Source organism: Nicotiana sylvestris, chromosome 5 (assembly GCF_000393655.2).
Source record: "Nicotiana sylvestris chromosome 5, ASM39365v2, whole genome shotgun sequence".
Classification (NCBI taxonomy): Eukaryota; Viridiplantae; Streptophyta; class Magnoliopsida; order Solanales; family Solanaceae; genus Nicotiana; species Nicotiana sylvestris.
The window spans coordinates 157,157,962-157,230,050 of NC_091061.1; the positions used below are offsets into that span (position 1 = coordinate 157,157,962).

A 72,089-nucleotide genomic window follows, 5' to 3' on the forward strand; every position below is an offset into this window, starting at 1 on the left:
TGATTTCTCGGTCTTCCTTATTTAATCGCATCAGAGAGCGCCAATATGATGATCCTTATTTGCTTGTCCTTAAGGACAAGGTTCAGCACGACGATGCTAGAGATGTGACTATTGGTGATGATAGGCTTTTGAGGATGCATGGCCGGATATGTATGCCCAATGTAGATGGGCTTCGAGAGTTGATTCTAGAGGAGGCCCATAGCTTGCGGTATTCCATCCAGCTGGGTGCCACAAAGATGTACTAGGATTTGAGACAACATTACTGGTGGATAAGAATGAAGAAGGATATTGTGGTATTCGTAGCTCGGTGTCTCAATTGTCAATAGGTAAACTATGAGCATCAGAGACCGATTGGCTTGCTTCAGCAGATAGATATCCTAGAGTGGAAGTGGGAGTGGATCAACATGGACTTTGTAGTTGGACTCGCACAAACTTTGAAGAAGTTCGATGCTATTTGGGTGATTGTGGATCGGCTGACCAAGTTCGTGCACTTCATCCTGGTGTGTACTACCTATTCTTTAGAGCGGTTGGTAGAGATTTATATCCGAAAGATTGTTCGTTTGCATGGCGTCCCAGTTTCTATCATTTCAGATAGAGGTACTCAGTTTACTTCACAGTTTTGGAGAGTCGTGCAGTGAGAGTTGGATACTCAAGTTGAGTTGAGCACAACTTTTCACCCTCAGACGGACGGGCAGTCCGAGCACACTATTCAAATATTGGAGGACATGTTGCATGCTTGTGTCATTGATTTTGGAGGGTCGTGGGAACAGTTTCTACCACTCACAGAGTTTGCTTATAGCAACAGTTATCAGTCGAGTATTCATATGGCTCCATATGAGGCTTTATATGGGAGATGGTGTAGATCTCCAGTTGGTTGGTTTGAACCGGGTGAGGCTAGGCTTTTGGGTACAGACTTTATGCAGGATGCTTTGGACAAGGTGAAGGTGATTCAAGAGCGGCTTCGTACAGCGCAGTCCAGATAAAAGAGTTATGGTGGCAGGAAGGTCCGTGATGTATCTTACATGGTTGGGGAAAAGATTCTCTTGAAGGTTTCACCCATGAAGGGTGTTATGAGATTTGGGAAGAAGGGTAAATTGAGTCCTCGGTTCATTGGGCCTTTTGAGGTGCTTCGGAGGATTGGGGAGGTGGCTTATGAGCTTGCCTTGCCACCTAGCTTGTCAAGAGTGCATTCGATATTTCATGTTTCTATGCATTCGATAGGTCTGTTGTGGTATTTGTGATGTGTGTGCAAAATTTCAGGTCATTCGGAGGTGATTTGATAGACTTTTTGATCATTTGCGGAATTCGAAAGTTTTCGGAATCCTTAGGCTTGAATCCGAGGGTGTTTTAATGATTCGATATTTTTTTGAGTGTTCCGAAGATTGGTACAAGTTTGAATAGTGTTATACGACTTGTTTGTACTTTCGGTTGAGGTCTTGGGGGCCTCAGAATGATTTCGGATGGTTATCGGAAAGTTGGAAGTTAAAGTTTGCAGCTGAAGTTGTTGAGTTCCTGTCATAACCGCACCTGCGGATTGGGGACCGCAAGTGCAGTATCGCAAAAGCGTGGAAAGGATCGTAGATGCGGCCAAGGTTGTGCAAGTAAGGAGCTGCAAATGCAGGGAGCTGAGCGCACTTGCGATGGTGCAGGTGCGGGTATTTGAGCGCAAATGCGATTTTGGGCGGATAAGTGACTTCTATAGGTGCGCACCTGGGACCGCAGGTGCAAGTAATAAGGCCGCAAGTGCGGTATCGCTGGGCAGAACATATATATAGATGCCTTCGCAAATTTTTGCTAAGTTTCTCCATTTTTTAAGATGAGAAGAGAGCTAGGGTAGTGATTTTTCAAGGAAATCGAAGATTTTCAGTTGGGTAAGCTACTTAAGCTTTATTACTTGTATTTATGACAATTTGTCCATTGTTTAATCATGGTATTAGTGGAAAATTAGGGAGAAAAGTTGGGAGATTAGGGCTTGGAATTGGAGACTTTGATTTAGGAATTTGAGGGGTCGTTTGTGGTCGGATTTTGGTGTATTTGGTATGTATGAACTCGTGAGAGTGTAAGGATTCTAGTTTTGTGAATTTTATCGGAATCCGATATGTGGGCTCGGGGGTCGGGTTTGGCCAATTTCGGGATTTTTGAGTTAAATTGATAATTTTTCGAATGGGTTTCACTCCTTTAGCGTTTATTGATGGTTATATACTGATTTTGGTTAGATTCAGGGCATTTGGGGGCTGAATCAAGAGGCAAGGGCATCGCGGGCTAGAGTTTGGCTTGGCTTGAGGTAAGTAACGCTTCCAAACTTGGTTTTGAGGGTTCGAAACCCCGAACTATGTGTTCTATGATTATTATTAAGGTGACGCAAATGCCAAGTGATGGGCGTGTGGACGTGTACCATGAGAATTGCGGCCTGGGTCATTCCATGGCACCGCTTAGTGACTCTTTTATGCTGATATCTATGTTGTAATTATGTGATTAAGTTAATGAGCTGCAAATCATACTAATTATCATGTTATGGCTTCACGCCAACACTGTTGAGACCCGAGAGGTCATTTCTTGTTGTCATGTCATTAGTTTCATTTATATTTTATACTCAGTCCTGTTCATGCATATTATATCATGCCTCAGTCTCGAGTATTGCTATTTGACATATCAAATCATTGTTCGGGCTAGTATCATGATATTTTGAGCTCGTGTGTGTGAGACTGGAGAGTAATGACTGAGTGAGGCCGAGAGCCTGATATTGAGTGACATTATGGGATCGGGATGCATACTGCAGCGAGGTATTGATCATGCCTTCGTTGGCTTGATATAGCGTTTGAGCTAAGAGAAGACCCTCCAGAGGCTTTACACCCCCAGTGAGCGCAGTTGATGACATTGAGGGATGGATCTTCCCTGGACATGGATCTTGTCCGAAGTATTGATACCTGGAGATGGATCTTCTCCATAGGGATGGAATGGCCTTCCTCGATACTGGATGACTGCGGTTAGTGATATATATATTCCGGGATGGATCTTTCCTGGGCCATTCGGCCATATACAGTACCGAGTGGTTGAGCACTTGTGAGTGAAGGTGTATGGATCATTGGTCATGCTATTTGTGCATTGGTACTTAGGGGTTTCCTGAGCTTTATACTCTGTACTATTCATACTGTGTTTAATTACTACTGAGAATTTACTTGAACTGCAAGCATGTCTACTTTCTGTACAATCAAATGTTGCTACTTGTTGAGGTTTGGTTCGTCACTATGGACTTGTTACTTACTGAGTTGGTGTACTCATGTTACCCCCTACACCTTGTGTGCAGATCCAGGTGTTTCGGGCCATGGTAGCGGTTGCTAATCATATCGGCTGGAAACTTTCCTTGGAGATTGCGTGGTAGCTGCCTGGAGACCGCAGTTCCGCCTTCTCCTTCCTTATCTTCCTTGTAGTACTTTTGTTGGATATTCTCAGACAATATTAGTCTTGTTTTGTTTCGAATTGTTGTAGTATACTGCTCATGACTAGTGACACCCGAGGTCTGGCTTGTATTTCCGCTTGTTTGGATTTTCACTTTATATAATTTATCGGATTTCTGCTAAAATTATTGTTTTATTTAAGACTTAAATGAAATATGGAGTAAATGGGTAACAGTTGGCTGGCCTAGTATCACGATAGGCGCCATCACGACCGGGTCAGTTTTTGGGCCGTGGCATGTATAGATTAAATGAAATTAATAATTAAAATTTGTCGTCACTCAAATTATCTCGAATTTAAAATTACAAATTCAAATATAATTATTAAATATTTTAAATTGTATTTACTTAGGAACTAATAAATAATTAAACTATTATGATAAACAGTGTATATCAAATAAAGCGTACATAAAAAGTTTCTGAGTGGTACCAGGATGGCGTAAGAATCGACAGAGAAGCAATACGATATAATAAAATGTAAGTAACAATCAATGTACAACAGGTAACAACCATCCAAACAAGCTGTAAAAATCAACGGAGAAATAATTAAATCAAAATATATATGTAGACACAAGGCATAGCCGCACTAGTGTCTCTTTATAGAAGCCAATTACTACTCGAGGTTCTTCTTCTAGAAAAGGAATTCTGTTGTCAGTTCTTCTTTTCTTGTTTCCTACATTAATTAATTCTTTATTATGGTGGTCAACCAGATTTTTTTTTTTGTATATAAAAGGTTATTCCCTCTTCCGTTCTCCCATCAAAAGCATAATTATGTGCTATTATACATTTTGGCTACAACTTTGTTTTGCTTAAAAAGAAATTTTGTCTACTCTTTCTTGATTTTCTTTCTTAAAAGTTGTGATTTTTTTGTGTGTGGAATATTCGATATGAGTTTAAGGGGAGAGAAGAAAAATGTGGTAGTTATTGGAGGTGGAGTTGCAGGCTCTCTTGTTGCCAAGTACCTTCAAAATGAGGCCAATGTCTTCCTCATTGCTAAATAAATATTTCTCTATTTCACTTCTTTCTTCTTATTGTTTAAACATATTGTGATAACTTGTTAGGTGGAGAAATAAGTCAACGTGAACGGTCAAAGTTGTTAGCTTTGGTTGTGATTTTAACTTCTACACAATGATAATGTAAAAACTTATTTACACTATTTGTGTATTATAACTTGTTGTAACAAACAATCTGCTTTATTATACATACAAGTTACTAATTCCAGTTGTTATGGATGGTTACCTTTAATTATCTTAGATGATTCGATAGTGTATAGAAATTAAACTTTCTAGTGATTGGTTCCTTCAATTCCAATTGTTGCAATTGATTTATTGTGCAAACTTTGAAATGTGTACATGAAAGAATATTTTGAGATCACATGGGCAAGCTTAAGGTCTATGGTTGAACCTTCCTTTGCTAAAAGATCAGTCATTTCTCACTCTAAATACCTTCCTTTGATATCACAGACACTGATGTATTGACCAACCTATAAAGAATAGCAGAAGAAGGGTATTATTCGGAGATCTTTTGCTAGCCCAAGATCGTTAACTAAGATTGGAGGATTCAACTAAAGAAGAGGAAGCTTGAAAAGAGAAGAGAGATTTTAGATAGGAGAACTTGTTTAGGAAAGAAGACTTTCTTGATTTTAGCTTCATTATAAATGAACAAGACATCCTTTAGACATGTATAAACATGTCTATAGATGATTCTAGATATGATAATGTACAAGGAAGATTCTAGCTAACCTTATCTTTCCACAACATTCTAGAACATCTAGATGTGTCTACTAGATAAATATCAAGGGTACTACACTAGGAAATTCTAGAGAAATTTATGTTTTTCTAAAAAATCAACATTACTTTATTTTTCTCATATTCCCCCTTAAAGTGATTTTTTGAAAGCTATCCCACGCTTGTCGCAGAAGAACTCAACCGATTCTTTAGCACGTGTTTTGGTGAAGATCTCAGCACTATTTTTCTGGCATCTCTTTCTTCCCTAATGAATGAAGGTTATTCTATTGGTCCTGCAAAGAAACATGAGTATGTGCTGACAAATATTTTATCTTTGAAATGAGCTGGCTTAACAATAGTTCCTTTTGGACTTCCTGAAACACTTGAATCATCTCCTTGTTGAGTTTCATGTCGTTGAGTTCTCGGGCTCCCCCTTTCTCTTAGCTCCTCAACAACTGTATTATCTAAAGAAGTACTCGTGATGGGAAGATTTGATGCTTCAGGGTTCAAAGATTTATAACTGTTACACCCCATGTTTTCGTACGTGAAAGTACGCCATAAGTAAATTGATGGAAGCTCGGAAAATGAGATGTTACATCCCGCATTTTAGTTCGTTGAAGTTTCGTCGTAAGTTAATCGACATAAGTTCAGGAATGAGATTATTCAGAGATTATAAGCATTATGCTATTTCAAACAAGTGATGAGTAAATTCGTGAAGGTGAGAGAGTAAGCAAATCGAAGAAAATGAATTTCGTCAAAGTTTGACATTTTGGGACAAAATACGGTCTAAGCTATAATACCCAGTATTTATGGATTTGTGTCATACAAGGTACCACATAACCATGATAATAGGGTACAGAAAATATGTTAAAAGTAAGTAGTATTTTAAGTAATTTAAGATAATTCTCGATTATGTGGGTAATTAATGATATTTGAGGGAAGATTAGCTAAATAATTATGACATTTTGATAAGATTAACCCCCCCCCCCCAACGTGGTAGCAAACCTTGCCAAATTAATGACTCTTAAACTTACTTGATAAGGTGTCACATTTGAAGGAGTCATCACCATAGTGGGCCCCACACCCACTAAGGTACAAGACCTCTAAATTCGCAAGAGAGGTGGATTAGAATTAAGAGAAGTAACGATCTTAAGCAAAAATTTCATACGAAATTATACTGCGTAATAACAACGGAATTTTGTGGTTCTAAGGGAGTACGTTGCAATCTTTCTCAAGAATATCATACGGATTTTTCCCTAATTCGATTCGTTGTTATGTATTTTGTCACAATTGACATGTGTTAGAGGGATTTTCAAGAGAATCGATTCAGATATGTTAAGGCTATCCCTTCTTTTTTTGGCATGGCCCATACGATACAAACGAAACGAGCAAATGCACCACTTCCATAAATGACTCTATTCATAGAAGTCTTAGAGGTTCCTATGTTCTTGAATTCCCGTGTGTCTTATTATTACATCTTATGTTCATCAGTCTCAGAAAATACGTGAGTTGATAAAGTTTATTTCATGATATTAATCAAAGGCATAATGGTTTTATGACGATCCAAGAGATTTTATTGACGTACTTCTCATGCATTGCATTCATTTATACATGTACATTGACACATGACCAGTTGACGTTATATACGTGTATATATGTATATTATATGTATATGGAATATGGGAAAAGGTTATTGCGTTATATACGCACCACCATCTGATCAGTTGGTATACGTTGATGATTTCGCCCGCATTGGCCGAGATGATATGATGGGATGCCCTCAGAGGCTTGATGATGTATGAACACAAGTGCCTATGCACGACATGACATTCATACACATGTGCATGGCACTATAAGTATTTCATGATTTATAGAGTTATTCAAATTTACAAGTTGAGTCATTTACTCCATGTTTCTTCCATGTCTTTTATATACTTATTTATGTGCCTTACATACTCGGTATATTATTCGTACTGACGTCCTTTTGTTGGGGACGCTGCATTCATGCCTGTAGGTATAAAAAATCAGTTTGACGAGCCCTCATAGTAGACGAGGTTAGCATTCAGTGAAGGATCGGTAAGACTCCACCTCATTTAGAGTGAAACCGAGTCTATAAGTCATCGTGTCAGAATTTTGCTACAGATTTATGGGTAGGCCGGTACCCTATTCCATTTTATGTCAAATACTCTTAGAGGCATTGGAGACAGAGGTTCATTTTGTACAGTATGTTAGAGGCCTTGACGACCCATATGTATTTATATTTTAAGAAAGATGGTTCATTAATACAGTGCTTTCCTATTTATAGTTATACAATACGAGTTGTGGCCATGTTGGCCCAGTTCCCAATGATAGTATGGTAAGAAAGATCTATTACGTTGGTACTTGGTTGAGTAAGGCATCGAGTGCCCGTCGCAGCCCATCGGTTTGGATCATGACAAAAGTGATACCAGAGCAGTTCTATCCTAGGGAGTCTATAATCTGTGTCTAGTAGAGTCTTGTTTATGAGTGTGTTGTGCACCACACTTATAAGCAGGAGGCTACAGGACATTTAGGACTGTCACTCTTTCTTCTTACTCTAGGTCATGTGGTAGAGCTCAGTAAGAACTCAATATCCTAAACTCTATCTTATTCATAATACGATGATGCCCACATCTAGAAAGACGGTAGGTCAGGGATTGAATACGACTATGGAAGAGTTAAGTCAGAGGAACTCGATTTTGCATCATGCTTATGATGAGCAAATGTGAGGTCTTCACCAAATCATGTGTGTACTAAGACATGTAAGCCTCTTGATAAGGAGTCTTAAGGCAAGAATATCTATCTACCCCTATAGTGAAAGGCAATGAGAGATTCAGAAGCTAGATACACGTTTCAACAAGTAAAAGAAGCAAGATTAAGAAGGGTACGAGGCACCCAGTTAATGAAGATTATCAGTATTTACAATTCAGGCAGAGGAATATAAGCCTTTTGAGTTACCTTCAACAATAATATAGGTATGTACAATCGTCCACACCTATCTCAGTTATGCCCTATGGGAGCTAACAGATATATTTAAGAGAAGGACGAGATGTCAGGATCCGGCTTGGGTTAGAGTAACCCAAGATGGTGAAAGGATTGTTTGAGTTAGTTGACATTTCCGAAGAATATTAAAAATGTGCTAATAGATCTCCTTGTGAGACACTCAGATGGTGCACTCTAAAATAGTACATCTAGATATGAGTACTACAAAGGCAGGCACTAAAATCTTGGAAGGGATAAGTATTACCTTAGTATGGCTCCCGTCCCTAGTAGAGAGATAATGTTACGTAACCCGAAGAGCCAATGGATGGAGCAAGGGGAGCTAAAAGCAAAAGAATGTCTTGTTTAAATTTTCAGAATAAAGTGATAGACAAAAATATTCGCAGGGAAACAAGAAGAGAGATAATAAAGCATTATGAGTAAGATGTGATACATGGATGACAATGGTAGAGTATTACAGAATCTATAGTCAAGTGAAGGAAGAAACGAGATGTGACATGCCTTAAGACAACAAAAGAGTATAGGCCATATAGTCATATCCTCATTTCGAGAAATAAGTTCGCGACCCTAACGTGATTACTAAAAGGAAAAGTTAGACCCCAGAGTAATAGAAATCAGTATGGATTGGTGAAGAAGATAAACTAAATATAAATTAGGAACTGAGTGATTTGATAATGGTCGGCATCATGAGAATTTCAGATTGCGTTCCAACGATAATAGAATGGACAACAGAAGAAGATTCATGAGAAATTCAGAGAGTGGTCATTCAGGAAGACTCTTCTCTAAAGCAAGCAATGTGGGTAAAGTTAAGTTTAAGTGATTGAATGTGCCAGTTACACTAGGTGTCTCCCTAGTGAGTTGATAATAGGCTAAATTATTTAATATAGCCTATGTTTTAGCTCAACTTAAGGATGGTTTACTATTGTAAATGTTCAAATAATGCAAAAATTGGCTCTAATCATGACTTTAATGTCTCACAGGAGTTCAATAAACAAATGAGGATTTATGATGGTAATCAAGTGAAAAATGGAGTCAAATGATGAAAAGTTGAGCAGCAACATCTTAACAAGATAAAACCCCACTAGCGCGGGTCATGCGTTGGTCATGCGATCCCGCGCTAGTTCAATTGTTTTGGACAGAAAGAAACCCCACTAGCGCAGGTCATGCGCTGGTCATGCACTCCCGCGCTAGTCCAGTCCGGGAAATAAATTATTTGGGGGTAAAATGGGAAATCTGGGAGGATCCACTCAACTTACATAAAGTAAAGCTCCATTATTGAGAGAGAGATCAGAGATTTTGAGGGAGAAAAAGCCATAGAAGAAGGAGGAGCTTCATCTTGGAGCTAGGAAAGGAGAAGAAGAACATCATTTTAGAGCAAGGATTCAAAGAGTTCTTCTAAACTTTCTTCTATTTACTTGTTAATATTATGTTTAAAACTTTTATTGTTGATTTTTGTATGATTATGAGTAGCTAAAAACTCTAGTATTCTTGGGTCATGGGTGTTAGATAATTATGTTATTTGAAGCTTAGATTGAAGATATTGAATTTATCGTTATGGGTTGTTTATTTGATTCTGCTTCTAATTATTTTACTGCGTAGCTAACAGTGAAATATTATTTACGAATCTTGAATTAAACTTGACAAAGGAAATTCTTGGTTGCATATAGAATCAAATAGAACAAGTTTTGAATCCTGGGCATCGGGTGAAAGATTCGCAATTAAGATAGAACTATACTTAATTGCCTTGCTTGGTTGAAAAATAGGAGTTGTAAATGCATTCTTGCTAATATTAATACCATAGACATATAGGTATTAGTTTAACTTGAATAGATGCATAAGAACTCGAAAGATTCTTATGAATATTATTAACCTTATAATCAATAACCCGGATAATTCAATAAATCCATTTTAAGCTAAAATAGTAGCATAATTTCTAGCAAGTCCATGACCCGGGAATATATTTATCCAAATTGTTATAAACATATTGTGAAATTGGTGTAGTAATTTTGTGTTGAATTATTGTGCAATTATTAAGTACGTTGTAAATTGGTTCTTTATATATTTTGTGATAATTTAACTTGAATTGATAATTGTTTGAGTCTACATCAGTCGATAAGTTGATCACAATTCCTCGTGGGAACGATACTCTACTTACTACTATATTACTTGTCGATCGCGTACACTTGCGTGAGTGTTTTGGTCGCAACAAGTTTTTGGCGCCGTTGCCGGGGAATTGAAATTAGCTACTTGAATGTTTTAAGATTTTATTAGCTGTTAATAAAAACCTAAATTTTCCATCTACTTTGTTTGTGTTGCGCAGGCTCTTCTCTTGAATGCGGAGGAGTAGAAGCACAAACAACCTCTTCCCTTTTGATGCTGAAATTGAACGAACAATTCATAGAACAAGGAAGGAGTGGGAAGCTAGAAACAGAACAGAAAGAGAGTTGGACATTCAAGTTCAACCACAGCCAACAGTGATGGCAGGTAATCAAGAACGTGCGGTGATAGAAGCAGCAAGGCTAAACCTTGCTAATATGACTCAGGCCATTGTGAAGCCTGAAATCACCGGTCACTTTGAGCTTAAATAGTACATGGTGTAGCTGATACAATCCACTGGGCAATATGTTGGTCTATCTCATGAAGACCCACAAAGGCACATTCAAATATTTTTGGAAATAACGGATACTTACAATTATCCAAATGTTTCCAAGGATTATGTCAGGCTGACCTTATTTCCCTTTTCATTATTGGGGGATGCTAGGGAATGGTTGCAAAAAGAGCCAGCTAATTCAATCCACAATTGGGATGATTTAGCAAAGAAATTCCTAATCAAGTTTTTCCCCTCCAAAAAGACAAAGTTTTTGCAGAGTCAGATTCTTGGGTTTCAACAACGGGATGGTGAAACTCTTCGCCAAGCTTGGAAAAGATACAAGAAACTACTTCGGGATTGTCCTCATCATTGTCAAACTGATGAAGTATTGGGCCATACTTTTGTTGATGGATTAGACGAAACTTCCAAAATGAATCTTGATTCAGCTTGTGGAGGTAGTTGCATGGCAAAACCATACAGTGAAATACAACTTCTGCTGAATAACTTTACTGCTAATGATCATAATTGGCAAGGTGAAGGAGAACCAAGGAGAGCAATGAAACAGAAAGCAGGGTTACTTGAACTGGATGACATTTCTGCCATGAGAGCAGATTTAGCAAAATTGGCAAATCAAATGACCAGAATGACAATGGGACCATCACAACCAATGCAGCAGGTTCAACAAATGTCAGTTTGTTGTGAAATGTGTGGCGATAATCACACAAGTGACATGTGCCCAACGAATCCTGAATCTATTTATTATGTGGGGCAACAAAGCAGAGGTCCGATGAATCAACAAGCCCAATATGGGAACACTTACAACTCAAATTGGAGGAATCATCCTAATTTCTCTTGGGGTGGGAATCAACCCAATCAAAATCAATTTAGACCCCAAGGAAATTTTAATCAACCTCAAAGGCCGCCACAAAAAGCAGAAGAAAGTACAAATGATTTGTTGAAAAAATTGTTGCAAGACAATCAACAACTCAGAACGGACTTTAGAAATCTTGAAAGACAATTGGGACAACTAGCTGCAAACCAAAATACTAGGCCTGCAGGTGCTCTTCCAAGTGAGACAGAGAAAAATCCGCAAGTTAGTGCAATTACACTTAGAACTAGAAGGGAATTAGAAGAAGTTCCAAAGAAGAGAAAAGACAAGCCTGTACCTGAGGGTGAATTGATTCCCAAAGCAACACAGGAAGTAAGGAAAGATGATACAATTTCAGCACCTGTGAATGTTCCAAGGCCACCACCACCTTTTCCACAAAGATTGCAGAAAAAGAATGACGATCGCATGTTCAACAAATTTCTTTCTATGTTGAGTCAGATTCAATTGAATATTCCGTTGGTAGATGCGATTCGTGATATTCCAAAATATGCCAAATACATAAAAGACATTGTGGCTAACAAGAGGAGACTAACTGAATTTGAAACAGTTGCACTTACTGAAGAGTGCACTTCAAGGGTCCAAAATAAGTTTCCTTAAAAGATTAAGGACCCTGGCAGCTTTACTATCCCTGTGAGAATAGGCAATGTTGATGTAGGCCATGCACTTTGTGATTTGGGAACAAGCATAAATTTGATGCCATTGTCTTTGTACAAACAATTGGGTTTGGGAGCTCCAAAACCCACCACAGTGATGTTGCAACTAGCAGACAGGTCCATAGCTTACCCGGAAGGGGTGATAGAAGATGTGCTACTGAAAATTGAGAAATTTATTTTCCTGGCTGATTTCATTATCTTGGATTTTCAGGCCGATGAAAAAGTTCCTATTATATTGGGAAGACCTCTCTTGGCTACAGGTGATGCTATAATTAAAATAAGAGAAGGAAAAATGATCATGAGAGTTGACAACGAGGAAGCTGTTTTTAATGTATATAAAGCAATTCAACTTCCTCGGAAGTATGAAGAATTGTCTATGATATCTGTCATGGAGCTTGATGAACAACTTATTACCCCAAGTGTATACTTGCAGGATTCTTTAGAAAAAGCAATTGTGTTGTTTGAAAGTTTGGAGATTAATTATGAGGTTGAGGAGATGAAACATACTTTGAATGCAACATGTGAATATATAAAAGGTTTTAATCCCTTTGAACCTTTGAACAGGCCAGATGGTCCTCCTCTGAAGCCCTCAGTTGAAGAAGCTCACAAATTGGAATTAAAGCCTTTACCTTCTCACCTTCATTATGCTTATTTGGGTAGTTCTGAAACGCTACCTGTTATTATTTCTGCTGACTTGTCTGAATTGCAGAAGGAGAAATTGTTAAGAGTACTACGTGAGCATAAAAGAGCAATTGGGTGGACAATGTCCGACATAAGAGGTATTAGTACAGCTTTTTGCATGCATAAAATTTTCATGGAGGAAGAGCACAAGCCAAGCATAGAACAACAATGCCGCCTAAATCCGAACATGAAAGAGGTGGTAAGAAAAGAAGTGATTAAATGGCTTGATGCAGGTATTGTATTTCCAATATCTGATAGCAAATGGGTAAGTCCAGTCCAATGTGTTCCAAAGAAAGGAGGAATGACCGTAGTGACAAATGAAAATAATGATTTGATTCCCATTAGAACTGTTACTGGGTGGAGGATTTGCATAGATTATAGAAAATTGAATAATGCCACCCGAAAAGACCATTTTTCCCTTCCCTTTATTGACCAAATGCTTGATAGATTAGCCGGGCAGGAATACTACTGTTTTTTGGATGGCTACTCGGGATATAATCAAATTGTTATAGCCCCAAAAGACCAAGAAAAGACCACATTTACATGTCCGTATGGGACATATGCATTTAAAGGAATGTCATTTGGTCTTTGCAATGCACCTGCGACTTTTCAAAGGTGTATGATGGCTATTTTCACTGATATGGTTGAAAGATTTGTGGAAGTATTTAATGATGATTTTTCTGTATTTGGATGTTCTTTTGATGAATGTTTAATGAATCTTGATAAAGTCCTTGCTAGGTGTGAAAAAACAAATTTGGTGCTAAATTGGGAAAAATGTCATTTCATGGTACGAGAAGGCATAGTCTTAGGGCATAAAGTGTCCAAGAATGTATTGTAGGTGGATAAAGCAAAAGTGGAAGTAATTGAAAAATTACCTCCACCAACATCAGTTAGAGTCATTCGCAATTTCTTAGGCCATGCAGGTTTTTACCGTCGTTTCATCAAGGATTTTTCAAAAATTTCATCTCCTTTGTGCAGGCTTCTTGAGAAAGATACATCTTTCAAGTTTGATGATGCTTGTCTGAAAGCATTTGATGAGCTGAAACGAAGATTAGTTACTGCACCAATTATCATTTCTCCAGATTGGAAACTTCCATTTGAATTGATGTGTGATGCAAGTGATATAGCCATTGGAGCTGTTTTGGGGCAGCGGAAAGAGAAAATATTTTGTTCCATTCACTATGCGAGTATAACTCTTAATCCATCTCAAATGAATTACACTGTTACAGAAAAAGAGTTGCTCACAGTAGTATGGGCATTTGATAAGTTTATATCCTATCTAGTGGGGACAAAAGTCATAGTTTACACAGATCACTCAGCTATAAGGTATTTATTTGCAAAGAAAGATGTCAAGCCAAGGTTAATTCGATGGGTTCTTCTTTTGCAGGAATTTGATTTGGAGATTCGAGATCGAAAGGGAACAGAGAATCAGGTTGCAGATCATTTATTCAGGCTGGAAAATAGAGGCCATGTCACTGAAGGAGAATCAATCAAAGAAACATTCCCTGACGAACATTTGCTGGCCATCACTTCGGATGAAACCCCGTGGTATGCTGATTATGTGAATTTCATTGCAAGTGGGGTGACTCCACCAGAATTCACAACTGACCATAGAAGAAGTTTCTTACATGATATGAGATTCTACATGTGGGACGAGCCTTTTCTATACAAACAATGCGCAGATCAATTGGTAAGAAGGTGCGTCCCTGAGGAGGAGATGAATGCAATATTGCATGACTGTCATTCTTCTCTTTATGGAGGTCATCATGGTGGAGACAGAACTGCACAAAATGTTTTGCAATCAGGTTTTTACTGGCTAAAATTATTTAAAGATGCACATGCTTTTGATAAAAATTGTGACAGGTGCCAAAGAACCGGAACGATCACAAAGAAGCATGAGATGCCTTTACAAAATATTTTGGCAGTAGAACTCTGTTATGTCTGGGGAATAGATTTCATGAGACCATTTTCGTATTCTAATGGGCACAGATATATTTTGGTTGCAGTGAATTATGTGTCTAAGTGGGTTGAGGCCATTGCTCTTCCTACTAATGATGCGAAGGTAGTGGTAAGTTTTGTGAAGAAACACATTTTCACACGCTTTGGAACTCCAAGGGTGTTGATAAGTGATGGAGGAACACACTTTTGCAACAAATTATTGAAAAATGTTCTAGCAAAATATGGTGTAAGACACAAGGTTGCTACTGCATATCACCCTCAAACGAGTGGTCAAGTTGAAGTGTCAAACAGGAAGGTAAAACAGATTTTGGAGAAAACTGTGAGCGCAAATAGGAAAGATTGGTCCGGTAAGTTAGAAGATGCATTGTGGGCTTACCGAACTGCATACAAGACTCCAATAGGTACTTCTCCATACAGGTTGGTTTATGGAAAAGCATGTCATTTGCCTGTTGAGATAGAACATAAAGCTTATTGGGCTATCAAAAAGCTAAATATGAATATGGACTTAGCTGGAGAAAAAAGACTGCTCCAACTCAATGAACTTGATGAGTTTCGGTTGCATGCTTATGAAAATGCCAAGTTATATAAAGAAAAGACCAAGAAGTGGCACGACAAACACATCCAACATCGTGAGTTTGAGCCGGGTCAAGAAGTTCTCTTGTTCAACTCAAGGCTAAAGCTTTTTCCTGGAAAGCTTAAGTCCCGTTGGGCAGGCCCTTTTGTTGTAGTAAGTGTAACTCCTCATGGAACAGTTGAATTGCGAAACATTAATTCAACAAGCACATTCTTGGTAAATGGGCAACGAATTAAACACTATTGGGGTGGTGACATTCAACGTCACAAAACCTCAGTAGATTTAATTGACATATAATGCAATATGGCGTCTTGCCGCGACATTAAATCAGGCGTTGTGTGGGAGGAAACCCACAAATGTATTGTAAATATAGTTTGTAAATGAGAATTTATAACTTGGCCTTCTTGAGAGGATAAAAAAAATAATAATAAAAAAAAGAGAAACGTTCACTGATTAGCGCGGGTGCGCATAACCCGCGCTAATCAGGTTTCCGTTTGCCCAGACCTTCAGTGATTAGCGCGGGTGCGCATAACTAGCGCATAGCCCGCGCTAATCAAGTTTTAGTCTACCTCGGGACAAAGTGACTAGCGCGGGAGCGCATAACCAGTGCACGACCCGCGCTAGTCACAGATAATTTCGTTTTAAGTTTTTTTTTTTAACTTCTTTAACTTAATAACACCCCCATTCTTCTTCTTCCAAACTCTCCCAACAAAACCCTAATATTTTTATTCTTCTTCTTCTTCATCAAATCTCCCCACCTCTTCATTCACCCCATACCCCATCTCCTCTAAGGTATGTCTTCTTCATCTTCTTCTTATTAGTTAATTTTTTTATTTTTCAGATTAATTTCGTTTTTTTTTGTGAACATAGTTTTAATTTTCTATTTTTTGTTTGATTTTCAATTTCTTTGCATATATTTAGTATAATGCCTTCAATTTTTTCCTTGTTTAGTTTTATTATGTAACATTATTATGTGGTTGGCAAGATTGTGTATTTTTAGGATAGTTTCTTAAATTTTTCTTATTTAACATTAGAATGTAGCATTTATAGAAGATTTAAACATATGTTTGATGTTTGGTTGGGTTGAGGAAGTGAAAAATTAGGAATATGGTGGTGTAAAGTAGTAATTGGGTTGGTTGATGGTGAATACATTGTGATATAGGGTTGGAAAAAGCTTGAAACTCAACATGCTCACAATGTGTTTGAAAAAATGCCTCTTTGGAGGAAGTGATGTGACCAACTATGTGGTGAAGTCTAAGTAACCCGGTTTGGTCACCCAATTGAATAGGGCTAACTCTAAACTATTTGCAGGTATCATGGCCCCTCGTAAACGCCCAGCATCAAGTTCTCATCCGAACGCCCAGCTACAGCAAATGTTGGTGGACGGCCCAGAAAATCAGTTGATACTAGGCCATTCAACAGTCAAAAGTTTGTGTCAGCCAAGGCACAGGATAGATTTAACAAAAAGGAGGAGAAAACAATAGTGCCTGAACAAGCAATGGATGCAAATGCTTTGGCTATTAATTGTCCAAACCTAGCAAACGAGTTGAGGAGGCGTGGGCTTGACATATTCTTCGAGGAGCCAATCATGACGAATGTAATGCTAGTGAGTGAATATTATGCCAACCTTCCGGAACTTGATAACTACAATGTTACAGTCCAAAAACGACAAGTCAATGCATCTATAGAAACAATTCGGGATGTGTACAGGCTACCCCCAGTGGAGGAAGATTACATGGATATGTTCCAGGCATATAACAGCAAGCTAATACCATGGTCCACGTTCACCGACATAATTTGTCGCCCAGATGCAGATATCCAATGGTATAAATATGGGAACAAGTTCCACGCTAATGCCCTGAAGTTCGAGGCCAAATGTTGGTTGTACTTCATCAACAACCGTCTCTTGCCTTCCAAGAATTTGACTGAAGTAAACATCCCTCGAGCTTGCTTAATATGGTGTTTCATGAATAGGGCATGGTTTGATGTGCCATTGTTGATACATAAAGAAATGTTCCAGAGGGTTAGAATTCAACGCTACGGGTTGTATTACCCATCTCTTGTCACCCTACTGTACCTTCGAGCCAATGTACCAAACAATCTTGATGCAGATGGACGACTAGCTAAAGTCAATCCTTTCACGGCTAAAATGGTCACCACAGGTAAGGAAGTTGTACATCCAGCTGAATTGGTTGCTGCTGATTCTGATGATAGTGACGATGAGGAAGGAGAAGACCAACAAGAAGGAGCTGATGATGTGGAGATGGGAGAAGATGCCCACCTGCACAACCACAAGCTTTTGATGCAGCAGGACCGTCTAGGGCTGGTCGGGGACAAAGGATAGACCGCATGGAGTAGGAAATCACTGAAATTAAAACATCAGTGACAGTTCTGGGGAGACGTGTTGATGAAATGCAAGTTCAGCAGAAGAAAACGGAAAGCCGAATCTTGGGTTGGCTTTGTGCAATTGGTCGGGCATGCAATGTGGATTCAGGTTCTGTCTCCGACCAGGAGTGACTCCTCGGGGAAGTATCTTTGCTTCATCTCTTATTTATAATGAAAGACATGGGGACATGTCTCGCTTTAAGTGTGGGGTGGATGTTTAACTGTTCTTAAATGTTTTGGATGGTAGTAATTATTATGGATTTTTAGGTTGTTTCAATTGTTTTGGATTGTTGGAATGTTTTGGTGGTGTGGTACAATATATAATGTTTTGGGATTGCGTGACTATTTCACTTTTGTTTTTAAATGTTTTGGTGATTTAGTATTGTTGGAGTAATTGTTGTCTGTTCTTAAACATTTTCAGTACATTATTTTTTAGTAGTTATATTGGCGCGGTCCGATGACGGATTATTTTAGATAGGAGTTCTTGAGGGACTGAGCCCATAGAAAAGAACAAAAATATTTTTGTTTTTATTTTTTTGTATTTTTAGGTAGTATAACAATTTTCCATTGGTTTTTCTTTAAGCCGTGGTTCTTTTCCAAGGGTTTATCTTCTTTTTTTTGGCAATCCTCTAGGCAAGTGCCTATGGCTAATTTTATATATATAAAAGTAAAAATAGAGAATTACAACTATTACAACAATTCCGGTGGTCTTGAACGATGAAAGAAGTAAAATATAAGACGCACATAAATCCTATTACCAATGTTAAGTAAAATACTCATCATTGATAGTACAATTTGTATACTAATAACGCGCCTAATGTGATGATGTATAATCTGGAAAATTATACTTTGTAATCTCAGTAGTTGCCGACGAATACAACATACTTGGTATTGTTGCTCCATCTGGCTTGATGAGCGTGTTTGAGGCAAAGTATGGTCAGTACGTGTGATATCTCCCTGCTTTATTATGTTCTCCTTCATAAGGATTCGAACATGAATATTTCCTGTTCTTTGAGTGTCCCAGCATTTGCTTTTGTTGCTTCCTTCACATGAATGCAGCCTCCCAGATTTGTCATTTGAGTGAAATGAGCATCCATTTTTATTGCCATACAAGCATTGTGTTGTCTCTTGTATATTGTTGTACCATGTTTTCTGTGTACGATTGGTTCTACACGATTTACTGCATTAGTCCTGTAATTTTGAGTAGGGGTCGAATCCCAAATTTGAACCATTACATTGTTCCCACAGTTCTGGACATGACTGGTCCACAGATTTAATCAAACATTCCTGCTCAGTTCTGCCCCAAACATTATCTGTGTATGCACAGATTTGTCTTCCATTTTCTTGTACCAATGACTCGATTGTTGTACTGGGAGTCTTATTGTGTATTTGCTGTGAATTTCTGGCAGCACACCTGTCCATTGCCCTTGTCAAGTATATGTTTACTTCCAGTTTGCGCACGAGCTGATATCCTTCCTGTTCCTGAGCCAAACTGTATGAGCTTACTATCGTTTTTGGTCCGACATAATGGACATTATTTAGAACTATCACCCTTTGAATTCCAAACCATAAGTATGGCATAAAAGTTGTTCCTGAAAACTATGTGCTTCGACATTGCCCATGTCAAGTGCTTGATTTGCCAGATGGTCTGCCAAGCAATTCCCTTCTCTCAAGATATGTGACAGCTTCACATCAATTGTTGACATGACCTTTGCAATATCTTCTAGATATTCTGCAATGACCCAAGGAACATTCCACAATCCTTCTATAGCGTTCTTCAAGAGTAGCGAATCTGTTTGCAAAATAATTCTGTTGAATCCTTTCTCCTCACAGTATTTTATAGCTTCCAAAATTGCCAATGCCTCTGCCTCATTATTTGTTGTGTCATGTATCACCTTTCCACATGCATACTTTATATTGCCTTCATCATCTCGAAGTGCATATCCAATTGAGCTCCTGCCCGGATTTCCCTTCGATGCCCCATCGCAGTTAACTTTAATCCATCCTTGTGTTGGCAATTCCCACAAGACTTTAGTAACCTTCAATTTAGGCGTGTACTGTTCCATCATTTGCAGGATGTCTGGCCAGTTATGAGGAATGTTAGCCACTGCAGGTTTCCTCAATCTAACAAGCGATTGAATGGTTGTGGAAACCTGATAAATCACCCGTCTAATCGTCATTGTTTCCCCATGTTTGTAACTGTTTCTTCTCTTCCACAGCTCCCACATAATGATGGCAGGAAGTTCTTGAAAAATTGGCTGCAATCTTGATATTACTGTAAGTGTCCAGCACTTCACAATTGCCTGGTGCATAGACAGTCCCTCTATTTTAATTCCAGCATGCATTAGGAAGTATGACCACACTTTTTTCGCAGCAAACGAAGTAAAGAAAAGGTGCTGTAACGTTTCTTCTCCTGGTTGCACATAGCACCAGCATCGAGAAGGCATTGCGTATCCCATTTTCTTCATATGGTCGTCTAGGGGTAGTTTTGCTTTCCATACTTTCCACATAAAGAACGATATCTTGAATGGTAATCCTTTTACCCACATCTTTATGTATGCTGCCCCCGTGTCCTTTCTCTGCCTTAAATACTCCCACGCTGATTTCACTGAAAAAATTCCTCCATTCTCAAGGCACCAGTAAGGTATGTCAAGCAATTGCTGCTCCCCTGGTGGTATGATATTGTCGATAATGTGTGCTGCATATTCCCCAGGCAGAATGTTGGTTAACTTGTCTACATCCCAAGCTCCTGTATGCATAACATCAGTAACATTGTTAACTGATTCATCAATGTAAAATCCATCAGGTGTGTTGAAGTATAATGCTCCCAATCCAGTCCAGTTGTCAAACCAAAAAAGCGAAGATCCCATTTTCAGACGCCACCTAATTTGATGTTCTATAATGTCCCGGCATTCCAGCATTCGTCTCCAAACATGCGAACCTTTTTTCCAAGGTACTACAATAGGATTTAATTTTTTGCAGTATTTTTGGGACATGAAAGAGCTCCATAAAGTTGGTTTTGTCCTGAAGTTCCACCAGAGCTTACAAAAAGAGCTTTTGCAACATCGTGTAGAGATCGAAAACCTGCTCCTCCTTCTTCATAAGTCGACATAGAGTACTCCATGATGCCCAGTGCCTACTTTTGCTTCCAATAGAGCTACTCCAGAAGAATTATGCGAATATCTTATGTAGCTTGTTAATGACAAATGGAGGTGGATTCATTGTCGATAAGAGATGGATAGGCATTCTTTGTAGGACATGTTTGATTAAAATCGCCCTACCACCAATCGATAATAATTTTCCTTTCCATGCTTGCAATTTGTCCATGACTTTATTGATCAAGCCATCATAGTATTCCATTTTCCTTCGAGCGTAGAAAATTGGGCATCCAAGGTATAAGAAAGGGAATTCCTGCTTGCAAATACCCGTGATTCTTTGAACCTTATTTACAACATCTTCAGGTGAAGAATCATGCATGTAGACTGCTGATTTTGACTTATTAATGAGTTGTCCAGAAGCTTTTTCATATGCTACCAAAATCCCAACTAGCAGCTGCAACGACTTAGCATCTGAAGAAGAAAAAATTATAGTGTCGTCGGCGTATGCTAGATGGTTTATTTTTGGACTCCACATTGGCATTACAAAGCCACAGAAGTATAAATTAAGGTGCAAATCATTTAACGCCCTTGAAAACGCCTCAGCTGCAAGTATGAAGAGGGTTGGTGATAGAGGGTCTCCTTGCTTGACGCCCCTAGTAGACTTGAAAAATCCATGTGGCTGACCGTTGATGAGAACGGTGTACCAATTGTTAGACACAATTCCATAAACCAAGTCAATAAATGTTTCACAAAAACCCATCTGCCTCAGGACTTTAGTGAGGAATAACCAAGAAAGACGATCACAGGCTTTCGTCATATCTAGTTTAATCACTACGTTTGGTCCGGGCTTCGATCTCAATCTAATATCAGTGATTATCTCTTGAGTGAGGAGCACATTTTCAACTATGTTTCGACCCTTTACAAACCCCGCTTGTTCGTCAGAAATAAGAGTAGGTAGTAGACTAACTAGCCTCTCGTGGATGACCCTTGAAATAACTTTGTTGATGAAATTGCTCAGGCTTATTGGACGTAGATCTGAAAATGTTTGCACATCTTTCTTCTTTGGTAATAGAACTAGATTTGTATGTGTAACATATCTTGGTAGTTCATGACCATTTAAGAAACTCTTGACCATGTTAAAGACATCGTCACCAATGATATCCCAACATGAATGAAAAAAAGCTCCTGTGAAACCATCCGGGCCAGCTGCGCTTTCTCCATTTAACCCCATCGTAGCCTGTTGGACCTCATCTTTTGTGGGCTGCTTCATCAGCTGAATGTTCTGCTCCGTTCCTACTAATTTTGGAACATGACCTATAATTTCAAAATCAGATGGGCATCTTTCTTCATGGAACTGTTCTTTAAAGAAATGAACTGCTTCTTCTGCGATTTGAGTATTGTCATCTATCCAGATTCCATCTCTATTTTGAATCCCTCGTAGCTGCAATCTCTTCCTTCTGCTGTTGACTTGAGCGTGAAAGAATTTAGTGTTTCTATCTCCATCTTTGAACCAAGCCATCCCTGCCTTTTGTTTCCAAAATTGTTCCTCAAGAGCAAGAAATTTGATAAGTTGTGCTTGAACTTTACACAGTCTTTCCCTATTTGCCCGAGTTTGATTTATTTCAAATTGAGCCTCATGAACCTTGACTACCTCTTCCAAACTAGATATCTTCTTGAAAATATCTCCATATGTCGACTTGCTCCATTGTGACAGTCCTTTTTTCACTTTTTTCATTTTGTGGTTGAATAAAGTGAAAGGATTTGCTTCAAAATCTGCATTCCAATTTTCATTGACCACATCTTTAAACGTCGGATGTTTTGTCCAAAAATTGAGAAATTTGAAGGATTTCTTTATCACAGTCGATTCAAGATTACATTTTAGCAGCATGGGACAATGGTCGGATCCAGTTTTTGGCAGATGAGTGACTTCTATTCCAGGGAACATTTGTTGGAATTCAATGTTAGCCATACATTTGTCAAGTCTTTTGAAAATGCAATCTTCCTCCGCTCTTCCATTCCACCAAGTATATATACTTCCCTTGAATCCCAAGTCAAATAGATTACAGGTGTTCATGCAATGTCGGAAATCGTCTACTTCATTCAAATTCACTGGACGTCCCCCAAACTTCTCCTCAGCATCCCATATGACATTGAAGTCACCTCCAACAAGCCAAGGAACATCCATATCTGCTGCCATTGCGTATAATGAGTCCCAAAGCTCTATTCTTTCTATTGCATCACACTTGGCATAGACCAAAGTAACATTTTGGACAATGCATGTTTCTGTATGAGTCATTTGTAATGTCAGCTGCTGCTCCATGTCATATAGAATTGTGACGTCTTACAGTTCGTCAACGAAAGCCCACACCTTATTTGAAATGTTAGAAAATGCTTGAGAAAAACCTATCTGTCTTATGTATAATTCCAGCTTTGAACCATCCTGCATTGGTTCCATGAGACCAACAAAATCGAAATCATGTTGTCTATGCATTTTTACGAGCCTCTTAAAGGATCGCTGCGTATTGACGGATCTAATATTCCAAATAATTGCATCCATTAACAATTATTTGATTTAGAACAACCTCGTCGAGTTTGGATCCCAGCAGTAGGCATGCCAGAATTGTTTCTGTTAATCTTTCCTTTTTTTCCTTTTGCAGCAGATTTAACTTTGGCTATATGAGTTGGAGAGATATCACCTTTTCTTGTCACGTTGATGAAGTTTTGAGTTGTTGATTCCTCATCTAAATCTCTTCCATTTCCCAGAATGTTTTCATCTTCTTTTTCTTGATTCATAACTGGTCTTGCCAATTCATGAGAGGGACAGCTTGTCATTACGCCTTTGGAATCATTATACTTGAGTATCCTCACCCTACTGTTATCACCAAACTCTTTTTGATTGTCAGTTTTTTTAATCATCCCTTGTTCCCCTTCAGCGTTGTATTTTAATCCATCCAACTTATCATTTTTGCCCAAGTGCATTGAGGCGCCTGTAATTGTTGTATCTGCTTGTTTCCTGGCTTCACTGCAGTCTGCAGCATGATTTTCCTCCTCTGGTATGTTTTTTACCTTTTCTCTGTTTTGAAACAGAGTATTTGCTCTGTTTGGAGCTCGAGTATGTTCTGCTACAACAGCTGCATTATCATTTACACTTTGGTCTTCCTCCTCTATGACCTCCTGATCAGCTTCAGCTTCTTCATTAATTCCTTTTGGAATTTCTCCTTCTTCAGAATCCTCCTCCGCTTGATCCTCCCAAAGCTTGCCACTAGTCAGAGCTAGTCTGTCCTTCTCATTCACTTGTTCCGATGATCCATATGTGTCTTGAGATGGGATATCCTGACACGAGTGATTAGTGGTAACTAACTTGCTTCCAAAGATCTTATTAGCCCATTGTGCTGTGGACTCTTGTTTTCTATGCTTTTGATGCTCATTCTCTTTAGCAGAAAGATTAAAAGCAATAGCATTTGGATTTAACTGATTTGCATCTTTTGACAATTGTTTTGTACGAGCATCATAGTTTGGAATTTGAGTAATAACATCTGCAGTTGCAATCAAATTGCCATTTGGTTCCATGTTAGCTCTATTTTTGACAGCAGAGGTTTCCCCTATCAACATCAGATTATTTCCTTCATTGTCATCAGTTTTTTCCATTTCTAAAACTGCAAAGCTACTCCGAATCTGAACATGGTCTGCCTGCTCATCTTCGATTTCCACCAATGCCAAAACATTAATCATCTGATTCTCCTTGGTTGCAGCAGTCAATGCCATTGTCTCATGTCATGTTTTTGTTTGAACACAATTCTCATTATTGACAGGCTTCACACGCTTATCATTCACCTCTTTCCATTGTCCTCCTACATGTCCAGTAGGCTTTTAACCTGTGAAGATCGCCAAAGTTCCTGTAGCAGTAGCCTTACCTTTAGACTTATTCTGAGTATGTGAAGTGTCATCGACCACTCCCTGCATTTTAGTCACATTGTCATTATCTTCCAGCTGATTGGCATCTCTTATTGCATTCAATAATTGCCTTGCGTCCCCCTAAAGCTGTTCAATGCAATTCTCATCCAGATCAGTTCGACTAATTTTCTCTGTATTTTCCTTTGCATTTTTATTTCTTCCTTTCATCGCGCGACATGAAATTTCATCATGCCCTTGGTGCTTACAACATGTACAGTACATTGGAAGGTAATCATATATAACCTTTTGACTGAAATCATTAGATTTTTCAGAAATTTTGTTGACGACTGAAATCTTTACTTTTTTGGGATGCTTATCCAGCAGATCCAGCAACACTTTAACCCTCACAGCGCTTGGCCTTGTTCGATCTTTCGTCGCCTTATCAATAGCAAGAGGTTTTCCAACTGCAGATGCAATTGACATCAAAGATTTCTTAGCAAAATAATTTGGTGGAAGATCTGGGAATGAGATCCACACCACAGCCTTCGATGTCTCAATTCGTGGATCGAATCCAATCGTCCAAGGAAAAGTTCTGAAGAAGAACTCCTCTCCATTTGAGTTAATGTGCCCAGTAGATCTAGACACAAAGTTTACATAGTCTTCATAAAGCTCGAATCGTACCAGTAAATGTCTAAACTCCAACTGCCCGATGTTGCACGATCCCTTCACATCGAACTGTTTTGGAAAAAGTTTTCTGAAGTCGTGAAGTTCTGGTTTTCCATAAGAGAATTTGATGAAAACTGCTTGGTGTAAACCTTCCTCTATGACAAACTCTTTCACATCATCTGTGGTAAATTCAACGATTGGTTCTCCACGTTCGAATCTAACTGGACATAGCACTATATGTTGGATTTGTCGCACATTTTCTTTAGTCACAGTTGCTGCATAATTCATTTTTGGATGAATGTTGATCCCAGGTGCTTGCTCTCCCACAACCAAGGACTGGGGAGAGTTCAACGCAGCCATTGCTGCCTTACACGAACATGAGCAAGTTCAAGTCGCAAAAGAAGCTGCGATGAATAGTAACTCGAATTCACTGCTACAGTGACGGCGGGTATTTTCTAGAGAGAGAAAGTAGAGAATTTGTAGACTAAAATAAGGGATGCAAGCTATAGAAGAGAACTCATAGCGTTGACACACCTGAACACAATAGACCCTAGAGTGTAACGCGCTTAGTCTTAATTGTTGAATCTCACTGAAAGTGCCTTAATTTGTATGTTTGTACTGAATTGAATGCTCGTAATGGAGTGTCTTGATGAGCTGATCTGGAATGAGTCATATGCCATGTGTGGTGAGTATTTGTGTAGTCCATGTATTGTACTTGTGTCTAGAACTTGCCCGGTATGTGAGTTGAAGCGAAATTTGAGGTGATGCTCGGTTTGAAAAATGATGTTAGGCTTTCTTTGACCTTTTTGAGCTTAATTGCTTATTAAAAATAAAATTTGTCCCTAGTTAACCCTTTTGAGCCTTCAGACTTTTTGTTTGGCACCCGCATTACAAGCCCATACCCTTTTGTTCTTAATTGACATTGTTTTGATCTTTTTACCTCTTAAAGCACTTTAATTGTGAGAAGAGCGCTAAAAGAAGTAAGAAGGAAATAAGTGTGGCGTGGATTTTGAGTGGAACCAATAAAAGGATGAAAGGTGCACTTATGTTGTAAACGAATACACCACTAGCAGAAATTGAGTGACAAGAAAAAAAGAGATAATTACATTGTGTTTTGCTCTAGCTAGTGGGAATGAATTAATAGAGTGCTTAAAGAAGAAGGGCGTAATTGTGGGATGATATTGTGTATAAAGGAGAAGTGGGTTGAAGAATTCATGCTGAAAATTGCTCGTGTGATGTGTTAAAGTGCTTAGGGGTTGAGTCACTATTCCTAAATACATCCTACACGTCCCTTAGCCCACATTACAACCATAAAAAAGTCCTAATTGATTTTGGATTGAGCTAGCCTACATTAGTAGAGATTTACATTAAGGGCAAGCTTATGGTACCAATTGCATGCATGTGACCTCGTTTGTGAGAGTGAGTGATTTCCTTGATATATGTGAATATATGAATTGAATGTGGGGGATTGAATTCAGTTTTTGTTGATGTGATTGTGAGGGCATATGAATCGTGACGGACAAGCAAGTCTTGATTTCTGTGTAGAGTACTTTGAGGAAGTGTAAATATTGCATGGCACTTGAGAGTTGACTTTGAGGCTAGGATTGTTCACTGCTAGGCGTAATATATGTACAATGTTCTAGGTGTAATGCATGAGGGGAAATGGTTGAGTGAAGAATTCTCTAAAAAGAATATAGTGGATTGCTCGAGGACTAGCAATAAGCTAAGTGTGGGGTATTGATAATAGGCTAAATTGTTTAATATAGCCTATGTTTTAGCTCAACTTAAGGATGGTTTACTATTGTAAATGTTCAAATAATGCAAAAATTGGCTCTAATCATGACTTTAATGTCTCACAGGAGTTCAATAAACAAATGAGGATTTATGATGGTAATCAAGTGAAAAATGGAGTCAAATGACGAAAAGTTGAGCAGCAACATCTTAACAAGAGAAAACCCCACTAGCGCGGGTCATGCGTTGGTCATGCGCTCCAGCGCTAGTTCAATTGTTTTGGACCGAAAGAAACCCCACTAGCGTGGGTCATGCGCTGGTCATGCGCTCCCGCGCTATTCCAGTCCGGGACATAAATTATTTGGGGGCAAAATGGGAAATCTGGGGGGATCCACTCAACTTACATAAAGTAAAGCTCCATTATTGAGAGAGAGATCAGAGATTTTGAGGGAGAAAAAGTCATAGAAGAAGGAGGAGCTTCATCTTGGAGCTAGGAAAGGAGAAGAAGAACATCATTTTGGAGCAAGGATTCAAAGAGTTCTTCTAAACTTTCTTCTATTTGCTTGTTAATATTATGTTTAAAACTTTTATCTTTGATTTTTGTATGATTATGAGTAGCTAAAAACTCTAGTATTCTTGGGTCATGGATGTTAGATAATTATGTTATTTGAAGCTTAGATTGAAGATATTGAATTTATCGTTATGGGTTGTTTATTTGATTCTGCTTCTAATTATTTTACTGCGTAGCTAACAGTGAAATATTATTTATGAATCTTGAATTAAACTTGACAAAGGAAATTCTTGATTGCATATAGAATCAAATAGAGCAAGATCCGGATCCTGGGCATCGGGTGAAAGATTCGCAATTAAGATAGAACTATACTTAATTGCCTTGCTTGGTTGAAAAATAGGAGTTGTAAATGCATTCTTGCTAATATTAATACCATAGACATATAGGTATTAGTTTAACTTGAATAGATGCATAAGAACTCGAAAGATTCTTATGAATATTATTAACCTTATAATCAATAACCCGGATAATTCAATAAATCCATTTTAAGCTAAAATAGTAGCATAATTTCTAGCAAGTTCATGACCCGGGAATATATTTATCCAAATTGTTATAAACATATTGTGAAATTGGTGCAGTAATTTTGTGTTGAATTATTGTGCAATTATTAAGTAAGTTGTAAATTGGTTCTTTATATATTTTGTGATAATTTAACTTGAATTGATAATTGTTTGAGTCTACATCAGTCGATAAGTTGATCACAATTCCTCGTGGTAACGATACTCTACTTACTACTATATTACTTGTCGATCGCGTATACTTGCGTGAGTGTTTTGGTCGCAACAAATTTTTGGCGCCGTTGCCGGGGAATTGAAATTAGCTACTTGACTATTTTCAGATTTTATTAGCTATTAATAAAAACCTAAATTTTCCATCTACTTTGTTTGTGTTGCGCAGGCTCTTCTCTTGAATGCGGAGGAGTAGAAGCACAAACAACCTCTTCCCTTTTGATGCTGAAATTGAACGAACAATTCATAGAACAAGGAAGGAGTGGGAAGCTAGAAACAGAACAGAAAGAGAGTTGGACATTCAAGTTCAACCACAGCCAACAGTGATGGCAGGTAATCAAGAACGTGCGGTGATAGAAGCAGCAAGGCTAAACCTTGCTAATATGACTCAGGCCATTGTGAAGCCTGAAATCACCGGTCACTTTGAGCTTAAACAGTACATGGTGCAGCTGATACAGTCCACTGGGCAATATGTTGGTCTATCTCATGAAGACCCACAAAGGCACATTCAAAATTTTTTGGAAATAACGGATACTTACAATTATCCAAATGTTTCCAAGGATTATGTCAGGCTGACCTTATTTCCCTTTTCATTATTGGGGGATGCTAGGGAATGGTACAAATGATTTGTTGAAAAAATTGTTGCAAGACAATCAACAACTCAGAACGGACTTTAGAAATCTTGAAAGACAATTGGGACAACTAGCTGCAAATCAAAATACTAGGCCTGCAGGTGCTCTTCCAAGTGAGACAGAGAAAAATCCGCAAGTTAGTGCAATTACACTTAAAACTGGAAGGGAATTAGAAGAAGTTCCAAAGAAGAGAAAAGACAAGCATGTACCTGAGGGTGCATTGATTCCCAAAGCAACATAGGAAGTAAGGAAAGATGATACAATTTCAGCACCTGTGAATGTTCCAAGGCCACCACCACCTTTTCCACAAAGATTGTAGAAAAAGAATGACGATCGCATGTTCAACAAAATTCTTTCTATGTTGAGTCAGATTCAATTGAATATTCCGTTGGTAGATGCGATTCGTGATATTACAAAATATGCCAAATACATAAAAGACATTGTGGCTAACAAGAGGAAACTAACTGAATTTGAAACAGTTGCACTTACTGAAGAGTGCACTTCAAGGGTCTAAAATAAGCTTCCTCAAAAGCTTAAGGACCCTGGCAGCTTTACTATCCCTGTGAGAATAGGCAATGTTGATGTAGGCCATGCACTTTGTGATTTGGGAGCAAGCATAAATTTGATGTCATTGTCTTTGTACAAACAATTGGGTTTGGGAGCTCCAAAACCCACCACAGTGATGTTGCAACTAGCAGACATGTCCATAGCTTACCCGGAAGGGGTGATAGAAGATGTGCTACTGAAAATTGGGAAATTTATTTTCCCGGCTGATTTCATTATCTTGGTTTTTCAGGCCGATGAAAAAGTTCCTATTATATTGGGAAGACCTCTCTTGGCTACAGGTGATGCTATAATTAAAGTAAGATAAGGAAAAATGATCATGAGAGTTGACAACGAGGAAGCTGTTTTTAATGTATAAAAGCAATTCAACTTCCTCGGCAGTATGAAGAATTGTCTTTGATATCTGTCATGGAGCTTGATGAACAACTTATTACGCCAAGTGTATATTTGCAGGATTCTTTAGAAAAAGCAATTATGTTGTTTTAAAGTTTGGAGATTAATGATGAGGTTGAGGAGATGAAACATACTTTGAATGCAACATGTGAATATATAAAAGGTTTAAATCTCTTTGAACCTTTGAATAGGCCAAATGGTCCTCCTCTGAAGCCCTCAGTTGAAGAAGCTCCCAAATTGGAATTAAAGCCTTTACTTTTTCACCTTCATTATGTTTATTTGGGTAGTTCTGAAATGTTACCTGTTATTATTTCTGCTGACTTGTCTGAATTGCAGGAGGAGAAATTGTTAAGAGTACTACGTGAGCATAAAAGAGTAATTGGGTGGACAATGTCTGACATAAGAGGTATTAGTCCAGCTTTTTGCATGCATAAAATTCTCATGGAGGAAGGGCACAAGCCAAGCATAGAACAACAACGCCGCCTAAATCTGAACATGAAAGAGGTGGTAAGAAAAGAAGTGATTAAATGGCTTGATGCAGGTATTGTATTTCCAATATCTGATAGCAAATGGGTAAGTCCAGTCCAATGTGTTCCAAAGAAAGGAGGAATGACCGTAGTGACAAATGAAAATAATGATTTTATTCCCATTAGAACTGTTACTAGGTGGAGGATTTGCATAGATTATAGAAAATTGAATAATGCCACCCGAAAAGACCATTTTCCCCTTCCCTTTATTGACCAAATGCTTGATAGATTAGTCGGGCAGGAATACTACTGTTTTTGGATGGCTACTCGGGATATAATCAAATTGTTATAGTCCCAGAAGACCAAGAAAAGACCACATTTACATGTCCGTATGGGACATATGCATTTAAAAGAATGTCATTTGGTCTTTGCAATGCACCTGCGACTTTTCAAAGGTGTATGATGGTTATTTTCACTAATATGGTTGAAAGATTTGTGGAAGTATTTATGGATGATTTTTTTGTATTTGGATGTTCTTTTGATGAATGTTTAATGAATCTTGATAAGGTCCTTGCTAGGTGTGAAGAAACAAATTTGGTGCTAAATTGGGAAAAATGTCATTTCATGGTACGAGAAGGCATAGTCTTAGGGAATAAAGTGTCCAAGAATGGATTGCAGGTGGATAAAGCAAAGGTGGAAGTAATTGAAAAATCACCTCCACCAACATCAGTTAGAGGCATTCGCAGTTTCTTAGGCCATGCAGGTTTTTACCGTCGTTTCATCAAGGATTTTTCAAGAATCTCATCTCCTTTGTGCAGGCTTCTTAAGAAAGATACATCTTTCAAGTTTGATGATGCTTGTCTGAAAGCATTTGATGAGCTGAAACGAAGATTAGTTACTGCACCGATTATCATTTCTCCAGATTGAAAACATCCATTTGAATTGATGTGTGATGCAAGTGATATAGCCATTGGAGCTGTTTTGGGGCAGCGGAAAGAGAAAATATTTTGTTCCATTCACTATGTGAGTAGAACTCTTAATCCATCTCAAATGAATTACACTGTTACTGAAAAAGAGTTGCTCGCAGTAGTATGGGCATTTGATAAGTTTAGATCCTATCTAGTGGGGACAAAAGTCATAGTTTACACAGATCACTCAGCTATAAGGTATTTATTTGCAAAGAAAGATGCCAAGCCAAGGTTAATTCGATGGGTTCTTCTTTTGCAGGAATTTGATTTGGAGATTCGAGATCGAAAGGGAACAGAGAATCAGGTTGCAGATCATTTATCCAGGCTGGAAAATAGAGGCCATGTCACTGAAGGAGAATCAATCAAAGAAACATTCCCTGACGAACATTTGCTAGCCATCACTTCGGATGAAACCCCGTGGTATGCTGATTATGTGAATTTCATTGCAAGTGGGGTGACTCCACCAGAATTCACAGCTGACCATAGAAGAAGGTTCTTACATGATGTGAGATTCTACATGTGGGACGAGCCTTTTCTATACAAGCAATGCGCAGATCAATTGGTAAGAAGGTGTGTCCTTGAGGAGGAGATGAATGCAATATTGCATGACTATCATTCTTCTCTTTATGGAGGTCATCATGGTGGAGACAGAACTGCACAAAAGGTTTTGCAATCAGGTTTTTACTGGCCAAAATTATTTAAAGATGCACATGCTTTTGTTAAAAATTGTGACAGGTGCCAAAGAACCGGAACGATCACGAAGAAGCACGAGATGCCTTTACAAAATATTTTGGCAGTAGAACTCTTTGATGTCTGGGGAATAGATTTCATGGGACCATTTTCGTGTTCTAATGGGCACAGATATATTTTGGTTGCAGTGGATTATGTGTCTAAGTGGGTTGAGGCCATTGCTCTTCCTACTAATGATGCGAAGGTAGTGGTAAGATTTGTGAATAAACACATTTTCACATGCTTTGGTACTCCAAGGGTGTTGATAAGTGATGGAGGAACACACTTTTGCAATAAATTGTTGAAAAATGTTCTAGCAAAATATGGTATAAGACACAAAGTTGCTACTGCATATCACCCTCAAACGAGTGGTCAAGTTGAAGTGTCAAACAGGGAGGTAAAACAGATTTTGGAGAAAACTGTGAGCGCAAATAGGAAAGATTGGTCCGGTAAGTTAGAAGATGCATTGTGGGCTTACCGAACTGCATACAAGACTCCAATAGGTACTTCTCCATACAGGTTGGTTTATGGAAAAGCATGTCATTTGCCTGTTGAGATAGAACATAAAGCTTATTGGGCAATCAAAAAGCTAAATATGAATATGGACTTAGCTGGAGAAAAAAGACTGCTACAACTCAATGAACTTGATGAGTTTCGGTTGCATGCTTATGAAAATGCCAAGTTATATAAAGAAAAGACCAAGAAGTGGCACGACAAACACATCCAACATCGTGAGTTTGAGCCGGGTCAAGAAGTTCTCTTGTTCAACTCAAGGCTAAAGCTTTTTCCTGGAAAGCTTAAGTCCCGTTGGGCAGGCCCTTTTGTTGTAGTAAGTGTAACTCCTCATGGAACAGTTGAATTGCGAAACATTAATTCAACAGGCACGTTCTTGGTAAATGGGCAACGAATTAAACACTATTGGGGTGGTGACATTCAACGTCACAAAACCTCAGTAGATTTAATTGACATATAATGCAATATGGCGTCTTGCCGCGACATTAAATCAGGCGATGTGTGGGAGAAAACCCACAAATGTATTGTAAATATAGTTTGTAAATGAGAATTTATAACTTGGCCTTCTTGAGAGGATAAAAAAATAATAATAAAAAAAAAAGAGAAACGTTCAGTGATTAGCGCGGGTGCGCTTAACCCGCGCTAATCAGGTTTCCGTTTGCCCAGACCTTCAGTGATTAGCGCGGGTGCGCATAGCCCGCGCTAATCAAGTTTTAGTCTGCCTAGGGACAAAGTGACTAGTGCGGGAGCGCATAACCAGCGCACGACCCGCGCTAGTCACAGGTAATTCCGTTTTAAGTTTTTTTTTTTTACTTTTTTAACTTAATAACACCCCCATTCTTCATCTTCCAAACTCTCCCAACAAAACCCTAATCTTTTTCTTCTTCTTCTTCTTCTTCTTCATCAAATCTCCCCACCTCTTCATTCACCCCATACCCCATCTCCTCTAAGGTATGTCTTCTTCATCTTCTTCTTATTAGTTAATTTTTTTATTTTTCAGATTAATTTCATTTTTTTTTGGTGAACATAGTTTTAATTTTCTATTTTTTGTTTGATTTTCAATTTCTTTGCATATATTTAGTATAATGTCTTCAATTTTTTCCTTGTTTAGTTTTATTATGTGGTTGTCAAGATAGTATATTTTTAGGATAGTTTCTTAAATTTTTCTTATTTAACATTAGAATGTAGCATTTATAGAAGATTTAAACATATGTTTGATGTTTGGTTGGGTTGAGGAAGTAAAAAATTAGGAATATGTTGGTGTAAAGTAGTAATTGGGTTGGTTGATGGTGAATACATTGTGATATAGGGTTGGAAAAAGCTTGAAACTCAACATGCTCACAATGTGTTTGAAAAAATGCCTCTTTGGAGGAAGTGATGTGACCAACTATGTGGTGAAGTCTAAGTAGCTCGGTTTGGTCACCCAATTGAATAGGGCTAACTCTAAACTACTTGCAGGTATCATGGCCCCTCGTAAACGCCCAGCATCAAGTTCCTCATCCGAACGCCCAGCTACAGCAAATGTTGGTGGACGGCCTAGAAAATCAGTTGATACTAGGCCATTCGACAGTCAAAAGTTTGTGTCAACCAAGGCACAGGACAGATTTAACAAAAATGAGGAGAAAACAATAGTGCCTGAACAAGCAATGGATGCAAATGCTTTGGCTATTAATTATCCAAACCTAGCAAACGAGTTGAGGAGGCGTGGGCTTGACATATTCTTCAAGGATCCAATCACGGCGAATGTAATGCTAGTGAGGGAATATTATGCCAACCTTCCGGAACATGATAACTACAATGTTACAGTCCAAAAGCGACAAGTCAATGCATCTATAGAAACAATTCGGGATGTGTACAGGCTACCCCCAGTGGAGGAAGATTACATGGATATGTTACAGGCATATAACAGTAAGCTAATACCATGGTCCATGTTCACCGACATAATTTGTCGCCCAGATGCAGATATCCAATGGTATAAATATGGGAACAAGTTCCACGCTAATGCCCTGAAATTCGAGGCCAAATGTTGGTTGTACTTCATCAACAGCCGTCTCTTGCCTTCCAAGAATTTGACTGAAGTAAACATCCCTCGAGCTTGCTTAATATGGTGTTTCATGAATAGGGCATGGTTTGATGTGCCATTGTTGATACATAAAAAAATGTTCCAGAGGGTTAGAATTCAACGCTACGGGTTGTATTACCCATCTCTTGTCACCCTACTGTGCCTTCGAGCCAATGTACCAAACAATCTTGATACAGATGGATGACTAGCTAAAGTCAATCCTTTCACGGCTAAAATGGTCACCACAGGTAAGGAAGTTGTACATCCAGCGGAATTGGTAGTTGCTAATTTTGATGACAGTGACGATGAGGAAGGAGAGGGCCAACAAGAAGGAGCTGATGATGTGGAGATGGGAGAAGATGCACCACATGCACAACCACAAGCTTTTGATGCAGCAGGATCATCTAGGGCTGGTCGGGGACAAAGGATAGACCGCATGGAGCAGGAAATCACTGAAATTAAAACATCAGTGACAGTTCTGGGGAGACGTGTTGATGAAATGCAAGTTCAACAGAAAAAAACGGAAAGCCGAATCTTGGGTTGGCTTCGTGCAATTGGTCGGGCATGCAATGTGGATTCAGGTTCTGTCTCCGACCAGGAGTGACTCCTCGGGGAAGTATCTTTGCTTCACCTCTTGTTTATAATGAAAGACATGGGGACATGTCTCGCTTTAAGTGTGGGGTGGAGGATTCCTGTTCTTAAATGTTTTGGATGGTAGTAATTATTATGGATTTTTAGGTTGTTTCAATTGTTTTGGATTGTGGGAATGTTTTGGTGGTGTGGTACAATATATAATGTTTTGGGATTGCGTGACTATTTTACTTTTGTTTTTAAATGTTTTGGTGATTTAGTATTGTTGGAGTAATTGTTGTCTGTTCTTAAACATTTTCAGTAGATTATTTTTTAGTAGTTATATTGGCGCGGCCCGATGACGGATTCTTTTAGATAGGAGTTTTTGAGGGACTGAGCCCATAGAAAACAACAAAAATATTTTTGTTTTTATTTTTTTGTATTTTTAGGTAGTATAACAATTCTCCCTTGGTTTTTCTTTAAGCCGCGGTTCTTTTCCAAGGGTTTATCTTGAACCAGGCATAGGTAGTTTTAAATTTCTATTTTTATATTTTTTATTTATTTGTAGACTAAAATAAGGGATGCAAGCTATAGAAGAGAACTCATAGCATTGACACACCTGAACACATTAGACCCTAGAGTGTAACGCGCTTAGTCTAAATTGTTGAATCTCACTGAAAGTGCCTTAATTTGTATGTTTGTACTGAATTGAATGCTCGTAATGGAGTGTCTTATTGAGCTGATTTGGAATGAGTCATATGCCATGTGTGGTGAGTATTTGTGTAGTCCATGTGTTGTACTTGTGTCTAGAACTTGCCCGGTATGTGAGTCGAAGCGAAATTTGAGGTGATGCTCGGTTTGAAAAATGATGTTAGGCTTTCTTTGACCTTTTTGAGCTTAATTGCTTATTAAAAATAAAATTTGTCCTTAGTTAACCCTTTTGAGCCTTCAGACTTTTTTGTTTGGCACCCGCATTACAAGCCCATACCCTTTTGTTCTTAATTGACATTGTTTTGATCCTTTTACCTCTTAAATCACTTTAATTGTGAGAAGAGCGCTAAAAGAAGTAAGAAGGAAATAAGTGTGGGGTGGCTTTTGAGTGGAACCAATAAAAGGATGAAAGGTGCACTTATGTTGTAAACGAATACACCACTAGCAGAAATTGAGTGACAAGAAAAAAAGAGATAATTACATTGTGTTTTGCTCTAGCTAGTAGGAATGAATTAATAGAGTGCTTAAAGAAGAAGGGCGTAATTGTGGGATGATATTGTGTATAAAGGAGAAGTGGGTTGAAGAATTCATGCTAAAAATTGCTCGTGTGATGTGTTAAAGGGCTTAGGGGTTGAGTCACTATTCCTAAATACATCCTACACGTCCCTTAGCCCACATTACAACCATAAAAAGTCCTAATTGATTTTGGATTGAGCTAGCCTACATTAGTAGAGATGTACATTAAGGGCAAGCTTATGGTACCAATTGCATGCATGTGACCTCGTTTGTGAGAGTGAGTGATTTCCTTGATATATGTGAATATATGAATTGAATGTGGGGGATTGAACTCAGTTTTTGTTGATGTAATTGTGAGGGCATATGAATCGTGACGGAGAAGCAAGTCTTGATTTCTGTGTAGAGTACTTTGAGGAAGTGTAAATATTGCATGGCACTTGAGAGTTGACTTTGAGGCTAGGATTTGTTCACTGCTAGGCGTAATATATGTACAATGTTCTAGGTGTAATGCGTGAGGGGAAATGGTTGAGTGAAGAATTCTCTAAAAAGAATATAGTGGATTGCTCGAGGACTAGCAATAAGCTAAGTGTGGGGTGTTGATAATAGGCTAAATTGTTTAATATAGCCTATGTTTTAGCTCAACTTAAGGATGGTTTACTATTGTAAATGTTCAAATAATGCAAAAATTGGCTCTAATCATGACTTTAATGTCTCACAGGAGTTCAATAAACAAATGAGGATTTATGATGGTAATCAAGTGAAAAATGGAGTCAAATGACGAAAAGTTGAGCAGCAACATCTTAACAAGAGAAAACCCCACTAGCGCGGGTCATGCGCTGGTCATGCGCTCCCGCGCTAGTTCAATTGTTTTGGATAGAAAGAAACCCCACTAGCGCGGGTCATGTGCGGGTCATGCGCTCCCGCGCTAGTCCAGTCCGGGAAATAAATTATTTGGGGGCAAAATGGGAAATCTGGGAGGATCCACTCAACTTACATAAAGTAAAGCTCCATTATTGAGAGAGAGATCAGAGATTTTGAGGGAGAAAAAGCCATAGAAGAAGGAGGAGCTTCATCTTGGAGCTAGGAAAGGAGAAGAAGAACATCATTTTGGAGCAAGGATTCAAAGAGTTCTTCTAAACTTTCTTCTATTTGCTTGTTAATATTATGTTTAAAACTTTTATTGTTGATTTTTGTATGATTATGAGTAGCTAAAAACTCTAGTATTCTTGGGTCATGGATGTTAGATAATTATGTTATTTGAAGCTTAGATTGAAGATATTGAATTTATCGTTATGGGTTGTTTATTTGATTCTGCTTCTAATTATTTTACTGCGTAGCTAACAGTGAAATATTATTTACGAATCTTGAATTAAACTTGACAAAGGAAATTCTTGGTTGCATATAGAATCAAATAGAGCAAGATCCGGATCCTGGGCATCGGGTGAAAGATTCGCAATTAAGATAGAACTATACTTAATTGCCTTGCTTGGTTGAAAAATAGGAGTTGTAAATGCATTCTTGCTAATATTAATACCATAGACATATAGGTATTAGTTTAACTTGAATAGATGCATAAGAACTCGAAAGATTCTTATGAATATTATTAACCTTATAATCAATAACCCGGATAATTCAATAAATCCATTTTAAGCTAAAATAGTAGCATAATTTCTAGCAAGTCCATGACCCGGGAATATATTTATCCAAATTGTTATAAACATATTGTGAAATTGGTGTAGTAATTTTGTGTTAAATTATTGTGCAATTATTAAGTAAGTTGTAAATTGGTTCTTTATATATTTTGTGATAATTTAGCTTGAATTGATAATTGTTTGAGTCTACATCAGTCGATAAGTTGATCACAATTCCTCATGGGAATGATACTCTACTTACTACTATATTACTTGTCGATCGCGTACACTTGCGTGAGTGTTTTGGTCGCAACATGAGTAAGGAATTTTGTTATCCTTGGTACAGAAGGATTACCGCGAGACGAGTAAGGGTCATCGATAATGTGAAAAGATGCCAAAGATGAAGAGGTAAAATATCTATACATAGATCATCGTAGCACTAAATCTTAGTACTTCCCTAAAGGGGGGAATATGGAATGATATGGAATTAAGTCAAAATTAAGTGGTTCTAGTAATTATGGAATGGTAAAGGAAAAATGTGATAAAAGGGACGAGATTGAACTTATTCAAAGCCTACAGATATGCAACGATTCTAGAATATTATGCAAACACGACGTCAAGGAGAGGAGGTAAGGAGTCACTGCGGGACGTAAGTTAAGATAAAGGAAATGATACAACAAAGATTACGCGGAATATTGATATGAGAATGAGCTAACGAGTAGTTGGTAGTTGATTCAGGAAGGGCCTAGTTATTTCTAGACATGAGGATACAGACAAATCAATAGATCATGCAAGATAAACATAGTAAAACCCAATATGCTGAATCCAGCCTCGCAGTTATGATATCTTAATCCTTAAGAAATATTCAGATAAGAGTTAGGGTAGTTAAAGGTACCGTATGAATTTTACGGAAACAAAAGAGAGTCTCACTTGGAAGATAGTCATAACCTCAGTTTAGAAGCAACTGTACGAGCACATGAGCGTGGAGGTAAGTAACTAAGGATAATTATTGGTGAGAAAGAACATCAAAAATTTCGTCGAGTATACGATGTAATAAGATCGCAGTTTTACAAGAGTCAGAGGGTCTTCCCTAAGTACTACTATGAAAGACTAGCTGAGGAAATAAGGAAGAAGACTTGTACCTAAGCATAGTAACTTGAAGAAGAAATGGTCATGTAAAAACAGTCTCATTACAACTTTATATGCACTCCATAAGAAAGTGGCACCTGCCTTGGCTAATGAACAGGAAGTAAAGTCAAAAGTAATATTCGAGACCATATGAGTTACACGAAAATTCTGGCATGCATGGAAACTAAGATAAGCTAAGTATGCATGCAACAAGGAGGTAGAAAGTCCAGGAAAAGTAATTGCTTACGTTTGAAGAAAGCTGAGATAGAACAAAAGGAATTATTCAATCAATGATCCAGAGTTAGTTACGTTATGTACACACTTAATATTTCGCAGTACTATCCATGCAACATATATATTGACATTCATGTAGCCGTAGAAGACTTCGATATAAGTTAAAAGAAATGATTGAGTCCAGGTCATAGACAAATAATTGAATTGTTAAAAGATTGTATCATGGATATTCCATAGCGCCTATGAAAGGCTAAAAGAAATAACTAATATCATGAGCCGCAGAACGGGAGATAGATTAAGCCTACATAAAGGCTGATCAAAAGGAGGAGGAAACTAAAGAGTTACATCAACGAAGTAAATCAGGAATCTGATTATTGGACCCATAAAATTATAGACCTCGTGATTAAGAACATTGCAGGATTACTCTTAGATATCATAGGTACAAGAGAGATAGTACAATAGCCATATTCTATAATGGCTCTATGATAAAGCCAGTTAGAAGAAGTGCCAGCCTCATAAGAAGTCAATATAAAGCTCCCACCAGATTGTGTATGCACCAGAGGTACAAGTATTATAATAGAGCTTCAAGTTGTGGAAGTAAATTATACCTATGTCTAAGTGAGGTCACGAAAAAGATAAAAGATGTGATGCAAGATTTTAAGGTAAGTAAGGTAAAGGTGAACAACGTACGAGATACTCAGGTACAGAAGGTTGTGAATAATCTTTACTTCAGATAAAGTAAGCATTGGGATTCAGTATCCAGGAATAATAGCGACGTCGTCAGTGGCATACCTTCTAGCCTATGCTTTCTAGGTATTAAGAAGTCTAGTTAAGACAGTAGAGAAGAGTTAGAGACAATGTGATGTCTCGCTTGATGTTCCAGAATAATACAAGGAAATATATGGTGCAAGCAAGTTGAAGGAAGGTTGCGAGTAGTATAAATAGATATATGTAGGTCGCAAGCTAAAGTATGGTAAAGCAACAAGGTTTTAAGAAGACAAGAGTAAGGATAAGAAAGGGCGAGTGAGAAGGTGACGAAAATGAATAAGTCCAAACAAAAGAACTGATGGTTTCTCTAAGTTATAGAAAGCTCGGTATAGCCTGAATGAACTCAAAGGAGTTACTCATCATAAGTAGCATTTATAATAGATGGAATGATGCCCTGATAGTAGAATAAGGGTGTAATTGTGATAGATAAAGGATGACATTTGGGCCTTCAATTGAGTAATGATTTAAAGAAAAAAAAGAAGGGATTCATGAATTATACAGGATTAAAATACCCATGTAAGGTGAATCACATTGGGATGCTATAAAATACAGTTATTGAAGTATAGTATCGCCCCTAGGTGGATTAGGCAAGTCACTTCAGATATCCCCCGATGGGACATAAGCCCTAGTGACAATGTATTACGTAAGAGGTTTCAAGTTATCAGTAGTAGATTGAAAATCAACATTACGGTTAATCAACAATGGATGGATAAAAGTTATAAAGTATGAGATGAGAGTAGGCCATCATTCTTAAGATAAACAGTAATGGAGAAGCATTAAGGACTTAGATTTATACATATAGGATAAGCAATGAGAGTAACTTGGAGTTTGGTAGCAGACCTCAGAAATGATAAATCGAAGTAAGAGTTATGGTATAGTATGACCTATCTAGATGCAGTAAAGTCATACAGATAGATAATTCGGTCTATGAAATAAGATATAGCAACATTTGTAGGTTCGACAAAGTACCGAGCGAAGAACTTCAGTATACCTATAGATGCCCAGAGGGACATCCTGTCAAGCTCTATATATGTTTGCAAAGTAAGTCCTAGAGATTGGCTAAAAGTTGGAGGAAAAAGGAGAGAAGAATCGCATAGGTGCACTTACAGGAAAAAGTCGCATAGGTTGCATGATAGAAGGTAGCAACAGTTACGAGATTGGAAGGATTCTGACCACAAGTTGTGGTGTGAGAAAGAGGCCTAAAGGGGGCAATGCTCTGATCTTTGGAATTATCCACATAACATTTGCCTAGATGGCAATGAGAGTACTAAAGTATTCAGAAGACAAAAGTTATGAAAACGATAAGTGCATCAGTCAACATTCGAGGATGAATGTTCCAAATGGGGGAATGATGTTACACCCCATATTTTCATACGTGAAAGTACGCCATAAGTAAATTGATGGAAGCTCAAAAAATGAGATGTTATATCCCGCATTTTTGTATATTGAAGTTTCGTCGTAAGTTAATCGACGTAAGTTCGGGAATGAGATTATTTAGAGATTATAAGCATTATGCTATTTCAAACAAGTGATGAGTAAATTCGTGAAGGTGAGAGGGTAAGCAAATCGAAGAAAATGAATTTCGTCAAAGTTTGACATTTTGGGACAAAATACGGTCTAAGCCATAATACCCCGTATTTATGGACTTATGTTATACAAGGTACCACATGACCATGATAATAGGGGAGATAAAGTGTGTTAAAAGTGAATAATATTTTAAGTAATTTAAGATAATTCTTGATTATGTGGGTAATTGGGTAATTAATGATATTTGGGGGAAGATTAGCTAAATAATTATGACATTTTGATAAGTCTAATCCCCCCAAACGTGGCAGCAAACCTTGCCAAATTAATGACTCTTAAACTCACTTGATAAGGTGTCACATTTAAAGGCTAAAACATCACCGTAGTGGGGCCCACACCCACTAAGGCATAAGACCTCTAAATTGACAAAGAGAGATAGATTAGAATTAATAGAGGTGGATAAGAATTCAGCAAAGTAATGATCTTAATCAAAAATTTCATACGAAATTATAGTGCGTAATAGCAACGGGATTTTGTGATTCTAAAGGAGTACAGTGCAATCTTTCTCAAGAATATCATATGGATTTTCTCTACTTCGATCCGTCGTTATGTGTTCTGTCGCAATTGATGTGTGTCAGAGGGATTGTCAAGAGAATCGACTCAGGTATGTTAAGGCTATCCCTTCTTTCTTTTTGGCATGATCCATACGATACAAACGAAATGAGCAAATGCACAACTTTCATAAATGACTCTATCATAGAAGTATTAGAGGTACTGTCACGACCCTATCATGATGGCACCTAACTAGGCCAGCCGACACAAACCCCAAAACCAACCAAACAATTATAATAAGTCATTTAAAGTTATTAATAAGCTAAAATCCCAAAATGTAAGGTAGAATAGAACAGTATAGAAACAAAACACAACCCGACATTGGGGTGTCACTAGTCATGAACATCTAAAACTCGTATAGGAATATGAAAAGACAACATAGTCTAAACAAAGCTAATACAAAGCTGAATAAAGATAGGAAGGAGAAGCACTGGGCTGCGAACGCCAAGCAGCTACCTAGTCCACTCTGAAAGCCTGCTGGAAGACAAATCAGCACTCGCTATCGTGACTCGAGACTCCTGGATCTGCACACAGGGTGCAGGGAGTAATGTAAGTATGCCAACTCGTAAATAATAAAAAGGCAGCTGAGCAGTAAGAAAACACATAAACCACAGCATAACGCTATAGTAAAATAGTACAAGTCCAGAACAATGCAATAAAGCAGTAAAACACATGAAAACATCTCAGTTCAGTAAAACATTTTCAAAACATCTTTCAATAGTTTCAAACGAGTGGTGAAAAGAGTGAGAAAAAGGATAAAAAGGTAAACAGCCCATCGGACTACCTCACAATCACTCATATCGGCCCCTAGGGAAATAACATGAAACAACAACAGACCCTCGGACAATATCACATCTCACACTGGGTACCCGCGCTCACTAGGGGTGTTCAGACCCTGGAGGGGCCCCTACAGCCCAAGTGCTATAACAAGCCATCTCGTGGCATAATCAAACTGACCCTCGGCCTCATAACAAGCCACCTCGTGGCATAACAAATCAGGACCTCGGCCTCAAAATCATGAATCAGTACAACTTGCTGCGGTGCGTTGCCCGATCCCATAATATCCTCTCAACACAAGCCCTCAGCCTCACTCAATTAGAAATCTCTCAAGCCACTCGGGCAACAGTAAAACATGATGCTCAGCCCAAAATATCATTTAAAATATCAAAATAGAGTAAATATGGTTGAGTTATGAAAACAGTAGAATACAACATGACTGAGTACAAATATGAAGTCAAAATAGTGAGGAATAGTAGTAAAAATCCCCTAAGGATCTAAAACAGTTGGCACGAGGCTCAAATATGGCATTCAGCACAAAACATGATAATACTTTCCAAAACACAATGATATCAAACAGTTTTCAATCAAATACGCGACTTAACAGTCATACGGGACGGACTAAGTCACAATCCCCAACGGTGCACGACCCCATGCTCGTCATCTAGCATGTGTGTCACCTTAAAGTAGCACAACGATATGAAATCCGGGGTTTCATACCCTCAAGAAAGCATTTACAATCATTACTTACCTCAATCCGGTCCAAACTCTAGCCCGTGATGCCTTTGCCTCTCGACTCGGCCTCTGAATGCTCCAAATCTAACCAAAAATAGATTGATACCATCGAAATATGCTAAGGGAACAAAGCCCTCTCAAAAATAACCAATTTACATCAAAAATCTCGAAATTGGCCAAACTCGACCCCCGGGTCCACGTCTCGGATTCTGATAAAAATTATAAAATTAGAATCCTTACACTCTCACGAGTTCATACATATCAAATACATCAAAATTCGACCACAAACGACCCCTCAAATCCTCAAATCAAAGTCTCCAATTTCAAGCTCTAACTCCCCAATTTTAGGCTTTAGATTCCACAAATTTCATGTCTAATTAGGTAGAAATCACAATAGGATCGAGTATTGAGTCCAAAAATTTTACCTCCAAGTGTTTCCCTTTGATTCCCTCTTCCATCCTTCTCAAAAAGCTCCAAAATCGCTCCAAAATGGTGGAAGATAGACCAAAACCACGAACATGGGTACTTAAATATTCTGCCCAGGTGACCTATCCTTCTTCGCGAATGCGGTCAAAGCCTCGTGTTCGCGAAGCACAAAAATCCATTGACCACTTATTCCTTCTTCGCGATTGCGACCTCCTAAATGCGAACACGAACGCGAACGCGAAGTTTCTCAAACTATCGCAATCGTGACACACCCAGCGCGAACGCGAAGCACAAATGACTAGGACCCCAGCTGTTCCTATTACTTTACAAGAACGCAGGACCCACATCGCGTTCGCGATGCACACTGAGCCTCTCCCTTCATGAACATGGGACTAGCATAGCGAACGCGAAGGCCAAATTTCCAGCCTCACTAATCATCCCTTCGCGAACGCGAGAGCCCTCTCGCGAACACGAAGGCCAAAACTCTGCAACACCAACAACAGAAAATCTGCAACTTCTCAAAACAAGATTTGATCCGTTTAACCACCCGAAACTCACCCGTGGCCCTCGGGACCTCAACCAAACATGCTAACATATTCCATAACATCATTAAAACCTGTTCCAACCTTCGGAACACTCAAAACAACATCAAAATATCAAATCATCATCGGATTCAAGCCTAAGAAATTCCAAAACTTCCAAATTCCGCTTTCTATCAAAAGGTCTATCAAACCTCGTCTGAATAACCTGAAATTTTTCACACACGTTACAAATGACACAACGGACCTACTCCAACTTCCGAAATTCCATTCTTACCCCTATATCAAAATCTTCGCTACCAACCGAAAAACGTCAAAATTCCAATTTTGCCAATTCAAGCCTAAATCTACTCCGGACTTCCAAAACACATTCCGATCACGCTCCTAAGTCCAAAATCACCTAACATAGCTAACCAAATCATAAAATTCCAAATCTGAGATCGAATACTAAAAAGTCAAAACTTGGTCAAACCTTTCAAATTTAAAGCTTCAAACTGAGAATCATTCTTCCATATCTATTCTGATTAACCTGAAAACCAAAACTAACTATTTACATAAGTCATAATACATCTTACGGGGCTAGTCATGCCCGAGAACTGGCGAGCGAAGTATAAATGCTCAAAATGACAGGTCGGGTCGTTACAAGTGCCTATGTTCTTGAATTCCCATTGACTTATTATTATATCTTCTATTCATGGATCTCAGAAAATTCGTGAGTTGATAAAGTCTATTGCATGATATTAATCAAAGGCATAATGGTTTTATGACGTTCTGAGAGATTTTATTGACGTACTTCTCATGCATTGCATTCATTTATACATGTACATTGACTCGTGACCAGATGACATTATATACGCGTATAGATGTATATTATATGTATATGGAATATGGGAAAAGGTTACTACATTATATACGCACCACCACCTGATCAGCTGGTATACGTTGATGATTTTACCTATTGTGGCCGAGATGATATGATGGGACGCCCTCATAGGCTTGATGATGTTATGAACACATGTACCTATGCATGACATGATATTCATACGCGTATGTATTACACTATAAGTATTCCATGATTTACAGAGTTATTCAAATTTACAGGTTGAGTCATTTACTCCATGTTTCTTCCATGTCTTTTATATAGTTATTTATGTGCTTTACATACTTGGTACATTATTCGTACTGATGTCCTTTTGTTGGGGACGTTGCATTCATGATTGTAGGTATAGAAAATCAGTTTGACGAGCCCTCATAGTAGACGAGCATTCAGCGAAAGATCGGTAAGACTCCACCTCATTCGGAATGCAACCGAGTCTATAAGTCATTGTGTCAGAATTTTGCTACAGACTTATGGGTAGGCCGGTACCCTGTCTCATTTGATGTCAAATACTCTTAGAGGCTTTTCAGATAGAGGTTCATTTTGTACAGTATGGTAGATGCCTTGACGGCCTATATGTATTCATGTTTTAAGAAAGATGGTTCATTCATACAGTGCTTTCCGATTTATTCTTATACATTACGAGTTCTGGCCATTTTGACCTAGTTCCCAATGATAGTATGATAAGAAAGATATGTTACGTTGGTACTCTATTGAGTAAGACACCAGGTGCCCGTATGGGACCATTGGTTTGGGTCGTGATAATAACATGTCCTTATTGCGCAACTCCATAATACAAAGAGATTTCATCGAATATGACATCCCTTGAAACAACAAAAAGATGAGTTTTAGGATCCATGCACTTCCATCCTTTTTTCTAGCATCATATCCGACAAAGATGTATTCCTTGCCTTGGCATTCAACTTGCTCCGTTGAAAATCTGAAATGTGAACATAACTAATAGAGCCAAAAATTCTGAGGTATTTAATGCTAGGCTTTCTCCAAACATTAATTCATAGGGAGACTTCATACTATTTGGAGAAAGCGGCATCCTGTTAATAACATACGCTGCACATTTCATACCTTCATCCCATAAGGCTCTAGGTAAATTCTTGGCATGAAGACAACTCTTACATGTCTCAATTAAGTGTCGGATCTTCCTTTCAGCCACTCCACTTTATTATGGCACGTCAGCACATGTGAGTTCTCTTTTAATGTCATGCTGGCAACAAAAGGAAAGAAACTCATCTGACATGAACTCACCGCCATTATCAGTTCACAACCACCTTATTCTGGAATCGAGTTCGCCTTCAACTGTTTCTTTGAACTCCACAAACTTATTGAAAACTTCTGACTTGTACTTCACAAAATAAACCCAAGTGAATCTAGTAAAATCATCAATGAAAATTAGCATATAAGAATAGCCTGAGAATGAAGGAGTTCTCGTTGGCCCCATCAAGTCACTGTGAATAAGTTCTAGTGGGGTATTGCACCTTGACAAGGATCTTTCAAATGGAAGATGATGTGCCTTTCCATATTGACATCCTTCACAAACCTCTCCTCCACCAAAAAAATTTAAATTAGGCAATCCTTTTACTAGATTCAATTTTACCATGGCTTTTAATTTATCCATGATAAGATGTCCAAGTCTAGTATGCCAAAGATGTGTGTTATCATTGCTACTCATCTTCTCAATATATAAATTAGAGTCAGATAAGACATACAAGTCATTAACTATCTTACCTGAGTGAATGATATCTGCCTTGAGCACCTTGATTTTTCGGAGGAACTTCACATCACGTGGGCCAAATAGCAAATAGTTTCCAGCATCTATAGCATTTGCAACTAAAAATAGATTTTTCTTTATTCCTGGAATATGAAAGACACTGTTAAGGGTGATAGTGTCTTTTTGCCTCTCGTTGATCACAACAATGCCTTCCTTCTCCACAGTATGGACTGTATTATCTGCTGTAACAATGAAACCATGTCCGTTGTATTCGCGAAAGGTGGAGAATTTGGATTGATCTCCAATGAGATGGTGCCCACATCCTGAATCCACGATCCATTCTCTTTCAAAATTTATGGAAGCCATGGCATTTATTGCTCGAGTATCCGCTGCAAAGCACATTCCCCAGTCTTCTTCTTTTTTCTTCTTCTTCATCAGCTTTCTTGGTTTGAGCCATGTTGCTTTCCTTGGATCGACAATATTTTTTATGTGCCCGACTTTGCCACAACAATAACATTGTAAAAGCTATTTACAATTACTATAAGACTCCTCTTCTTTCCTGGCGATCTTGAACCACTTGAGGATCGAAAATGTATGCCACCTCTTGATTTTCTTTTAAAGTTCCTCTTATCGACGATAAGAGCATTTTCTTCTCCTCCTTTGATAGATACACCAGCCATCTGTTTGGCTAGTAGTTCCTGTGACGACAGCACATTCTGAAATTCTTGCAAAGATGGTTGTTGAACCCATCCTTGATTCGATGTAACAAAGGGAATATATTCTTCCTTTAAACCATGAATAATAATTCTTCTTATTTGTGCTTCAGAGGTAGCCTCGTCCGGATTCAATATAGAAATTTCAAAAAATAGATTTTCACTTTCACAAAATACTCGGTGATAGAGAAATTACCTTGAGTGGTGTTAGCTAACTCATTCTCTAAAATTTGTAGCCGGGCTTCATCCTTCTTGTTGAACAGTCGATCGAGGTCCTCCATATTTCATGAGCTGATTTACACTTTATAATATGATCAAATAAATTAGGAGAGATAGACCTCTTCAGGATAAACTCCTCCTTAACATTAATCTGCTTCCACTTCTTACGCGCATTGCTATTTTCCGGTGCATTAGCAGGAGGCCTTATGTTACTCACATTGACAACTTCCTACAAATCCTCACCAACAAGGTAGGACTCAATACATGTCTTTCATACCTTGTAGTTGGACCGGTTCAATAATTCCATCCCCGGTCCATTAGCACGACCACTCAAATCTATTTAGGTGGACTAGTTGAATCGACCACTATCCCGACCTTGCAAATATATCTAGAAGTCAACTGTGGCTCTGATACCATATAAAGAATAGCATAAAAAGGGTATTATTCGAAGACCTTTTGTTATCCCAAGATCGTTAACTAAGATTGGAGGATTCAACTAAAGAAGAGGGAGCTTTAAAAGAGAAGAGAGATTTTAGATAGGAGAATTTGTTTAGGAAAGAAGACTTTCTTGATTTTGGCTTCATTACAAATGAACAAGACATCCCTTATTTATACTTGTCTATAGATGATTCTAGATATGATAATGTACAAGAAAGATTCTAGATAACCTTATCTTCTAACAACACTCTAGAATATCTAGATATGTCTATGAGATAACCTTATCTTTCCATAATATTCTAGAACATCCAGATGTGCCTACTAGATAAATATCAAAGGTATTATACTAGGACATTCTAAAGAAATCTATGTTTTTTCAAAAAATCAACTTTACTTTATTTTTCTCACACAACCAAGGTATTCGAATTCGTATGACTATCTTTTTGTTGCCACTGGCCATACTCAAAATGTTGGTTGGACGAAAACTGAGAAGATCAGTAAATACCAAGCAGGTAACAACATACTCATATTATTTACCTGTAAACATTTAGTAATACAAATTAACTGTTGCTTAACTCTATTTTTTCTTGGTTTATAGAATATGAAAAGATAAAATTTGCAAACTCCATATTAATAGTTAGAGGAGGGCCAATAGGTGTGGAGCTAGCTGCTGAAATTGCTGTTGATTTTCCTGATAAGAAAGTGACTCAGGTGCACAAGGGATCAAGATTGTTGGAATTTGTCGGAGAAAGTGCAAGAAGAAAGACTCTTAATTGGCTTACTTCAAACAAAGTTGAAGTCATCTTAGGTCAATCTGTCGATTTGAACTCTGCATCAGATGGTGTTTATCGAACATCGGGTGCAAAAATCATAGTTGTTAATTGCCATTTTATTTGTATTGGAAAACCAATTGGTTCAACATGGCTAAAAGAAACAATTTTGAATGATAGTTTGGATAGTCATGGTAGGCTAATGGTTGATTCAAATTTGAGGTTCACGGGTCACAATAATATTTTTGGTATTGGTGATATCACTGATATTCTAGTAAGTAAATCAATCTTTTCTCAACCTTTTAAATATTTCTTATTGCGTCGTATTTGTTCTTAACTTTGTGATTGTAAAATGTAGGAACCTAAATAAGGATATTTGGCTCAAGGTCATGCGAAGGTAGCTGCCAAGATCATAAAATTGTTACTAAATGGAGCAGAAGATAAGAAATTGGCTATGTATAGCCAGCTACTAAGGCACTTGCCATAATTTCACTATGGAGAAAGAAAGTAGTGGCTCAATTTCTCTGTTTCTCTATTGTTGGGCGCGTCCCAGGCATGATAAAATCTGGGGATTTATTTGTTGGAACGATGCGAAATGTCACGATCCAAAATCTCTCCTCATGAGTCGTGATGGCACCTAGTCCTTAGGACTAGGTAAGCCTAACACATAGAGAGTTATTTAACAGATTTATACGAATTTACCATTTAACATGAACCAGAAATTTCTATACAAAGCCAACAACCATCAATAGATGTACAATATCCCAAAACCAGTTGTACAAGTCATAAGCTCTACTGAGTTTGCTAGAAAATCCCTAGGTACAACTGTTCCGGAGTAGAAATAAACAGCACAAAGTAAAATTTTAGAAGGTCACTCTGAGGCATGCGAACGCGACGGCATGTATACCTTGAAATCTTCACCGCAACTCACAATCCAATGATCAAAGCACTCCAAAGTACCTGGATCTGCACAAAAATGTGCAGAAAGCGTAGCATGAGTACACCACAGCGGTACCCAGTAAGTATCAAGACTAACCTTGGTGAAGTAGTGACGAGGAACAGTCAAGACAAGACACCTACTAGAGATAATAACCTGTACAAGTATGAATATGAAACTAACAAGCACAATATCAATATAAAGCTAAGCATGGTAAGAATAACAAAATAATACTTGCAATAGAAAACTAGAAGCAACAATTAGCAGCCAGGAACAACAGGTAATAATACCGTAAAATAAGCAGAATACAGTTAAAGTTTGGTGAAACCAAGTAAGAGAAAACATGTAACAACTCAATAGAACAATCGCTCTCACACAAGGTTTATACAAAAATGTCCCCGAGGTACCACACCTCATAATCACAATCAAGAGTCCCAAATCACGAACCCTAATCACATGGCATCTTGTGCCCATATTACAAATCACTTCCGCACAGACAACTCACGTGTTGCTCAGACAACTCACGTGTTAATACCATCAATACCTCATATTTGCACGGACAACTCACGTGCTAAGAGAGTGACAATATCTCATATCTACATAGTCAACTCACGTGCTAGCAGTAACAATACCTCTTAACCACACGGATAACTCGCGTGCCAATTGTAACAATATCTCATATCTGCACGGACAACTCACGTGCTAATAGTACAAATCACGCATAGAAGGCAGGTATACAAGAATGCATGTAAATGATCAATAAACGTCAGGATTCATCTTCTTAGACTGATATGAGTGACTTATTACGGTATATGCTTGTGCAAGTGTTCTATCACAGCTCGAGTCAAAAGTAAGATCAGAGACTACGAATGCCACATAGGAAACAACAGAACAAAACTGTAATATGCATGACTCACATAAGGTAGGCACACCACTACGCAAATATCATCAATAATAATGCCCCGGGCCATTACAGATCATCACAAATTATCCCCGACATAGCCCCTTATCTTGTCGTGTGTGCAACAATAAAGTAAATACCCGCCTTGTCTCACCACACACGCATAATAATATTCCCATCTTGTCTTGCCATATGTGCAAACCCACATATATAGCCTGTCTTGCCTCGCCACATGTGTAAATATCAATAACAATAATAATAATAATAATAATAATAATAATAGCACGGACAACTCACGTGCGAACAACCCGATAATCCTCTCAACAATATCACGTGTGATAAAACATAAAACAATATAACAACTTGCACCACATGTGCCCATATGCCACCACATTTTCTTAAAAATAATTTCAATACAGCATCCACACATAACCCTCGGCTCAACAACACTAAGTACAGCAGCAACAACAACAATAACCCGGGAGTACGGCAAGTAATCAACAAAAGAATTACAAAAGCACAATGAAACAGAAGAACGGGCTCACAATGAAAGACATAAAAAGTAATAATGGCTTCAAATAAGAATAACTCAACAAAAGGATATATAATGTGTAACAATGATCTCAAATAGGAATAACTCAACAATAAGAAAGATAATGTGTAACAACGATTTCAAAGAAGAATAACTCAACAATAGGATATATAACACGTAACAATGTTTTCAAATAAGAATAAGTCAACAATAAGAGAGATAATGTGTAACAACGAAATCAAATAAGAATAACTCAACAATAGGATAGATACATGTAACAATAATTTCAAATAAGAATAACCCAATATGCACGGTGAAATCGGAGGACCAATTTCTCGTTGACAAATTGCTTCGGTAGGTCAGCTCGGAAGATCGCGACCTCGAGCCGGTTACTTCCCTCAAGATCTATCAATACCCAGCCGAGGATAACATCGGCCGAAACCCCGACGAACATGGAAAGCCTCCAAAGAATGCATCCGGAGTCGATTAAGTCTACTTGGGCAGCCTAACAGTGGCCCACGCATACGTCATGAAGCTAGTTATCTGTCCAATCCCATTTCCTTTATCACTCAACGTATCTTGTACTAAGTTTGGACTCCCCCCTCTTATAAAAGGGGAGTCATTAACACTATATAAGGCAGAGCTCCAACTATTCTACACAAGATCAATAATATCTCTCTCTTTCTTCTCTCTAACTTGTTCGCTCTTACTCACTCGAGGCTACTCTTTGTATTTGTTGTTTTCATACTTATTCTTCATTTATTGTTTGGTCTTGGCCATAAAGAGCCTCCTTTGATCATATTTTAACTGTTATCCCTTCCCAATTAACCTCGATAGATCGAGCTCGAGCCAGATATCGACCCCGAGGTCCTTTATCGGCCTGTCCGAATCTCGGGCAGCAAGCCCCTCGATTTGATTATTGCCCCGTTTTAGCTCGTATCTCATCGTTAAAACTTCATACTCTTAGCATCAACTACTCTAACAACTAGCATAAAAATAGATCACGTATTTTTAGAATCCCATTTTACAAATTTAATTGCTATTACCATTACGGTAAACAGTTTGGCGCCCACCGTGGGGCTAAAAATAATAGTGATTATTTTCTTGCTAGTTTCATTACACAAACACAAATTATCTTTCACGTTTTTTCTTGTTCAAGATCTTTGATTTTAGATCAAAATGTCTGGCTCGGTAAACAAAGTCGAGAGCGACAACCTCGAAAACCACGGGGAAAATGGCGTGGCTATTCCGGCTGTTGGCTCGCCACCACAAAATCCCGATAACATGCCTGGACCGATTCTAGCGGATGCGGATTCACAGGACGCACAATAGGTCGACGAAACCTCACACACCGATAGGAGCATACGGCATAATAACCGACAGGAAGACCAAAGAACTCCAGCCCGGGAAGAATAGAAAGTTAGTCTTCATGTTATTTTGAAATGTTGCAGGCACAACAGTTGGTCATCGCTCAGTTACAAAGCCATCCGAAGACTCCCAGCATAGCAGCGCCGGAAATAGCTCCCCCCGCCGAACAAGTACCCGAGAGATCAAGCAATAACGGATCGGTAGCTGACTCTGCCATAGTAAAGATGATTGAGGACCTCACCAAAAGGATCGAATCAAGTGAGAAAATGATAACATCCAACGATAAGAAGGTCGAGACCTACAACTCTAGGGTCGACCAGATCCCGGATGCGCCCCCGGTCCTCAAAGGTGTAGATTCGAAGAAGTTCATACAAAGGTCATTCTCCGAGGAAGCGGACCCAAAGCCCATTCCGAAGAAGTTCAGAATGTCGGAACTCCCTAAGTACAATGGGACCACCGACCCTAATGAACACGTTACTGCCTATGCATGCACGGTAAAAGGCAACGATATAAAGAATGACGAGATCGAGTCTATATTGCTGAAAAAATTCAAGGAAACACTCTCGAAGGGGGCCATGATGTGGTATCACAACTTGGATCCGAATTCCATAGATTCATTCACCATGCTAGCAGACTCTTTCGTAAAGGCACATGTCGGAGCCATCAAGGTAGCGACAAGGAAGTCTGACATTTTCAAAATCAAGAAAAGAGAAAACGAGATGTTGCGGTAATTCGTGTCTCTCTTTCAGATGGAACGGATAGAGCTACCGCCGGTCTCCAACGACTGGGCAGTACAGGCCTTCACCCAAGGCCTGAATGAACGAAGCTCGGTGGCTTCAAAACTGCTAAAATAGAACCTGATCGAGTATCCAATTGTGACCTAGTTAGACGTCCACAACCGGTACCAGTCGAAGATCAGGGCCGAGGATGACCAGTTGGGAGCCCCATCGGGCTCAGTGTAGCCAAGCAGGCTCCTGGTAAAGGAACCAAAACCAAATAAAGAAAGGTATCAGCCATACCTCGAGGAAAAGAGGAACGCTCTGAGGCGCAACCTACCTCGCAATGATCGGAGAATGGATCGAGGGCAGGACCCTCGAGGGCTCATCAACAGGACCAGGTTCGATCGAAACATAGTGCCAATGGGTGCTCCCCACCTGTCAGAATACAACTTCAATGTCGATGTGTCAGACATCATGTTCGCTATCAGTAAAATCAGAGACACCAAGTGGCCCAAACCTATACGGTCAGATCCTTCGCAAAGGAATTACAACTTAGTATGTGAGTTTCACAAGACACACAGCCACAGGATCGAGGATTGTCATCAGCTACGAGAAGAGGTAGCTCGGCTACTTAACAAAGGACATCTCTGGGAATTCCTTAGCGATCGAGCCAAAAACCAGTTCCGAGAAAGAGAGGCAACCAAGAAGAACGAGACAAATGAGCCGCAACATGTCATTCACATGATCATAGGAGGCGCCGATGCCCCGCAGAAGCCCGTAATGAGAAGAACAAAAATATCCATCACCAGAGAAATCGGACTCGGGGATATATCCCCGAAGATGCCCTCACGTTCAGTAAAAAGGACATCGAGACCCTGTCTCAACCCCACAACGACGCACTGGTAATCTCCTTCCTTGTAAATTCTTTTCAAATAAAATGTGTACTCGTGGATCCAGGTAGCTCGACCAATATTGTCAGATCGAGGGAAATAGAGCAGCTCGGATTGCCCAACCAAATCGTGCACGCCACTCGGGTCCTCAACAGATTTAACATGGCAAGCAAAATAATGAAAGGAGAAATCACCCTCCCAGTTACCGTGGCCGGCACGACCCAAGACACCAAATTCCATGTCATCGAATGAGATATGAGGTATAACGCCTTATTCGGGCGGCCGTGGATACACTGCATGAGAGCAGTGCCATCCACCTTTCACCTGATGATAAAATTCCCAACAAAGGATGGAATTAAAACCGTCTATGGGGAACAGCACGTGGCGAGGGAAATGTTTGCAATACACGATGTGGTACCAACTTTCGTACCTCCGCCCCCAAATAAACCAAAGGGCGAATTGGGCCTCACCCTCGATCGAACTTAACAAAACGAAGTAAAAATCCATACCGCATATTCGCCTCAGGCAATTGTAACAAATCAATCCCGAGGCATCGCCAGCATATCTCACTTCAAGGTACGACCATCTCCCTTTTTGTTTCGAATTTAGAACTAACCCTTACGCAGGCACCCGATCGAAGCTGTCATAACGCTAACACTGCCTGAAGACCTTGAGGCTCTAAAAATGCATCTGTTGCACTCTTTTCCTTCGACCGAGTTTTTGTCCCAAAAGAAGGGTTTTACCGGCAAGGTTTGTAATGAGACAACGTTTGCGAGCTGAATAAGGAAAACTCCGCAAATGCTCAAAACTTCTCTTGAAGACAACTTTTGAACAGTGAGGGGCACTCCCCCAGAAAGCTACCCGCTCGAAAAGGTCTTGAAATGCCAAATGGGGTTCCTATAGGAAAGCAATCTACCGGGCCAAACGGTCGAACGAACCGTGTCCATATAGTCAGGCTCCCATCGGCAAATACGTGTACTATTTTACCAAGCAATCAAAGGATACCTTTTGTCAAATACACCTTCGCAAAGTAAGGTAACAATTCTTTCCCCGAAAACGTCCCGAACACCCGGGTACTAACGCCAGCAATTCAACGCTCAGACGGCCTCCGGGTCAAAACTTCGAAATCGCAAAACCTTCAGGTAAGGCAAAGCGGAAATCGCCCAGCTTCACCAACATCAGGGGTACCTTGAGCACTCGGAGACTATCTCCAGTTGCCACGCACTTAAAACCCCGAGGCCGTAAGACCCCGAGCGAGCAAAATCGGTCTAGCAAAGATCTATTCAACACAACAACATGTATTTACGTCAATAAATCAAAGGGTATCTCTCACCAAAAGCACCTCATACTCCAAAAGAAAGTTTAGCATGCTAACAGTAGGGATCCCTCTACCAAGTACGTCCCGAAATACTCAGAGACTTAGCATCAACAATTTGGCACCCCAACGAGGCAATTCCGAACTCACGAGTAATGGTCTCCAGGCCTAAGCAAACTCGATGACTCGGAGACTGTCGTCAATCACCAAACACTAGAAAACCCGAGGCCGTAAGACCCCGAGCGGGCAGACTCGGTCTAGCCAGTTCTATTTTACATGGCAACAAAAACTGTAAGACCTCAACAGGCATGACAAATTGTAAGACCTCGATAGGCATGACAAACTGTAAGACCTCAACAGGCATGAAAATTTTGTAAGACCTTACTACAGGCATAAAACTCAAATCCCGAAGCTTAGGCTATATATCGCATTTGTAAGACTCCCGAAAGGGCATACCCTCGATGTAGACGCCTAAACTATCACTCAAGATCAAAAATGGATCCGGCCAAACGCATATGACTATGGTCAAAATGGCTGCACTAGCCAAATTAATGCGAATCAGGGACGCCCCACCATTGCTAACAAAATCACAGGATATTACTTCGAATCTACTTCGGAAAGAACTAGTTAAAACAGGCTACCCTCAATAGGCAAACGAGCTTCGACCATGTTAGCTCCAAATCACAAGGCTTTGAGCTACTCAGCCTATGAGCTAAAAACCTTCCAAGGTGCTTGAACACCGCTGCTAACGACTTGAAATTGAGGTTCTTCCCGAACCGACGACGGGTCAGCCAAAATTATTTCAAAAAGATCTTAGCAAGAGGAAAACAAAGCCTACATATGCCCACGGGAAAAAGCGTAAGAGCCATTGTCGCCAGCCAAACGAGCCTCAGGGCCACACTCTAAAAGGTCGCAACGACCAACAGCGTAAGAGCCACTGTCGCCAGTTTGAAAATTGAAAAGTTGAGGATTAAAATGAGCTCAATTCATAACCCAATTCGGAGACCGGATACAAAATAGTTAACTACACATGCCTAAGGGCATAGCATAAGTGCCATTGTCGCCAACCAAACAAACCTCAGGGCCACACACTTAAAAGGTCGCTTCGACCCAAGGCGTAAGAGCCATCGTCGTCCGCCCATGCAGGCACAAAAAATCTTTTAGAGTCAGTTAAGCACGAGTTGCAACCCGACTCGGAGACTGAACCCAAAGTAGTTAAGAAGCAAATACCCAAGGGCAAGGCGTAAGAGCTATAACGCCAGCTTACACTAAAGGCAGCGTCTACCGAGCATACATGAGCCCCCGGGCATGCATGACGAACTCCGGAACCAGCTCGCTTGGTCAAAAGCAATGCGGAGGGAAATACAAAGGAGATAAATCTTCAAGTTTTCTTTTCTTTTTACAAGTACAAAGGTGCAGTATCCATCTACAAACATGCTCTATGAATAGCAAATACAAAATGGCAAAATCTATGCTCTGCTCCATAAGGCTACGACCTACCACCCCCAGTTTTGCTCCCCATGACGTCGGCAAGAAATAAACCAAGCATTGCATTCGTCCGCCTTCGCTCGAGCCAACTCTTCCAGGAGAACAAAACCCCTGGCGCTGATCTCTTCAAACACCTCTCCTCGGGATCTACAACAAATGTATCCCTCGATCCTCTTCTCACGATCGAAGGCCCGCTCCAACTCAGCTCGGACATCAATGACGTCCTTCAGATGAATCACCATCTCCTCATCAATCTTGGTCCGACTCAATACTGCTTCAGTCCGGGCATACGTGCGATCATATCCACTCAAACCGAAGCTTGAGCCTGCACCTGAGCCCTCAGTCCACCACAAGCATTCCTAACTCGGTCAGCTTTGCCCCTATGGTACTCTTGAGCCTTCGTCTTTTTTTTGCAACTAAAATAGGCAAAAAGCCTAACCTCAAGGGTTAAAAAAGCGAAACGCTTACTACAAGAGGTCACTTGCCCCATCAAATAGCTCTCGTAATTTGAGCTCCGGTACGCCCCATATCACTAGTGCATCAACTCAACCTCCTTCTCCTCGCTAGAGAGCCTAAGGGACTTACTCTTATCCAGAGCTCTCCAAGGCTTAGCCCCATGGCAGAGCAGCTCATACCTGAGCCTATCAAAATCCTATAGAAGGAAAACTCAATAAGAAAGGGAAGACACGAAATGCGAAAGAATTATGTCGAAGCTCACCGCGAAGTAAAGCCGGTAGACTTCCTCAAAGGCCGAAGCACATCCCTGTTGGTCCATCCTCCTCGGCCTTGGAAAGAACCAACCTCGGTTGAAGCATGATCACTCAGAGGAACCACCGCTCCAAAACCAAAAACTTCCCGAATAGCAGGCTCGGACGATGTTTTCTCGCCGGAGACACGGACCCGTTTAGCCCCGCTAAAAGCTCTATTGCACTACGAGTGTGTATCCCATTTATCACCATCGTCCCCTAGCTTGGAAGCCTAAGACTCCTCCCCTCTCCGGAGGAGCACAACCTCGCCCCTGGGGACTACCCGATACCTACAACATTCGTATAAACACGACAGAAGAAGGAAGACACAACTACTAAGTTCACTCTCGCCATAGGCAGAACTTGCAAAGCATGGGGCGCGCTGCCTAAGAATATTGCTCTATTTTTTAAACAAATAATACGGGTTCCTAAGGTATAATACCAACGGCCAGCACCCGAGCAAAGTGACTTGTCCATGCCCGGTCTCTGCTATCCCCGGTAACAGCGATTGAGGGCATGATCAACAAGCACCATGGAGTCAGCAGACCCTGATGACCCTGAAAACCGGGGGGCTTTCCCCCCTATCAGATTAATCCCGTCATTGCCGCCATAGCAGTCGCAAGGTTGAAAGGCTAAAAGGTGGAAAGATGTACAGGCGTGTTGATACCAGAAACATGGCACGGAAAATGGCAACTGCGCGAGACAGGGTAACCCCTAGGAAGGCGGAAACAGCCTCATGTTATATATTGAAAGAGCGGCGACGATTCAAAGCCAACCAAAGACGCTAACCAATAGCACCATCTCCAGCCTCGAGGCAATACCCGATCTCGAAGACCTCCGTTATAGTAAGGTGGTGCTCTAGAGAGCCAACAATGCCTTCACCAACACAAGGGTGTCACGCAACTTCAAGGATCTCCGTCAAAGGGAACCAGTCTATGAATAAATAAGTATTTTTTGAACATCACTCGCACGAACCAGGCTCCGGGTTCTGTCTAGGATGGTCCGAGTGCGAAGCGAGCCTCTGCTCAAAGACTGCTTTCAGGAAATCACCAGCATCCCCCATCCATGGGTCACCGAGCAAATCTCTTATCAAAGGTTATTATGAGGCCCAAAAACATTATCCTCATTTCACGCGAAGTCAGGGTCCCGGTGGCCCGAGGTTATTGGCCTTATTCGGGTTCAGTCCGAGGAACCACAAAAGGCCTCGCGCGAAGCCATTTCCATCAACCGTAGGCCGGAAGGAATACTCGCATCCGGTTTTAGTGTTAGCAACGACAAAATAGGATCGTGCATTCGGAGCTACTACAAATACAAAGAAATACAGCAAGTATCAAAGGCAGGAGTCAAGGAAATATCTTTATATTCATAAAATGTTCGCTTACAACGGCCCTCGGGGGTTCCTTACATATGATTACAAAAGCCCACAAGGGTATCCTTACACGGAAAGAAAGAAATTCAAGGGTGTGCATACAACAAAAGTCTAAGAATCTAGCCTATTCCCAAAGTGCGGCATCTTCGGCATCATCTACTCAGGCGTGCGGCCTCAAAGACAATATCTTCCAAGTCCAATCCCCTTGGGGACCTCATCTTGACCCTCCCAGAATAGCATCTCCAAAAGAAAGGATACAGGAGAGGAAAGTGATAGAGAAGAGCAAAATGACGAAGGAAAGGCCAAAAGAAGACAAGAAGTGGCTGGGTGAAAAATCTGGCTAGTACGAACTCCACTAGTACTACTATTATAAAGCCACTTCTTGAGACGTTGCCTCGACTCGGAGAGGCGACAGACAGTAGAGATTGTCTCCATACCCCCAAGAATCTAACGGGGGTGTAACTTGCTGAGCTAAGGAATGAGGGTGAGCATCGGTGTATAATCCGAGCCCCCTCTTGAGCAGCGGTGCATAATCCAAATATCTCCCCAGGTCGGAGAAAATTGGTCCTCTGCTTCATCGCCCCGAGCTAACGAAGACAGCAACAATAGCAACAACAACAACAATAGCATCACAGCAGCACAACTTCGCCCGACCGAAGAAGGTTCGGGAGTTGGGCCATAGCGCGCATGACATTGGCATAAGACCTTGAGGCCATGGGACTCAACCATGGTGAGATGGAAAAGAACAAAAAAAATAGCAAGAAAGGAGGAAAGGATGGATATCGAAGGATGCTTAAATGAAAAACTGATCACAAGAAGCCCCCTTTATAGGGGGAGAGCAAAGTAACCAACGATTATCACCCTCGAAAAGCATAACAGCAGGCGCCATCAATGCGTTCATGGAAGCTGAATTGACGGCAACATTATGACCCTGAAGAACAAGGAGTCACGACATATCGGATGACCCTAAAGAAGCAAAAGTATGAAATGCCTCGGCACATGTAAAAGGGGTTGCGCCATCAGCACAACGTCATTTTGGGAACCCGTGAAGTGGGGTGTCAAAATCATTTCTTATCATTTCCCTCTAAGAAACACGAAGACTATCTGTGCACGGTGAAATCGGAGGACCAATTTCTCGTTGACAAATTGCTTCGGTAGGTCGCCTTGGAGGATCGGACCTCGAGCCGGTTACTTCCCGCAAGATCTATCGATACACAGCCGAGGATAACATCGGCCGAAACCCCGACGAATATGGAAAGCCTCCAAAAAATGCATCCGGGGTCGATTAAGTCTACTTGGGCAGCCTAACATTGGCCTACGCATATGTCATGAAGCTAGTTATCTGTCCCATCCCATTTCCTTTATCACTCAACGTATCTTGTACTAAGTTTGGACTCCCCCCCTCTTATAAAAGGGGATTTGTTAACACTCTGTAAGTCAGAGCTCCAACTATTCTACACAAGAACAATAATATCTCTCTCTCTCTTTCTTCTCTCTAACTTTTTCGTTCTTACTCACTCGAGGCTACTCTTTGCATTTATTGCTTTCATACTTATTCTTCATTTATTGTTTGGTCTTGGACATAAAGAGCCTCCTTTGGTCATATTTTAACTGTTATCCCTTCCCTATTACATCAATAGATCGAGCTCGAGCCGGATATCGACCCTGAGGTCCTTTATCGGCCCATCCGAATCTCGGGCAGCAAGCCCCTCGGTTTGATTACTGCCCCATTTTAGCTCGTATCTCATCGTTAAAACTTCATACTCTTAGCATCAACTACTCTAAAGGCTAGCATGAAAATAGATCACGTATTTTTAGAATCCCATTTTACAAATTTAATTGTCATTACCATTTTCACGGTAAACACTCAACAATAAGAGAGGCAACATGTAACAACAATTTCAAGTAAGGATAAACCATAATGAAAGAAATAACATGTAATAAAAGAGGCAACAACTCCAATTAAAGCATATAAGAGTATATTTGGCAACAAAGAGTAGAACATGAACCAGTCAACTTCAAATAAGGCATGTAAGGGTAAATTTAACAATGAAGGATATAACATGATAAGGCAACTTCATTTTAATGTGCATAAGAAACCTAAGAGTCTAAAAGAGTCAAATTTTCACATATAAGTCGTGTCACCCCATGTACACATCTTTCACGTAGTTCAAATAGTGCAAACAGCCCAATTCCTACAGGGTAGTTCCCCCATACAATGTTAGGTAAGATACTTACCTCATAAACCCTCAATCAATACTCTAAAATAGCTTTTCTTTACAATTCACCTCCGCTCGGCTCAAATCCAATGATTATAGATGAAAATCCCCTCTCCAAATTGCCTCTTACCGAGTTTAGGGTTCAACATATGAAAGAATGAGCTAAAATCCTAAAATTGCAATTTTAACCCAGTTGTAGATGTCGCATTTGCGACCAAGTTTCACAATTGCGACCAAAAGTTCACAATTGTAGCAAAAAGTTTGCAATTGTGAAGTACCAGCACCAGTAATCCCAAACTTCACCGAAATGATCTGAAACTACTCTGAAGCTCATCTGGAACCTCCCAGACATAAACCATATATGCATTTCAATCATAAAACATGCTACGGATCTGCTCTCACACTTAAAATACTAAAAAGAGGTCGTCTTGACCCGATATTGACCATGGTCAAACTCCAAATTTCATAACTTAACTAGTCTCTCAACCAATGATCCAAAATACATCCAAACCCCTCGGAACCCCGTCAAATCATACCAACAAGTCTCAGAACATAACACGAACCTACTTGAGGCCTCAAATCCCGAAACATAACATCAAAACCATGAATCGCACCTCAATTCAAGTTTAATGAACTATGAACTTTCAACTTCTACAACTCAAGCCGAATCATATCAAATCAACCCACATTGATGTCGAATTTTGCATGCAAGTCCCAAATGACGCAATGGCACTATTCCAACTCCTAGAATTGCAAATTCGAACCCGATATCAACAAAGTCAACTCCCGGTCAAATATTTCAACCTTCCAAACCTTTAACTTTCCAACTTTCGCTAAAATATAATAAATCAACCTACAGACCTCCAAATCTAAATCTGGCATACGCCTATGTCCAAAATCACCATACAAAACTATTAAAATCATCAAAATATCATTCCGAAGTCGTCTACACAAAATTCAAACTCTGATCAACTCTTGCTACTTAAGCTTCTAAAACAAGAATCATTCTTCTAAATCAATCGTGAATCATCCAAAAACTGAATCCGGCCACAGACACAAATCATAATACACAATAAAAATCTATTCGATACCTTAAGCCACCAAACGGAACACTAATTCTCAATATGACCGGTCAATTATTACACGAAATTGACTTGGTTTACAGCCTGATATCTAGAGGTCTAGTATACAAGGATGTATTCATCTTTTACAACTCTCTATATGAGTTGATGTGTTGAGTTTGTTGATTATTTTAAGTATTAATGTTGTTTTGAGCTTTATAATTGTTCTTGTTGTATTCAATTAGATGGTTCTTCTAATCGATCTGGATTCGAAGAAGGTAGAAGTAGTGCAGAGTTGGCCCAGGCCGTCCTCGGCTACAGAGATCTGGAGTTTTCTTTGATTGGCGGGGTATTACCATCGATTTGTTGAAGGATTCTCATCTATTGCAACACCTATGACCAGGCGGACCCAAAAGGGTGCTCCGTTCAGGTGGACAGAGGAGTGTGAGGATAGCTTTCAAAAGCTCAAGACAACTTTGACTACAGCCCTAGTATTGGTGTTGCTACAGGTTCAGGGTCTTATAATGTCTATTGTGATATGTCGCGGATTAGTCTCGGCATAGTGTTGAGGATCGTAGGGTGATTGCCTATGCGTATAGACAGCTAAAGGTGCATAAAAAGAACTATTCTATCCACGACCTTGAGTTAGTAGCTATTATTTATGACTTGAAGATTTGGAGGCACTATTTGTACGGTGTCCCTTGTGAGATCTACATTGATCACTGGAATTTGCAGTATCTGTTCAAGCAGAAGGATCTCAACTTACATCAGCAGAGATGGTTAGAGTTGCTTAAGGATTATGCGATCTCCATTTTGTACCATCCCGGGAATGCCAATGTGGTGGCCGATTTCTTGAGTCGCAGGGTGGGGAGTTTGGAAAGCTTAGCATATTTGCCAGCAGTAGAGAGGCCATTGGCACCAAAAGTTCAAGTCTTAGCCAACCAGTTTGTTAGATTGGATATTTTTGAGCCAAGTCGAGTTTTAGCTTATGTGGTCTCCCACTCTTCTCTTTAAGATCATATCAGGGAGCGTTAGTATTATGACCCCCATCTGCTCGTCCTTAAGGACACGGTTCGGCACGGTGATGTTAAGGAGGTCACTATTGGAGATGATAGTGTATTGAGGATGTAGGGTAGGCTATGTGTGCCTAATGTAGACGGATTGCGTGAGTTGATTCTTCAGGAGGCTCACAGCTCGCGATACTCCATTCATCTGGGTGCCACGAAGATGTATCAGGACTTGAGGAAGCATTATTGGTGGCACAGAATGAAGAAGGACATAGTGGAATTTGTAGCTCGGTGTCTAAACTGCCAGCAGGTGAAGTATGAGCATCAGCGGCCGGGTGGATTGCTTCATAAGTTAGAGATTCCGGAGTGGAAATGGGAGCGGATCACTATAGATTTTGTTGTTAGAATCCCGCGGACTTAGCGGTGTGATTGTGGATAGGCTGACAAAGTCAACTCATTTCATTCCTATGATGACTAGCTACTCTTCCGAGCAGCTAGCTCGAGTTTATATCCGCAAGATTGTTAGAATTCATGGCGTGCCGGTAGCTATCATCTCTGACCGGGGTACGCACTTTACATCATGATTCTAGAGGGTCGTTCAGTAGGAGTTAGGTACTCGGGTGGAGTTGAGCACAGCATTTCACCTTTAGACGGATGGACAGTCTGAGCGCACTATGCAGATTCTAGAGGATATGCTTCGTACGTGTGTGATGGAGTTTGGAGGTTTTTGGGATCAGTTCTTGCCACTTGTGGAGTTTGCCTACAACAACAGTTATAAGTCCAACATTCAAATGGCATCGTATGAGGCTCTGTATGGTAGGTGGTATCGGTCCCCAGTGGGTTGGTTCGAGCCGGGAGAGGCTAGATATTTGGGTACGGACTTGGTTTAGGATGCCTTGGAAAAGGTTAAGGTGATTCAAGATAGACTTCGCATAGCCCAGCCCAAACAGAAGAGTTATGTGGATTGGAAGGTTTGTGATGTTATGATCATGGTTGGAGAGTGGGTCTTGCTTTGGATTTCGCCTATGAAGGGAATTATAAGGTTCGGAAAGAAGGGCAAGTTGAGCCCAAGGTTCATTGGTCCATTTGAGGTGTTGCGGCGAGTTTGGGAGGTTGCTTATGAGCTTGACTTATCTTCTAGTCTAGAAGGAGTTCATCCGGTATTCCATGTTTCTATGCTCCGCAAGTATCACGATGATCCATCTCATGTGTGGATTTCAGCTCAGCCCAGTTGGACAAGGATCTATCTTATGTTGAGGAACCAGTGGCTATTTTGGACAGGCAGGTTCGAAATCTGAGGTCAAAGAACATTGCTTTGGTGAAGGTTTAGTAGAGGGTTCAGTCGATCGAGGAGGCGACTTGGGAGACAGAGCAGGATATGCGCAGCCGTTATCCTCATCTTTTCACTACTTCAGGTATGTCTCTATACTCGTTCGAAGACGAACGATTATTTTAAGAAGGGGAGAATGTAACGACCTAGCCGATTTTTGAGAGTTATAGCCCTGATCCCCTATTTACTGCTTCCCCCGTATCTTTTTCTACTTATGTGACTTGCCGGGAGGTTTCATTTTCGTTTTAGAGTGTTTTGGGACACGGTCCCTAAACGGAGGCTTAAGTCTTAGGATTTGGACCATAGTCGAAATTGTGTGAAGACGACTCCGAAATGGAGTTTCGTCGGTTCCGTTAGCTCCATTGGGTGATTTTGGACTTAGGGGCGTGTCTAAATTATGTTTTGGAGGTCTGTAGCCGATTTAGGCTTGAAATGGCGAAAGTCAAATTTTTAGAGATTTTGACCGATAGTGGACTTTTTGATATCGGGGTCGTATTCCGATTTCGGAAGTTGTAGTAGGTCTGTAATGTTAAATATGACTTATGTGTAAAATTTGGAGTCAATCGGACGTGGTTTGGTAGGTTTAGGCATCGGTTGTAGAAAAATTGAAGTTTCAAGTTCATTAAGTTTGGATTGGGGGTGATTCGTAATTTTAGCGTTGTTTGATGTGATTTGAGGGCTTGACTAAGTTTGTATGGTGTTTTAGGACTTTTTGTAATATTTGGTTGAGGTACCGGGGGCCTCGGGTGTGTTTCAGATGCTTAACGGATTGAAATTGGACTTATGCAAATGGCTGAAGTTTCTGGTTTCTGGTGTTTTCGCATCTGCAGTGGGGAGACCGCAGGTGCAGGATCACACGTGCAGGAGATGAAGCGCAGAAGTAGATTTGGGAGGAGTTATCAGGTGTCGCAGGTACGAGGAAAAGGTCGCATCTGCGATGCCCGCAGATGCACTCAAGGACCTGCAGGAGCAGACAGTGTTCCGCAGGTATGCATGCGCAGGTACGGCCACCTTACCGCAAAAGCAGTCCCAGGACTCTTAAGTCATTTCCGTACCTGCGATGGAAATTCCGCAGGTGCGGCATCGCAGGTGCGTGATCGCTGGGCAGAAAAAGAGGATTTCGAGGGTTTTGTCCCGTTTTCAGTTTTGGGACTTCAAGAGCTCGGATTAAAGTGATAATTCAAGGATTTTTCAGAGAGAACTTTGGGGTAATGATTCTTAACTCGTTTTTGGTTGTATTCCATTAATTTGTAGTTGATTTCATCATTAAATTAAGAAATTTGGGGAAGAAGGGTAGAAGTTCTTCAACTAGGTTTATGAGATTTGATTGGAGTTTGATATCGGATTTGGATAATTTTGGTACGAGTGAACTCGTGAGTGAATGGGTGTTCATATTTTTGTGACTTTTATCTGATTCTGAGATGTGGGCCCGGGGAGACTTTTTATGGTGATTTTCCAATTTCTTGCTTTAGCTTTGATTTTATTAGCAAGATTAGTTTCTTATAGTTATATTTATGATATGTAATTGATTTTGGATAGATTTGGACCTTTCGGAGTCAGATATTCGTGGAAAGAGTATTGTTACAGATTGATTTGAGCTTGGTTCGAGGTAAATAGATTTCTTAACCATGGGGGGGGGAACTCCCTTTAGGATTTGGTACTGTTTTGAATGTGAGCCTCATGTACGTGAAGTGACAAGTGCGTACAGGACTATTTGTTGTAAAACTCCATTTTTCACTAAGTAATAACCTGTTTCACTTCAATTGAGTTATACTAGCATATGTAATTATCCTATTTAGTTTAGAATAGAATGTCTATGTGTCTTAATTGCTTATCTAAACTCTGTGCAACATGCTTAGTGAATTTCCTACTTTTCTCTTGACTTGCACTTAGTCTGAACTGTAGGACCTATGCTGTAACTGTTATTTTCATTGTTTGAGTTGTATATTTATTTTGGGACTACGGAATGGTATTCCGGGAGATCCCCTTGCACATTACTTTGGGACTACAGGACGGTATCCTGGGAGATCCTCCCTGCATATTTACTTTGGGACTACGGAATGGTATTCCGGGAGATCCCCCTGCACATTTATGTTTGGCACTACGAGATAGTATCTCGGAAGATCTCCTGTTGTTATTTTGTGTACTGTATTTTTATCCTTTCTGTGATTTCCTTCCGTTTAAATTCCAGTATTTATTTTACTGCAATATTTTTCTTCCATCTTACTTTTTATATATATACCAGTAGGGCCCTGACCTGACCTCATCACTACTTGACCGGGGTTAGGCTTGGCACTTACTGGATACCGTTGTGGTGTACTCATGCCTCTTCTGCACATATTTTTCATGTGCAGATCCAGGTGTGAGTACGTGATTTTTGCCCTACGAGAACTACTCCCAGAAAATTCAAAATAAAATAAATTTTGTGTTGTTTGCAATTGTTGTGAATTTTGTATTGTATGCATTTCGTTCGTGCATGTTTATGTGTTAAATTAATAAAAAGAATACAAAAATGTTTGCATCTGCATTTAGGATTCGATTCTACAATTAGGAGTAAATAAGTTGGTTTTACAAGAACAAAAATCATAAAAATAATGTACGTTGCAGTTTTAGCATTTAATGTCCAAATTGTGTGATTTTATCGTTAATTGCTATGTAATTGTGTCTTAATTGTTATTAAGAGTTAATTAGTACTTTTATAAATTAATTTAGTTCTATAGGTTAATTTAGAATTTTTAGAATTTTAGTTTTATTTTAAGAGGAAAAAAAAGCAATGGAAATAAAAGAAGAAGAAAATCGGATTGGGCCTTTTCTTCAATTTAAACCACAAGCCCAAAGAACCAAACCCCCACCGAGTCGACCCGACCCGGTCTGCCCCATAACCCAAACGAACCCCAACCCCCCTTTTTCTATTTTTCATTTTTCATTCCCTAACAACAACAAAAAAAACCAAAAAAGAAAGACACCCGCCCCACCCCTACTGCTTCATCTTCTTCGTCGTCTTCTCCAGCGGCGACCACCAATAGCCCAGCCTCCGCCTCGTCGTCGAAACCAAGCGACCAGTCTGCTTCTGTTATCCCCATAACCACCAGCGAGCAACTCCAGCTCGAATGCCCGTCGACCACTCTTCAGTCGAGCAACTGCCATCTCCATTCCCGTCGACGAACCACCAAACCAGCGACGCGACCAACCAGCCTCACCGTCGACTCCATCAGCTCTCCGACCACAGACGAACGTCCATCTCCAAACCACCACGCCTGAGCTTCATCATCAACTGTTTCACATCTTCCTCACTTCGTCGTTCACCTCCAGCCAAGCCAGCCCGTCGCCAGCTGACCATCGACCACCTTTTTCCGTCGAGCAGCAGCGAGCAGCAACATCTCCAAGCCACTGCTGCTCCATCTCCACTGTCACACCAATGACCCTTTTGTCGTCTCCCAGTCCTTCTCCATAACCACTCTCCAGTCCAAAACGAGACCAGCCATCCGAGGTCGGGCTCAGTCGTACGTCAAAGTAGTGCGTCGAGGTTCCGTTCGAGTCTGTGTCTGTTAATCAAGCGTCGAAACAGTGTCGTGAATGAAGCTCTGTTTCATCGGAAGTTCATCATTGTTCGACGTCAGATCATTAGCATAAAGGTCAGCCATAACTCGTTCATGGATTTTTTTTGCTTTTTCTTTGGAATTTCGTTTTCACTGTGTGTAACAGAGCAAGAAAGTGCAGTAGTAAAGGTCATATCTCTTACCTCGAATCTAAGCTATTCACGGACCTATTTGTGGTTTCATTTTAATATGTGAGTTCATTTTGATAAAATTTTTGCATGAAGTATCCTACGGCATATTCATTGAAATTATATGTGCGTGTGTTTTGACGACTTTCCTACTGTTTTGAGTTCAACTGATGATTGTGTTTAGTGATTTGGATCTACTTGTTTGTTCTGCTAAGTTTGTTTTGATATGAATCTGGCTTTGTTGAATTGTCCTAATGTTGTTGATTGGAAGTTAGTTTTATGTGTTCAATTAATCAATTGTTAGGCTTGATTTGGTTATAGCTGATATGGTTTGTAGTACAGATTAAAAGGGATCGGGGTAGGATGGTAATTTCAGTAGTTTCAGGGGTATTTTGGAATTTAAAGTCTTAAAAAATGATTAATTTGAGTGCTTCGTCCACTAAGCCCTAATAATGTTAAAATAATACATTGTTTAATATAATGGGGGACAAAACATATAGTAGTGGAGAATAATGGAATTAAATAAAGAAAAGATAAGGGTAGTGGGGAACAAGTGAATTAAAAAAAGCACAAGACATATATTAGTGGGGAACAAGGCATGCAAGTGTGGGGAACAAAATAACTTCAAACAAGAAGACACTTGATAATGGGCTGCAGGGAATATCATGGAGGGAAATACTTTCTTAATCAGTTAATGCTCCTAAGAGCTGGAAAGTTAAGAAAGTTTGGATATAAATAAGAGGAGTTTTACACAGTTTAGGAAAAAAAAAGATTCTGAAAATCTTAAAAGAGTGCTGGAGAGTTTAAAAAGAGGAAAACAAAAAGAAAGATAGGGTTTTTCATTGCATCTGTAGGAGTAACTCGAATTCGGGACAGTGAACCTGATTCCTTTTTGAATGCTTAATTGGTTCAGTGGTATACGAGTTCAGTTTTGGGTTTAATACACGCGTGGTTGAGTCTATTTGTGGTGATGATGGTTGTTGTTGTTTAGTCTTTTACAAACTTTTGGGGCTGTTCTATCGAGCTTGTTTGGTTTTCCTCAAATTTTTCTGAGCCTCGAATTTGGTTTGAATTGCTGCTGTTGGGTTGCTGTTGTCTTGTTGTGTTACAACTATTGCTGACTGCTCCTTCATCTTCTTATATTTCCATTATCCAGGTACATGTTCTAAAGCTATCAAATTTAATGGAAAGGAAGTAAAGAGTTGTTGGAATGGATTTCTGAATTTCTCCTGTTTCTTTGTGTTTAATTTAATGTATAAGCAGTAGTTCACTTGATATCGCATAGTATGTATTAGAATGACTTTGGAATGCATAAACTGGACTGTTGAATCTATTTCTACAAACATGTGAATATCAACTGTAATTAATCTTAGTTTGTGATTACTAGTTATGAAATATAGTGTAGTTAATTCTTTTTCAGTAGTCGTGTAATAATTTCAAATAGGTTATGCCACAAAACAGGTTCAAATAGTTCATGGAAATCAGCATGTTGGTTTAATAGGGTTAGTTCTGAAATTGCGAGTTCACTTGAGTAAGTAACATCATTTTAAATAGCAATGTGAATAATGTTAGTAACTAATATTCTCAAATGTTAGTGATTGATGTTAGCCTGATGTCAGTTTTTAAGCATTGATGCATTTCTTCGACAAGTCGTAAAAAGAGTTAAAAAAATGGCTTTGTATTACACATAGTTAATTCCAATAGTTCAATTCATCTAATAATGTTAGTTTAAATTAATCAAAGAATAGTTAGTTTGTTTTGATATTACTGGGTGTCAATCTCGTGTTCTATTCATAATCTCAACTTTAGTGTTATTAACTAATAGAATAAGGAACGATACAATCTCCCTTGAGTAAGCTCTGTTGCAATTTTTCGTTTGCATTTGTCTTAATCTAATAAATAATAAGAGGCACGAGCTTATAAACATGTAACTAATTAGGACCTCTTCTCTTTTATTTTAGAGACGAACTTAATAGAAAAATATAGTCACTTTAGGATTGTCCTTTTAAAATAAATGAGACGAGCCTCGACAAACAAAAATACACAAGCTACGGGGCCCTCTATACGTGTTGGTAAAATTACTTAGACTTCGGGATGGGTCGTTTAGCAAAATTTCACGACCTCGCCCAAAATAATGATACGCTAGTCGCTTTAGGCGCGCCTTTAATAATTTACTTTCTTAAACTCGGGTGCACATTTATGTGACCCAAATCCAAATCTCAACGGAGTCGAAATGTGTCGATAACCACGGGTACATTGATGTGACGTGGTTCGAGATACGTTTTCACAACGTTGCAATTCTCTGTTAAAATAATAATGATAATAAGCGGTAAGAAGTTTAAATTTGCACATAGGTTCAATATGAATTAAAATCAGATAAATAATCCGAATATGACAGTTGAGCGACCGTGCTAGAACCACGGAACTCGAGAATGACTAACACCTTCTCCCGGGTTAACAGAATTCCTTATCCAGATTTTTGGTTCGCGGACTGTGATACAGAGTTAATCTTTTCCTCGATTCGAGATTCAACCGGTGACTTCGGACACCATAAATCTCCCAAGTGGCGACTCTGAATTAAATAATAAATCCCGTTTCGATTGTCCTTTAATTGGAAAG

At 39.5% G+C, this 72,089-nt stretch overlaps 1 pseudogene; it reads left to right on the forward strand.

The window, feature by feature from the left end:
- The first annotated feature begins 4,342 nt into the window (after positions 1-4,342).
- Positions 4,343-50,485, forward strand: LOC104234843 (uncharacterized; annotated as a pseudogene).
- Positions 50,486-72,089: the final 21,604 nt, after the last annotated feature.